The sequence below is a fragment of the Gigantopelta aegis genome, chromosome 4, assembly GCF_016097555.1.
Source record: "Gigantopelta aegis isolate Gae_Host chromosome 4, Gae_host_genome, whole genome shotgun sequence".
Classification (NCBI taxonomy): domain Eukaryota; kingdom Metazoa; phylum Mollusca; class Gastropoda; order Neomphalida; family Peltospiridae; genus Gigantopelta; species Gigantopelta aegis.
Genome location: NC_054702.1, coordinates 26,037,888 through 26,109,976, shown reverse-complemented (window position 1 = coordinate 26,109,976; position 72,089 = coordinate 26,037,888). Strand labels below are relative to the sequence as shown.

At 37.6% G+C, this 72,089-nt stretch overlaps 1 protein-coding gene across 2 annotated transcripts; it reads left to right on the top strand.

The window, feature by feature from the left end:
• The first annotated feature begins 46,003 nt into the window (after positions 1-46,003).
• Positions 46,004-66,357, top strand: LOC121370279. Of its 2 annotated transcripts, XM_041495414.1 has the most exons (4): positions 46,004-46,474; positions 62,131-62,288; positions 62,627-62,708; positions 63,871-66,357. In XM_041495414.1, the coding sequence occupies exons 2-4, from the start codon at positions 62,132-62,134 to the stop codon at positions 64,880-64,882; spliced, it is 1,251 nt and encodes a 416-aa protein (XP_041351348.1). In that variant the 5' UTR covers positions 46,004-46,474; position 62,131; the 3' UTR covers positions 64,883-66,357. The 2 variants fall into 2 exon arrangements, with proteins under 2 accessions (XP_041351348.1, XP_041351347.1); XM_041495413.1 differs by lacking the exon at positions 46,004-46,474 and having other exon boundaries at positions 61,760-62,288.
• The last annotated feature ends 5,732 nt before the right edge of the window (positions 66,358-72,089 follow it).

Here is a 72,089-nt window from a genome sequence, read left to right as displayed (position 1 = left end):
AACATAACATACAAATGTACCAGACCCATCATCTGCCCGACCCATATCATCAGCATATGACCCAGCAGTCGTCCAACAACATAGAAATGCTATAAGATTAATAAAAATGTAACTGAATGTTTTTATTGTTGGTGTTGTCGTATGTTTGCTAATACCTTAAACATATGGCCAATCTTTCTCTTATAGCGTTGACACGCCAAATACGGTTCTCCCCAATGCGTATCAATCCGGATCAATGCGTGTTGATCTGCATTGCGTTTCGCCGTTGACACACCGCCGACCAATGCGGATCAACCCGGTTTGGACCGAGACACACCAAAAAATACACTTCCTAGAGTTAGAAATGTGTGGAATTCCAACAAATGACGTCATACATTCTACAGGATTGTGGGATATTGGGAAGTTCCTTCTCGCGTCAAATACAAAATGGAGGAAATTTGCCGACCATGGTCTTCCGCAGAAATATCTGTATTGTTTGACACGCTGCACATGACGTTTCCTTGCAGAAGAATGAGGCAAAGAAACACATTAATTTTCATTGAACAAATTTAAGCCTACGGTGTTGAACGCCGCCATTTTCCAAACGGAATATCACATGACTTGCACCATGTGATCTAAACCGACCCGTACTGTTACGTATTCGCCAATGTACCGTTGACACACCAGAATCCAATACCGAACTGACCCGTAAGCGTGTTGCTCAATCCACATACGTACGTGAATTGAGACCAAAACGGATTGATCCGGTTTGGCACCCGTATTTGGTATGTCACGACCCGTATCCGACCCGTATCCTATCCGGATCAATCTGGGTTGATACGGTTTAAAGTTTGGTGTGTCAACGATATTACTCCTAATGGCGATCGAAATGATGTTGTCTGCACAGTGATTTCCCCACGTATCATCTCCAGCAGTTGATCAAATGTTTCACGGCTCATCCTGAAATAGTCATGGAACCGCTTCTCGTCTAGTTCGAGCTCATGTACAATATGGTGGAACTCCCCTAACTCATTCCTCTTATCAATAATGGGGTGTACCCACCACCGACGACCACTATTTTCTTCCATTATCAACGCAAGTCACAACATTTCTTCCTCATCGTCTGTATCATCAGAACGTTTGAAGCGTTTGATAGGTGGAAAGGTGGCCATAACTATGCACGGATACCACTACGTTTTTCCGCTTCTCTTACGCTATAACCGGGATATAGTCTGTCACCAACCAGCTTAAATTGCAGCCAAGCTACTCTGAAGTTACGTGCCGATAACATGGTAGTCTATCACTGGCAACGCCTCATAGTCTGACATGTATGTAGGTCAGGGAAATCCCTTTGCACGGACGTGTGATTCACGTTTTTTTACTGGTAGAAGACAACCCACACATAAGATGATACATTTGTTCCCTCATCAAATTTCATGTGGTAAATGTACATGTAATTAAAAGGGAAGCAATAAACACTGAGTTAATGCGTTAAAGAATATTATGAAACCAAAACATAACTTCGTTCTTTATAGATTTCTATGAAATCATTAATTCAAAGCAGGCATGTGTTTAGCCATTGTGAACAGAATGGCCGATTCCGTATGCAACATATATTATAATATAATATATCTGTTACCAAGTTGTGTGTTTTTTGCTCTGAAACACTCTACTCGGGGGGGGGGGGGGGGGGAGCAGTGCCTCCATGCCCACCCTCCACGCTTCCAACGCCTGTGATTACCGATTCTGGATGCAACACGTATTGTAATATATATGTTACCGAGTTGTGTGTTTTTTGCTCTGAAACACTCTACTGAGTCCTTTGCACTCGTGTGTTGGCGGTCTGCTCAGTTTGGTGCAGACGTTTACATAGCCTTTGTCTCTCTTGTCATCATCTGTGTCCTTCTGTTTGGACGTACTTGGTTTCGGCAGCGTCTTTGGAGGGATAGCCTCGTTAGCATAATGTCCTTCAAATCTGGTTGCCGTGGAGCCTGATTGAATTGGAGAGAGTTTGTTAGAACCAAAAATATTTGTTTTGCTAGAACTTGCACCGCCGTCTTTCAATCGTTTGGCTTTCTCGGTCTTTCCTTTTGTACCCGCCGTCTTTTGTTTGGGCACTGGGGAGGATTTTGGCGTGAAACGTTCAGTATCATCTGGTTCAACCATTGCTATATTTGAATATTTTGGCAAAGTGGTCGTTTTTACCAAAAGTTTTCTATCCTCTTGTAAATTCGCGTAGCTTGACCATTGATTGTTGCCCTGTTCACAGTTTGCATATTTGGGTGTATTTTCGTCGTCATTAGGGGATAACGGAGTGTCATTTGAACCGCCACTTGGCACATTAACATAGCCGTGTTTTTTATTTGGTCCATCGCACGGCTTTGGTGAATCTGATGCAGCTTTCTCAGCGAGAATATCAGTTTCAGAGTACACCAACTCGTGGTGAGGAAGAGTGTTTTTGTTAACACGCGCGGAAATCACTGGCTGTCCAGACTCCATGTAGATATAGAAGTCCTCATCTGTTGACTGTTGCTGCTCCTTCTCCTCGGAGTTTTGTTTCCTGACCCAGTGTTGTGGTTCGAGGTAACTGGAACTGGTTGAGATTACACTGGTACTACGCTGGTAATCGAGATCATCATGGTTTAACTCTTCGGGATCTAAACTGTCCGAGTTTACTAATTCTATCATTGACTCGTGTCGCTGGTCCTTTCCGTGAGTACTAATATCGTTCATAGTTGGTGGATAAGGAGGCAGCAAGGTTGGTGGCTCTTTCTTAAGTCTCTTCAGTCGGCGTCTGAAAGGCATGCATATACATCTGAGGTCAGAATATTTAAAGTGACAGACCCTAGTTTTTAAACTCTACGACGTATTTTTCACTATTAAAGTCGTTTTTGATCATTTAAATTAGAAGTACTTACATTTTATTATTTAGAATATTCATTTTCGTACACCTGAAGTGGTTCTGGTCTTCCAGGGTTTTGTAATATATATTTTTCACAATTCTAAAAACGCACGTTCGTCTGAGAAATACTTTTTATCGAGATAAATTCTAGTCCATTGTTTGACGGTATTTCCTCGGTTAAACAGCAACGATTTTGCTTCGTTCCGTTATAACCGTATTCAAATGTTTTGCAGGCTTTTAGATTAGCGAAACTTAGTGTCCATTTTTAAAGTTTTCCCTACACGGTGATTTCTGGCTGAGACAGCTACCATAACCATCCAAATGTCAGTCTAGCTCTCGAACTGCAGAGTAGGCCTACTCGGGCTATATACACACTTGTTATACAGTTATCTCTGGCTGAGAGAGCTATCATAGCCTCCCTTTTCAACTTATTTTCGTGCTTATATCCAATTGAGGTTCAAGCACGTTGTCCTGCACACACACCACCTCAGAGGGTGTAGTGGTCTAACACCTAACCATTGAGTGGTTAAAACTCGCTCTGGGTGGGAGCCGGTACCGGGCTGCGAGCCCAGTACCTACAAGCCATGTGTTCGATGGCTTAACCACGACACCACCGAGGCCGGTTATAGCTACCCAATGTCCGTCTGGTTCTCGAACGGCAGAGTACTCGGGATATATACATACACACACAACTGTGTACTAACCTGCGTGCTAGCACGACTGCCACTATGACCACGACGAGAAACAACACACCTGCAGCAGCACAAACGCCAATAGCAATATCTGTAAATAGAAGAAAGGAAGAAAATGGTTTATTTAACGACGTACTCAACAAATTTTATTTACGGTTATATGGCGTCGGACATATGGTTAAGGACCAAACAGATATTGAGCGAGAAAACCTGCTGTCGCCACTTCATGGGCTACTCTTTTCGATTAGCAGCAAGGGATCTTTTATTTGCACCATCCTATAGGATAGCACATACCACGGCCTTTGATTCATCAGTCGTGGAACACTAGCTTTAGCGAGAAATAGCCCAGTGGGCCCACCGACGGGAATTGATCACAGACAGACCGCGCAACAATCGAGTGCTTTACCACTGGGCCACGTCCCGCCCCAGCCACTGTAAGATATTTGCGATTAAAAAAAAAATTGGTTCAGAATATCGGTGTCGGCAGTGTTTTTACGGTTGTTTGCTAATAATTAAAAAAAAAAAATTTGTGTGATATATATTTTTCCGTTGACATGTATTAAAATATTGGAAGATAAAATCTTGTTTGGGCTTCTACAAACATAAGGACGACAACAAATACCTTGTTTATACAGATAGTGATATGCTAAAGAGGAAAACATTAATTTCAGTCATCAAAAAGGATCCGGTAGTCAACAGGTTACAACAGATACTACTCAGGATAGGACCTTTAAGATATAACCATATATATATATATATATATATATATATATATATATATATATATATATATATATATATACCACTGTTTAATTTTTTTAATAAAAAAAAAAAAAAAAAAAAAAAAAAAATTGTGTTCTGGCACACGATTTTGCCTACGTTTATAACGAAGTCTGAGAGAGAGAGAGAGAGAGAGAGAGAGAGAGAGAGAGAGAGAGAGAGAGAGAGAGAGAGAGAGAGAGAGAGAGAAACAGAGACAGACAGAGAGAGCATTTTAAACCACATAATATAGTTTTTCTCACAAGTATAAAACGTCTCGCTTGGACCTCCTGTTGATGGCGTGTCTGGTGTCATTACTGATGCCGTAGAGGTGACCGTCCGTGTTGGTGGTGTTGGTGATGGTGAAGATGTACTGGTGATATTAGTGGTTATGCTGCCAAAATTCACAGTAGAATGGCTCATTCTGTAAAAATAATAATAATAAAACTTGGTCTTTCTTGTAAAACATAATAATAAAACTTGGGTCTTTTTTAAAATCTTTTTTTCTTTTTTAAAAGTCATCCGTTATGAGACATAATTAATGTCAAAAGGATTTAAATTGTTACTTATGACCATTTTCCATGTGTACGCTTTTCTATTTGACGCAAGGGCAGGACGTAGCCCAGTGGTAAAGCGTTCGCCTGATGTACGGTCGATCTAGGATCGATCCCCATCGATGGGCTATTTCTCGTTCCAGCCAGTGGTATATCAAAGACCGTGGTATTATCCTCTTTGTGGGATGGTGCATATAACAGATCCTTCGCTACTTATGGAAAGTAGAGCGTTTCCTCTGTCACAATTACTAAATGTTAGACATCCAATAGCTGCTGATGATCAATAAATCAATGTTATCTAGTGGTGTCGTTTACCTTGGTTGGGTGCGGTGAACCAGGAAAACGTACTCATAAAAAAATTATGTGATTATCAATAGCAACATTTCCGTGAAAAACCGTACACATGAAAAACGGCCCTTGGTCATTTTGAGGCAGACAAACTGGGATGGGTGGCGGAGAACAGGTGGATTGTTTGTCCCGGACCCGTGGCTCACTTGTCATTTATTGTATATGAGTAGCGGTAGATTTTGTTCTGTTCTATTGTGCCTCTGTAGTTTAGTCTGAAGTAATTAAAGGAACAGACCCTAGTTTTTAAACACTAAGCCATATTTTTCACCTAGACCCTAGTTTAAACCGTCAAAATGGACACTAAGTTTTGTTAATTAACAAAACTGTAACAGAGTGAAACAAGTCTGTGACGTTGAAATACCCTTAAAAATAGACTAAAAATGCGACTCCATAACCATTACTTCTCAGACGCATTTTAAAATATGAAGACACCAAGATGATAAGAAACACTTCGGTTGTACGGAAATAGATAATCTAAACAATAAAATGTAAGTACTGTTTGATTTCAGTGATCATAAACGGCTCTTAGTAGTGAAAAACATGCCTTAGTGTTTAAAAAGTAGGGTCTGTTCCTTTAAGCTGAATCCTGAGCACACATTTAGTGATATAACTGACACTGAGAAGATTGACCGGCCTCGGTGGCGTCGTGGTAGGCCATCGGTCTACAGGCTGGTAGGTACTGGGTTCGGATCCCAGTCGAGGCATGGGTTTTTTAATCTAGATACCGACTCCAAACCCTGAGTGAGTGCTCCGCAAGGCTCAATGGGTAGGTGTAAACCACTTGCACCGACCAGTGATCCATAACTGGTTCAACAAAGGCCATGGTTTGTGCTATCCTGCCTGTGGGAAGCGCAAATAAAAGATCCCTTGCTGCTAATCGGAAGAGTAGCCCATATAGTGGCGACAGCGGGTTTCCTCTCAAAATCTGTGTGGTCCTTAACCATATGTCTGACGCCATATAACTGTAAATAAAATGTGTTGAGTGCGTCGTTAAATAAAACATTTCTTTCTTTCTTTCTGAGAAGATTGCGTACAATATTATTTAAGATCCAATCACATCGCCTTGCAACATCGGCCTCGGTGGTGTCGTGGTTAAGCCATCGGACATAAGGCTGTTAGGTATTGGGTTCGCAGCCCGGTACCGGCTCCCTCCCCCCCCCCCCCCCCTCCCAGCGAGTTTTAACGACTCAATGGATAGGTGTAAGACCACTACACCTTCTTATCCTCACTGAGCGAGAAATAGCCCAATGGGCCCAAACCGATCCCAAACCGACCACGTTTGGTTAATCCACTGCCTTTAACACACTTGAATAAAGTTACGATAGAGTTAAACAAGAGTCTGTGAGGTTAAAACGGGGAGATACCCTTAAATACATACAGACTAGAGTTCGTCTTCAGAACCGGTAAATCTCACACGCACGTGCGTTTCTAAAATTATAAAAAATGCATTTCGTGGTATTAAAAACACTAAGATGACCAGAAACACTTTTTATGTATGGAAATTGATAATCTTAAAAATAAAATCTGATATATATCTCTTTTCAATTATAAAACAAAACATGCTCCAATTGTGAAAAATACCTTGTAATGTCTAGGGTGTGTACTACCAAATCAAATCCCATAGACGACAATAGTAACATACGTGGCTAAAACTCTTACCTGCAGCGTATCAACCAACATAAATGTCACGGATATAAATACTACCACCCCTCACCCTTAAAGTGAATCAGAAAAAAATGGGGTTGAAGCTGCTCATTTCCGAGATAACAGGTAGCGTCTATGACTATCCTAGTTTCGCACAAAATTTGATTACTTTTTTTTTACAGGTACCCCATACATGTTCCAAGCACAAGGCTACTTGACACAGTGGTACTAGATGAAATAAAATTGCAATTTTTTTTAGCCCAGATGAAACTAATTTTTTTTGCAACCAACACACTCACATTTATAATCAATCACAGGACTTATGGTGTTAACTTCTCTATCAAAAGTTCGGTGCACTTCGAACTTTGACCCAGCCGGAAGTTATTTGGTTTAGTACTACCTCTAGGGTTTGTCACTTTGACGACTTTATGCGTTGCCCTGTAATCACTAGCCTCAGTGGTGTCGTGGTTACGCCAACGGAGATTATGCTGGTAGGTACAGGGTTCGCAGCCCGGTACCAGCTCCTACCCAAAGCGAGCTTTAATGACTCAATGGGTAGGTGTAAGACCACTACACCCATTTTCCTCTCACTAATCACTACCCACTAACCCATTGTCCTGGACAGACAGCCCAGATAGCTTGAGGTGTGTGCTCAGGACAGCGTGCTTGAACCTTACTTGGATATATAAGCACGAAAATAGACGAAAATGAAATGTAATCACTGTATGGTACTTCTAGTTGAAACACTTTCTTCATTAGAATATTTATTTAATCCAAAGTGGATCCAGGAGATATTTTTGGAAAAGGATCTACAGCAAAAGAGGGCGGGACGTAGCCCAGTGGTAAAGCGCTCAGGAAATGCGCAGTCGGTTTGGGATTGATTCCCGTCAGTGGGTCTATTGGACTACTTCTCGTACCAGCCAGTGCACCACGACTGGTATATCAGAGTTTATGATAAATAGTTTTGTTGAGAAACCGCCGTGCAGCCAGAGCAAATAAATGTTGTTGGCATATTCTGGTCGCATGTATGAGATACAACACATGACTGTGTGCTTATGTGTTATTTATTCTAAAATACATTGTAAACTACTGAACATTAATATTTATTTATTTTTATGATTGACATATGTTTATTTATACAAAGATGATCGTTTCATTTTCAGCTTAAATGTAGCATAAGATAGTATCATTATAATTGTGACGCAAACGATCTTTTATTTGTAACGACTAACCGGTATTTTTAATACATGTGCTCAATATCGGTTTCATGTAAAGCATATCATTTGTATAGATTACAGTGGTTAATTAAAGCCTATAATAAATGCTATCATGTCACCGTTTTATTTGGAACTTTAAGCATTTTAATGAGACCAACTCGAATTATAGGCATATAAGAACATAATGAACATAATGTCTAGCTTTAGAAGAAAATTACATATTAAATGAAGAATGCAGAGCAGACCCTGCGGAACTTAAACTGGTATACCAAAGGAAAATGATACACGTAAAGTACTGTACAGTAAAATCTTGTTTGATTAACGAAACGTCCGGGGCATGTTGATAATTAATTATCGGCTATTAGATGATCATTACAGTTTAATTTCCAGTTTTTACAATTTGACTGTGTTCAGTCTCGTCATAAACTATTTCAACGAGGGGGTGAGGGATAATTTTTATATTGAACTACAGGGGATAGGTCCTATTTAGGACACAAATTGAAAAATTGTTGGAGGGGAGGGGGGGGGGGCATGTCAAAACCCGCCAAGTGACCTGCATGCCAACACATATTACACACCTGAATTTACCGGTCTTGTCTTCGAGCTTTTCAGTTGCTAAAGAATCGCTGGCGCTGTCAGTGGCCGTTTTTGACACACTTCCGGAGACAGGAGCAAAGAATTTGCGTACATCCATGATAACTGCTTAACAAGTGTGGGACAATTAAAATTAAATAAATCTTCTGACATTTCTGCATGCATTCAGTCTGAGAATAGATTCGTAAACTGAATCCCATATCTCACATGTAAAGTGCGAGTTGTTTCTAATAATATAAACTCATACACAGAAAACATAAAACAGCTTGATAGACAGCATAGTCTATAGACCACGTTGTTGGTAACTTGGTACGAGTATAAACTACTACTATACAGCCTACACTCGTGGTTGTCTTATGAAAATATTATCAATGATATTAGCTTTTAACATAACGCAATGACGTTTTGACTCTAATAAAATAAGCCTGTTTTCGGGGATTGTTTTCCGTCGTAAAAAATAGGGGGATGGACGCGTTTGTACACTGGTCCCTCACACCAAAACGTGTGCATACACACACACACATACACACACACACACACACACTATATATATATATATATATATATATATATATATATATATATATATATGGCGACTAATCCTCGGTGATATTTTTAAAAGATGTAAGCAATTATTTGTTTTGAAAATATGGTAGTCACTCTCTTACTAAAGCAAGCTACATACTTGACACCATTGTAATGCAGGAAATGACTAATCTTGGACAATGAACGATTTATTTGAATTCTTTTCTGAGAATTGTGACCGATCATAAACACATTCTTTAACACGAGTGTTTACACTGCGGAACGAAATGATATGTTAGACGAACGAAGATGTCCATCATGCGTGTCCATGCACACAATCGTCTAAGAGTTAGTGAATTCCGGATGGATAAAGCTTTCTGGAAGCAGCCATTAAGGTATAGGGGAGGTTCACTCCCATTTGGTCGAAGTGTTAAATAAACAGTAGAAACGGATGGCACTTCGACCAAATGGCACTTCGACTAAATGTGACGACACCATATCAAATGGGGTTTTGGTCATCCTAGTGTGTTTGATAGGTCAAACTTGATATTAGCTACATAAGCTCTTGGACTAATATTTGTAACGCGTATAAAACGTAAATTGCGATGTAATATCCAGTTTTAGCTACTTTACAAATGTAGTAGTGTAGGTATAAAGTGCTCCTACTGGCAGTAGCTAGTGGGAATTTCCCTATTAGTTCAGTTGGTAGAGCGCTGGACTATCGTACTGACAGTCCGTTGTTCGAATCCCCTCAGTGGAGGTTGATTTTTCTGTTACATTTGGAGCCGACGTAGGGACAGGGTGTGTTCTTAATACAAGAATACAATTATAACCCAGTCAGGACCCATAACAGATCAACTGTCCGTGGCCCACAGCTCCGGGACGTAGCTTCACTTGAGGGGGGAGTATGTAGTAGTGTAGGTATAACGTGCTCCTACTGGCAGTAGCTAGTGGGAATTTCCCTATTAGCTCAGTTGGTAGAGCGCTGGACTATCGTACTGACAGTCCGTTGTTCGAATCCCCTCAGTGGAGGTTGATTTTTCTGTTACATTTGGAGCCGACGTAGGGACTGGGTGTGTTCTTAATACAAGAATACAACTATAACCCGGTCAGGACCCATAACAGATCAACTGTCCGTGGCCCACAGCTCCGGGACGTAGCTTCACTTGAGGGGGGAGTATGTAGTAGTGTAGGTATAAAGTGCTCCAACTGGCAGTAGCTAGTGGCAATTTCCCTATTAGCTCAGTTGGTAGAACGCTGGACTATCGTACAGACAGTCCGTTGTTCAAATCCCCTCAGTGGAGGTTGATTTTTCTGTTACACAAATTAGGAAGATCTGAACCATATTAGATATACAGACACTGTTATTATAAAGAAACAAAAATATAGTTAATAACTTAAAATATGGAATTTTAATTGTTAAGAGGACTAAATTATTCAGCCAAAAAGAAGGTGTGTGTGTGTGTGTGTGTGTGTGTGTGTGTGTGTGTGTGTTATAATTAAAATGAAACAATGTTAACAGTATAAGAATGTCATGAAAGAAGATAATAATATTTTAATAATTAAAAACGAAACCATATAATACAGAATTTACATAAAATAATAGATAATAAACGAAGAATGGCTAACCGACTGAATAAATAAATAAATAAATAAATAAATAAATGGATGGATGGATGAATCAATGAATGAATGAATAAAACAAAAAAGAAAGAAATGAATGAATTAAATCAATGTCATTGTTTATGACTAATAATATTCTAAGAACATCTGTCAAATCTGTTTGATAAACTGTTTTGACGTGAAAAATATTTTTCTTTTTTCTTCGGAATTTGTTTTATTTATTCGTTCATGAATTATATTATATAAACTTTTAATACTCTAAATGACATTAATAATAATATAATAACAATAATAATAATAATAATAATAATAATACTTACACACAGCAGATGATTCGCAGATTGTTGAAGTAATACCTACATGCGTGTTTAAACTACCTTTAACTCGCGAGTGTTTTTATATATACCTGTTGAGTTCGCTGCGGTTTCACGCTAGTAAACACCACGAAGGTTAAATGGGTAGACAATATAGGTATAATAGGAGTCGACCTAGTTGCTTCGGAAAACACACGCTTATCGTGGCATTGGCCATGGCCTTAGATTTTGACCTATTTACCTAATAATATGATCACCATATAAGGATGCAATACCGCCTACTTAAATATTTGAATACTTCTATCATAGGTTATGAATAACTTACTTTAAACGAGCGTACAAATCGTTGGCCTAAATATGTCCGGATGTATGCAAATATGGAAAACAAACCACTCATAATTTATACAAAAGTATGCAAACTTTTAGTTTGAACAATATTTATTCCATTTCCTGGTGGGATTGGTCGATAGGCTACACGCCTATATTAGGACCTTTTCCTACATTTATTTTTATAAACAAGCTAGTACAAGATGACACACTAAGTAAATATAATAACTAACTAATAAAATATAATAGTAGCTAATTAACATAAAAGTGAGCTACAGAAAGGAAAGGTACATACATAGAAATAGTACAGGTAGAGAAATGTAACAGTGCTATTAAGTTTCAAAACGTTTAGTGTTTACAATAAAGTTATGAACGGATTTTAAAATGTCTATATTTTCCTGATTAGTTGAGTGTAGATCGCCAAATAATAAAATGTTATAACAGTGTTCGAGATTAACGGTATCCCGATATCCCGGGGATACCAGAATTTATTTTTGGATACCAGATTTCAATAACCCAGTATTCCACCGGGATACCATATAATAATGTTGTTGTTTTTGGGTGTTTTTTTTTTAATCCAGCGTTTTTATTTTTTGCTGAAATAATGAAAGTCATCATTTACTAGTGAAATTAAGTAACAGTGTCGTCCAAGTTTGTTACGATGTTATTTATGAATTTCATTTAAGTGGGATACTAAATTCTCAGGTGGGATACCAGATTTTGAAATGTTAGTATCCAACCGGGATACTGCCCAAATTTTTTAATCTCAAACACTGTATAATTAACATGTATACTTTTAAAAAACAGTAGGGGAACTCTCATAAGAATTTACAATTGCCAAAATTGTAAGGTATATTAGCTGTGGGGAATGGTTATATAATAATAGTGAATTAATTGGGCAAACATTACAACCGGTAGTTCAGTATTACAGTAGGTTTTATGACCACCAAAGATCTTGAAGGACGACTGGGGTCAGATGTGAAATTTGAAAGTTGACGTTTTTGTATCAGTAAATCGCAAACGATAAAAATGACTAAAAACAAAACAACAATAACAGCTGTATGATCAACAGAATGAAAACGATTGACAGAAATAACGTTTCACAGTGACTAATGGACCTTCCTGAAAATGGTCAAAATCGAGAATGACACCCCACGCACGTGTACGGGGCAACTGCGTGATGCATGTGCAAACTATGGAATGTGTTTCAGTGTGTTGATACACAGACCTGAACGTTCTTTACTAGTATGTCTGTGGTCAAAACGTATAACATTAATATTTCAGGTTCCTCTACCTTTTTTGAAAAGTATAGATATTTCTGTAAATGTGTATTTCGATGCACCCTGAGCAGAGGGCAGTGACACAAGAAATGTTCAACATCTTCCACATGATGTCCACAAGCATATTTTGGATTATCTAAGAGATGACGCTTAAATTTATGACCATTTAGGTTACTGTTACCCATTCTAAGTCGACAGTGAAGTATCTGCTGACGCCTTTCACCATAATAAAAGTATAATGGGATAGGTTCAGTTGCATTAGTTGCATGTTGAACCTAGTTAATGTTTTACAGTTTTTGATGTTAGAAGACGTATTATTCCATAATGTATCTGACGAAAGAAAGAACGAATTTGCAAAGAGCGTTGTACGACAAAAGTATTCAAGTGATCTGCATTACGTAAAGAGTATGGATTTGTTTCACCGATAGGTCGTGGTAAATGAAGAGCTAAATAAGTAGGTAACAAGTTATTTGACAGTTTAAACATCATGCATAATTTGTGTTGTTCACGCCTTTTTGAGAGTGGTGCGAAACCGGTTTCTTTATAAATAAGATCGTGTGAAGTTCCCCTAACAGCACCACACATTGTTCTAAGAGCATCTAACTGAATATTTTCAAGGTTTTGTGCTAACTGAAAGGAACATTTATCCCTAATAATATCAGCATAATCAAATACTGGAAGAATAAATGACACATGTTATTTTTAACGACTTTCTAGAAAGACGATATTTAAAAGAACTGAGGTAGTTTATAATTTTATTTGTTTTATCAATAAGACTGTTTATGTGATGTATGTGTATGCATACTTTTCACTTATGTATGTGGGCAGAGAGGGTGGAGAGGGTGGTGTGGGTGGAATGGGTATTAGACTACCTAGCAATTAAACGTAGACCGTATTATTAAAGAAAACGCTTTGATGCACATATCAGTCTAGTAAATTAGATTAGGTAAAAAGTGTTCAAAATGTGTAATTGTGTATACTGGTACATTTTGTAATACTCTTTCATATAAAAGCAGGACACACGCGGCTGCCATCTTGGTTTTCAAAATGGCCGCCATAAATTTGTTTTTGCCAATATCTTGGCTCACAGGACACATAAATACTTGATTTAAGTTGCTAAGCGTTTTCACACTCAAGGAATTCCACAGAACTGAATACAATACCATAACTTCACGTTTTGTATATCAACATGTTTTCACACACAAGGAATTCCACAGAACTGAATACAATACCCTAACTTCACGTTTTGTATGTCAACATCTTTTCACACCCAAGGAATTCCACAGAACTGAATACAATACCCTAACTTCACGTTTTGTATGTCAACATGTTTTCACACCCAAGGAATTCCACAGAACTGAATACAATACCCTAACTTCACGTGTTGTATGTCAAAATTAAACATGGCTTTTATCAGAAAAGAAAATATATGGAAAATCACATATTAGCTTCTTGGCCATTCAAAAGATCTGGCCTAGGAATGATAACCATATCTTTTTTCAATGCTAATTTGTCCTGGAAGCAAAACCCACCCACCTGAGTGAGTTGTTGAAGTATTCTTTATGATAATTCCTCTGTCCAGTCATCTGTCTGTATGACAGTCTTCAAGACTTCGTAGTAAACATGTAAGCAGAATCTTGTGCCAGAACACAAACATTTAAAAAATATTTTTTATCAATTAAACAAATTAAACAGTGTTAAAATGATTAAACCATAAACACTTTTACTGATCACTAGACGGTTTATTTTTAAAAAAGTAAACCATTTTATAAAACATCTGGTTCAGAGTTTATAAACCTTAAAGTCTAGACTTTAATAAAGTCCAGACTTTAACGTCATGACAACGCCATTAAAATAGCATTACGTTAAAGTCTGGACTTTATTGAAGTCTAGACTTTAAGTTTTATAAACTCTGAACCAGAGAGAGAGAGAGAAAGAGAGAGAGAGAGAGAGAGAGAGAGAGAGAGAGAGAGAGAGAGAGAGAGAGAAGAGAGAGAGAGAGAGAGGGAGGGAGAGGGAAGGAGAGAGAGAGAGAGAGAGAGAGAGAGAGAGAGGGAAGGGAGAGAGAGAGAGAGAGAGAGAGAGAGAGAGAGAGAGAGAGAGAGAGAGCGTCCTTCTAACTTGATTGGAAATCTGTTACTAAGGACTTTTAATTACTCATTGACAATATAATATGATGCTTTATAACACCTACGTGTCGGAACCTTTTTTTTTTATACAGGCACGTTAATAAAGTTATCTATAACACCTACTTTATTTTCAATTGATTGTAGTGCAACAAGGCTACGTTTTATGAGTAATGAATGTCTTTATTTGCAGGAGTTTTTAAAAACAGGGACTATTGTATTAGGTGTTCTAATTTATGAATTCAATTCACCTGATAGATGTTCAAAACATTTACCTTTTGCCATGCAATTTGTGCATTCTATCCATGAAGCTTTCTGTTCATAGCCTTTGACAGATAGTGTCGTAGATGATTTCAATAGGTCATACAAACTATGCATATTAACCACGTTCCAATAGTTCATGACGAATTTGAAAAGAGTCAATTTGTTATACTGTAAACAAACACACCCCAAAACATGGCCATGGACCAAGTAAGCAAGTGAACGAATGCATCCAAGGGTTTGCGATGATTGGAATTACAGAAACACATTCCACTTACATCTGGTGTAATAGCCGCTCAGATTATTAACTAGTCTGAAACCATACTTTGACACCCCCCCCACCACCACCACCACCACCCACCACCCCCTCCCTCTAATAAACATCTACACATCATAACCAGGTAAGCTTGGTTCAACTCGGCTATACAAGTGAGTCCAGTATCAGACTTCATCTAAAAGAACAATACACTTTCATAAGACATCACATTTAAAGCAAAGAGTTCACATCAGTTTAAAACCTAATTATTCGGCAGAATGTACATTTGTTTTCAATCCAGAAATAATGACATGAAACACATTTTCAGACATATAAACCAGGGATCACCTCTTGCACTTTTAGACATTGGAGAACTAAGGCAATCAAAAAGTCGGATTTCATTGGCTGCTTTGATACGTTGGCTACAGCTTCTGATTATGACATGCTGTAATTAAATTCAAAAATATAGGATGGTTCCGTCATAGTCAATATAGCAACAGCCTAAAGAGTTCACTAAAGTAGACACGAAATCAGGGAACTTCATGATTACTTCTATTATAAAAATGCCAAGAGGATGAATATAAGATTGAGCTGTATCAATACTAGTCACAATACAGTTCAATGCTTTCCACCGAAGGGAAGAGGTACAGCACACTAGATTCCAGTGTTGTGTTCACATGAGTGTACCATGTGACTGACCTGGCACTATGTGATCAGGAAGAAGCAGACAAGACTACTAGTACGGGAGCCAGGTCGATTTATCTATATCGGAGAGTCAGGAAGGTTTGAACATTGATTTGTTATGTAAAAATATGTGTAGATTTCAGATCTGCAACTCTTACTTGCCTAAACCTGTACGTTAATTGGGAATTTGCATACTTTTAATGATACGTCAAGGTCAATTTGTGCTCGATCTGCCGCTACCCAAAAGCAACAGTCCACGGGACAGACTCCAAATTTCAGTTATAGGGGAGATAAAACTCTTTAAAAATGTTTTTTGTGTCGCTAAATATCCAAACTTTCCATTTTGATTTGCTGGATTTTCATAATTGGTAAATTTGACCTACATTTTCAAGGTCAAATGAAGGTCATTGTTTCTTTATAATATATAATATGCTGTAAATGACACAAATGATTGGTTTCTTTTAATTCTTTCTAATAATATTGATCAATAATGTTCATATTATGACTTTGCTTTATAGATATATCCATTACACATCTAGTAGGGGTGCTTCCTGATTGAAATTTCAGGGGCAGATCCAAAATGTAACGAAAGGGGGAGATGTTTAGGAAAATATTACATCCACATTTTCGGGCATGGTTTGTTAAAAATGGATACTAATGCTTACTGAGATCTGTACAGGGTATGGTTTATGGCGAGGTTTCCACACAAAGGTGACCTTTAAAGGTCATTTTGAGGGTTACTTAAGGTCATTTTGGGTAAAATTAGTGGAAGTTAATTTTTAATTATTTTTTTTATCTTTATGGGTAAGCCTATTTACAAATATGCTACCTAAAGTTCGCTTTTCATAAATATGATTATAATGGATCATTATATATTACAATTTACATGCAAACTATAGGGAAACTTAATATAAAAAATTAACTGATCTCGAAATTATGTCTTTCTGGGGCAGATCCAGAATTTAATCAAAGGGGATACTTTCTGAATGGGTTATGTCCACATTTTGGGCAAGGTTTGTTAGCAATTGGTACCCATGCTTACTGAGGTCTTTACATGGTGAGTGTAGGTACAGTTTATGGCGAGGGGAGGTACCCATGCGACATTGACCCTTAAGGATCATTTTGGGATCATTTAAGGTCATTTATGGTCATATTACGAAAAATTACGTTTTATTACATATATCTTATCTTTATGGGTAGGGCTTTTTACAAATATGCTACTTAAAGATCGCTTTTCATAAATATGATTATAATGGATCATTATATATTACAATTTACATGCAACCTACATGTATAGGGAAACATGATCTAAAAATCAACTGATCTTGAAATTGTCTTTCTGGGGCAAATCCAGAATTTAATCAAAGGGAATAATTTCTGAATGGGTTATATCCACATTTTGGGCATGGTTTGTTAGCAAAGGGTACCCATGCTTAGTGGGGTCTTTACATGGTGAGTGTAGGTACAGTTTATGGCGAGGGGAGGTACCCATGCAAAATTGACCCTTAAGTATTATTTTGGGGTCATTTAAGGTCATTTAGGGTCATATTGGGAAACATTAAATTTATTACATTTTCCTTATCTTTCCGGGTAGGGCTTTTTACAAATATGCTACTTAAAGTTCGCTTTTCATAAATATGGATCATTATATATTACAATTTACACGCAAACTATAGGGAAACATGATATGAAAATCAACTGATCTCAAAATTATGTGTTTACTAATGTCTAAAACATATGTTTAGAAATAATTAATGGTAGCTTTGTTAGAAATGGGTACCCATGCTTATTGATATTTCTACAGAGTAGGTTTATGGTGACATTTAAAGGTCATTTTAGGGGTGATTCAGTGCAAGTCAAAATCAATATTTTGGTTACATTGTTTTAATATCTATGAGAGCAAGTCTTTTCTAAAAACTGTTGTTTAAGGTTTACTCTTGATTATGACTAATTGATCAGTATATATTGCAATATTCATATAAACTAAGGTGAAGCTGGAATGAAACGTGTTTATTTGACAATATGCTTTTCGTGTGACACATCCTTCCCCCAAAATCTTAATGCAGGTTTTAGACCACTATCAATTTGTAGAATCTTTACACGTACCAATATGTATGGTTGGATATAGGTCTTCCCACATATAACTCAGTGGCATTCTTGCTAGATGGAAGTATTTCAGAACTTCTGGATTGGGTTTTTTAATATCTTTAACCTGAGTATCAATCTCAACATCTGATAAAGTAGTTCCATACACGCAACATACATATACCTCTGTTCAGGAGGTCCACACCAGTTCCACTCTTTAAGAATGGCAAGAACACTGTTGGTTTCATTAATAATTAATGAAACATTGGTACTACCCTTGTGTCCAATGAATGCCACTTCTATAATTTTGCAAAATTTACCTTTCTCTTTCCTACTCCTTAGATTTTTGTTGGTAGCTTTATGTATTGTTTCTCAATATGAGTGTCAAAGATAATGTCATCTTTTCTGGTGGAACCATCAGTCTTTTCCCAAAACTATGTTAACAAATGTGTTTGTAATTGGTTTGTTTAATGCATAGATCAGAGCGTAGCCATCAAACGTGTAAGGTAAGAAAACTGTCAGTCTACAAATTATCACTCTATGTAGCATTCCCTTTTGATCATGCAGGATCAGAGTAACAATGTTTTTGCTTTGTTTGTTTTTGTTGTTGTTGGTTTGGGGTTTTTTTTTTTTTTTTTTTTTTTTTTTGGGGGGGGGGGTCTATTCAGTATTCTTTGGAACATGGGGTTACATTAGTTTGTAAGTATGGGCTCATCATTGGAGATGGTTGAGGATCCAAAAATGGCACATTCAACTAGATAGGAAATTATGACGCAGCTATATATGTAATAATATTGACTTGTGGATATTTGTATATAATTAATGCATTGGTTTTATTTGTTCTCATGTAATTAATTAGTTTATTTCCATAAACAGGTAATGAATTGCAACAGATTGTGTACCTTTAATTATTTTATTCTTAATGACAAGTTGATTACTATTTTCAGGTATCTTGGCTTGTTACAAATTGCACAAGCATGTATGACACCTTGCACAACTTAGTAACAATAGCACTATCACCCATGCGCCGCGCCTGTCCTATTGTTTCCAGCTTGGGTACAGTACAAGCTGATGTGGTTTTAGTGTTCTTATCTGAAATGATAGCTTATTACAGTTCACTGTTTCCTTAAATACTGGTGTACGTCTGGTATTGTGGTGTGTGTGCAACATACCGTCTGGACAACCGCTACAGCCAGGCTCTACTGTTCGCAGAAATGGACAACATTTCGATCCATCGACTGATGAAGAAGGTGTTCAGCGAGCAGTATCCTCTTATCACCAGGCTGCTAGCGAAGCCAGACATCCACCAGCTGATCCCCAACTTGGATACGAGGGTGTGGCTCTCCTCCCCCTAGTCAACCTTATCTAGGACAGGTAACCTCCTTTTTTGGGCTTAGTTGGACTTTAAAAATTTGCGATCGTGGTTCTAAATTCTTATGTTTATTTTTTTTATAAGTAGTCCAACGCACTTTACTTTGGCGCCCGTTCAATTGCTCAAATCACCTTAAAAACTTCCAGGCCGAGCAGTCAAAACTACTTTTGGGTGTAATTTTCAAGTCCGGACATGGCTGGATTAGGTATTCTCTTTTTTTACTTAGGCAGAAAACAGGTCTCACCAAGGAATCGAAATTCAGCCAATCACAGCACGGCCTCACTTGGTGTCTGCTATTTGGTCCGCGCTCTCGCTGGACGCTACTAACTGGCTATTTTCCAAATTCCGCACATTCAAACTCAATCCCCCCCCCCCCCCCCCCCCCCCCCCCCCCCCAATAGTTAGTCACTGGCGATGTCAGAGATTAAATCCGAGGTGGGCGTGCCTGAACCTCTGTGGATATAGGCACGTTAATACTAGTGTCACGGTCACGGTATTGTGGTCCACATTATAGTTTGCTCTTCTGGAGTTAATACTTCATGTTTGCTCAATTTATTAGAAGATATTTCTAGAGAAGATTTAAGGTTAGTTATAGTTAGGTTATTTATTGTTTGGGTACACTATAATAACATATACTTTAATGTAAATGTAATTGACTAAATCATGATTTATAACAAGTAATTACTGTATATTTCTGTATAACTTTATAAACTGTATAGTGTAATATTAATTCTTATTAATTCAGTAATTTGATTAATCTAAATCTAAATATGTGATAAACATAATTTAATATGAATGCAATGTGTGCTAGTATATGTTTGTGGTGATGAACACTTTAGAGGTTGTTGTATTTTATTATGAAACATAACGTGTCTGCGTGGTTATTTATTATTGTAATTCTTTTATGCAGATACGTCAATCCTTTTAAGTGTGACCAGTTCCATTTGCCCTGGTGTCACATACTTGGTATGTAATATATTTGTACATATATTTTTATAATATAATTCTTATTTCAGGACATGTATGTATTTCACATGATTGATAATATCTTGTGTATTTGTGATAATGGAGACATGTTAAATCATTATTTGGACATGTGAGTGATAATGTATATTATGTATGTATGTATTATAACTATGTCTGTTGTAATCATAAGACATATTTTGTATTATGCATTAATTACTTTTATATGTCATGGCACGTTAAATACTATAATTTAATATTATATATTGTGTATCCTGAGATTTATATATGTATAATGAATGTATTGTTATATTGTATTTTAATTATATTGTTACAGGGATATAAAAATGGAAACTTGTCAGCCATTAAAGAGCCTTTAACCCAAAACAATGCAGTTGTCATTTGTTCCAAAACGATGATGCTACTACATATATACACTATTTTATTTTATTTTATCCAAGCATGATTCATGAAGCATATTCTCGAGTTGTGGTTGAATGCAGACAGACACACATCATTATTATTGGTTTGCTATCTTGGTCACCTTAAAGACGAGACCGGCCTCGGTGGCGTCGTGGTTAGGCCATCGGTCTACAGGCTGGTAGGTACTGTGTTCGGATCCCAGTCGAGGCATGGGATTTTTAATCCAGATACCGACTCCAAACCCTGAGTGAGTGCTCCGCAAGGCTCAATGGGTAGGTGTAAACACTTGCACCGACCAGTGATCCATAACTGGTTCAACAAAGGCCATGGTTTGTGCTATCCTGCCTGTGGGAAGTGCAGATAAAAGATCCCTTGCTGCCTGTCGTGAAAGAGTAGCCTATTTGGCGACAGCGGGTTTCCTCTAAAAAACAGCGTCAGAATGACCATATGTTTGACGTCCAATAGCCGATGATAAGATAAAAAATCAATGTGCTCTAGTGGCGTCGGTAAATAAGATAAACTACTTAAAGACGAAGCTTTGATACCATTTGGGTAGTCATCAAATACTGGGTGTATGGCGATACGGAGTCATTGATAAAGCCAGGAAGGAGAGAAGGCTCTGGGGGTGTTTCAATCATCAAGAATACCCGAGTTACATTTGAAAAGAGCTAAGTTCTAAACATACTTTTAAAGCATTCCATAATTTTACAGTAGTCTGTCTACCTCCTGCTTAAGGAGACTGGAAAAATAATTCAAATGTAGAAAAACAAGGCAGATATGTATTCCAGAATACACATGTACTGCAATCCAGTGCTGCTATTTGTCAATCATTATATGAAACCGGTTAGTTATATGGCAGTTGTTCATGTTGAATGATAAGTTTAATCACTGAAACCAATTAAGATCTACCATTATAATTGTTGCTAGAATAAACAGTGATATTGTCTTTAATTAGATAATAACATATCTTAAATATTGATGACATTCAACCCCCCCCCCAAACCCCCCCCCCCCCCACCCCCCCCCCCCCCCCCCAAACCCCCACAAACAAACCCCAAACCAAACAAACAACAATAATAATAATTATGTTAATAATAATTTTCCTTAATTTGTGCCAAATGACTTTAAATGATTTTAACATGACGGGGTACCTACCCTCTTTGTAAACCTTACACTATATAACCTTAAGCATGTGTCCCCATTTCTAACAAAACATGTCTGAAATTGTATTTGCGTAGTCGTTTGGAAAGACAGATGGGATCTGTTTAAATCCCCAATAATATTATATGAAGCATATTTCGTTTCATTCTACACCAAAACCAAATATTAAACAAAACATATATAAATTTATATTACATATTTTTATTCATAAACATCTTTCGAACAATTATTTAACTTAAAAATAGCATTTTACTTTATTCAGGTTGAGAAACAGTTAATTTAGTGTACTTCTTTGTCTTTGGGTAGTGGCTGATAGAGGAAACAATTTCGACATATCATTAAAAACATGCACATTCCAAGGTAACGCACAGGTTTATCAAATTATAATAGCCTATCAGTTTGTATGCATTGTAGAGCCAGTTATCTACATACAGTATCTAGAAGAATTTATCGCAAAATGTAAAATAAATGCATTTTGTATTCCAGATTCCCCAATTAACAAGCAGATTATACTGACCAGTTAGATACAATAATCAAAAGTAAACCTGTATAGCACTTTCTGGAAAGAACCTAGACTTACAGATAACTTTTTTTTAAACATTTCGATTTTGACCCCAACTAGCTTCTAAAATAATACCCTAAATTTCAAAATGGCACGAGTACCTTACCATAAACCATACTATACATAGATCTCAATAAAGGTCAATTTATCGTGGGTACCTACCCTCACCATAAATCTTACCCTGCACAGACCTAAATAAGCATAGGTACCATTAATGTTTTAAAAGACATGTTTTAGACATGTTGGATGGTGCATGTAAAAGATCCCTGGCTACTAATGGAGAACGTAGCGGATTGCCTATCAAATGTAATCATATATATGAAGAATGAACCGTATGAAGCATATTTGTAAAAAACCTTACCCTCAAAGTTGTGAAAAATGTAAAAATTACTTTTGCATGGGTACCTACCCTCACCATAAACCGCACCCATCCTCACTATAAACCATACTCTTTACAGACCTCAGAAAGCATTGGTACCCATTTCTAACAAAAAATGCCCCAAAATGTGGATATAAACTTTTCCTAAACATCTCCCCCTTTCGTTAAATTATGGATCTGCCCCTGGAATTTCAATCAGGAAGCACCCCTACTAGATGTATAATGGATATATATATAAACCAGTCATAATATGAACATTATTGATCAATATTATTAGAAAGAATTAAAAGAAACCAATCATTTGTGTCATTTACAGCATATTATATATTCAGAAACAATGACCTTCATTTGACCTTGAAAATGTAGGTCAAATTGACCAATTATGAAAGTCCAGCAAATCAAAATGGAAAGTTTGGATATTAAGCATCACAAAACACATTTTTAAAGAGTTTAATCTCCCCTATAACTGAAATTTGGTGTCTGTCACGTGGACTGTTGTTTTTGGGTAGCAGCAGATCGAACACAAATTGACCTTGACGTACCATTAAAAGTATGCAAATTCCCAATTAACGTACAGGTTCAGACAAGTAAGAGTTGCAGATTTTTACATAAGAATCAATGTTCAAAACTTCCTGACTCTCCGACATAGATAAATCGACCTGGCTCCTGGACTATACTTGTTGTAGCGTTCCTGGTTTTCTGGCGATCTATTCTTTCATATTTCCTTGGTTATTATTTTTATTTAGTTCTTCTTCTGATTATTCTTCTTACTAATTATATTAATCACTAATACTAACCTTACTTATATTGGAATGTCAGGAACGTTACGTGACTGTAATAAATGGATTAAAGTGTGGTATGAGACCGTATTTATTTTTATATGTCTATGTAAAGTTACTCGTGTCTTTCCGGGACTTTACGGGTTTTGTCGGAATGATCCTGTTGTCTAACCAATCTATTTTATAGGACTATGATTAGCTGACCAATGGGAAAAGGGCTCAGATCAGCCCATGGAAAATACAATAATTTTCCCCTCAAGCAAACACCTGTAAGGTTCGGCTCCTATTGTCAGGTTGGTTATAGTTTTATGTCTGTATATCTTGTTACCTGTGGTTGTTTCCAAATGGTTAGAATTCATCAAGTGTTAATATAAGGGTGAGGGTTAAACCTAGGTAGTTGACTTTTTATGTTCGGTTAATTGTTGACAGAGTTGCGGGGAGGTTCGCTCACCAAGCCGTGTTGCCTGGTTATTTCAGATGGGTTGGGGGTGTCTGCTTGGGTTATAGTGATATTGGACCGACTTGTCGAATTAGCGAACCGAAACTACTGAAAAGGGTGCCGTTAGTCTGTAATAGGAAGTAAGGGTCATGGGTTTGTCACAAATAGTGTGAGGGGGGCACTTGCCGAATTAGCAAATCGGAGCTAATGAAAAGGATGCCGCTGGTCTATAATAGGGAGTGTTCGGCCTCTGGTTAGAAGTGGGAAGCTAGCAGATACGCCTATTCCAGCCTTGTTAGGGGGGGGGGGGGGGGGGGGGGGTACGTGTTTTGGTGTAGGAACGCTTCAATAGAAAGGGGCGAGGAATTTATTTAGACACAGCTAAATGTTGGGATTTGATCATTGAAGAATTCATAATTATTTTATATGTTGAATGTCCTATGCTACCCACTAGAAATAAATATATAACCTGCCATGTTATTTAATCTGTTTACATTTAGTATATGGTCGAGGTATACCAAGGACACCTATTTCCGCTAGGCGGAATTTTCAGTTCGCAAGTCTACAACCGAAAGGGGTAGCTGGACCCGGGTACACTTCGGAAATCCCTCCCGTTAAAGGGGTGGGATCAGTCATATTCGGATGAAATCCGTTACACTGTTACATGCTCTCCATCGTGCACAGCATAGTACTGATGATCAGATCGGCCGACACTCATGTTGTGGTCCCCACAATTGCTAATTTCCATACTTTAACTCTTGATGAACCACGGATTGTCCCAATCTGATTAAAATTAGCTCTACTGGTCTACCAGTAGATCTAACAGCATTGCATGGACTCCCATGTCCAGATGACATTTCATCTATAAATAACAATTTAAATATCGACCAATTACACTTCGCCTTTTATAGCGTTATTCGGGAGCATACAAATTTTAAAAATATTGGGCGAGACTATTTATGCAATAGGCGAATTTGCTGATCTATTTCAACATAAAAAACAGGGGGAAAAGTGCAGTAATAAACTCTGGATTGCATACTAGTTTAAACGGGGTTTTTTCCGTCTTGAAACGAATTTTAATTCACCCGAATCATTTCGTATACCCTCGGCATAATCCCGAATGTTTTCAAATTCTTTTCAAATCACTGGCATGTAAGGTTTTGATTGGTCGAATGAAAGGTCAGCTGGACATGAGCTCCAACGGGGTGATGTTAGATCCACAGGTAATAGTAATTAACCAGTGGAGCTAATTTTAATTAGATTGAGATTGTTCATGACATGAGAAACTATAGCATGATATCACTGCAGCCAGTCTAGGAGACAACACGGCAAATGAACTTCAATTTTTCCATTCAAATGTGTCTGTGGGTGTGACACATCATTGCCGTTCACTAAAGTAGTGTCGGAAATAGAATAAAAATGTTTTTCGTCGATCATTTCTTTCATTTTAAACTGACGATTAAATATTTTTAAATATCTATTTAATGATACTCTACCTAATTTAGCATTTATTTGTTTGAGCTCTCATTGATGTACACGGTGTTTACTCTTGAAATTAAAAGAAAGATGCCAGTAAACGGGTGATTTGTGCACTTTATTGGAACAGACTATAACAATTTTGTTTTATCGACGTGTCAATTTCATTGCTGTTGCAGTATGTGAGGGACCGTCTCTGATGAATGTTTACCCTATCCCTCTCCAAAACAAAATAGTTGTAGACTTTAGAGCAAAACTGCCAGTAACCATTCTGAGTGTGTGATCTATTATACCGGTATTAAAGGTGCTATCTCAATGTTGCATAATGACAGCTATTGCAATCATTTTCTTAAATTAATTTTTGCTTTAAAATTTAAAGACTACACCTTCAACTATATGCCTACATTTTTATTCGAGAATCGTTATCCCAAACAGATGCTCACATATAACTATGATATAGCACCTTTAAATGGTTGCAAGATTGTGTAAATTTCTAATGTACTTATATTGAATTTATATTCACTAAATATGTTGGTCATAATTAATAATTTATGCTGTAATTCAAAATACTCAGTTAACTTGCAGTTTTAAATTAAAAGTTTGTTTAAGGATAAATGAAACTGACACGTTGATCAAAATGTGTTAGTGTGTTCCAATAAAGTTCGCAAATCACTTGTTTACTTACATCTTTCTTTGAATTTCAAGAGTAAACATCACCTTGTACATCAATGAGAGCCCAAACAAGTAAATGCTAAATTAGGTAGAGTATCATTAAATAGATATTTACAAAATATTTACTTGTTAGTATAATATGAAAGAAATAATCGACGAAAATCATTTTTATTCTATTTCCAAAACTACTTTAGTCAGCTTTTCCTGAAATGTGTCTCTGTCCCAAATGTCTGCCTTGCATCACATTGTGAGAGCATGCATCAGCTTCAAAGATGCAACATAAATCTTTTTGACAGGACAAATGAAAACACCAAAATGGACTAGGTAAAGAAGGTACTCTTTGCCAATGTGAGGCAGCTAGATAGTTTAGCTTGCACAAAAGGTGCCCTTACCAAATATATTAAGAGGGCTGCATACCAAGCCAGACATAGTTGGAACCAATCACTGGCAGCTACACAACAGCTACCAAACTCATGTGATTGTGAGTAGACCAAGGACTCTAAATATCAATTGATTCCTTTCTAGACAGCATTTTCAGAGGCAGTCATTTCATGTATAGATCTGATTAGATGTGTCTGCAAGAAGGCATGCAGACCTTTCAAATGTTTTACAACATTGCTTCCATGCACTGGACTATGTACTTGTGCAGGAATGTGTTACCATACAGACTATAAATGGGATGTGCAACGAATTTGGGTTTAAACGATGTTTTCTGTCTAATGGTTCCAATATTTGATTTTAAAATGAAAACAATAAATATACCTTATTTTTATCATGTGTACTGAATTCCTTGGATGTGCAAACATGGGGTTGGCCACTTAAACCAAGCATTCATGTGTTCTGGGAGCCAAAATATTGGCAATTTGTTGTTTTCAATTGCGGCCATTTCGCGAAACAAGATGGCGGCCACAAATGTGATAAGATCACGAGTGTCCTGCTTTTAAATGAAAGAAAAAACAACTAACAATATGCAAATGTTCATGCTTTTTCACATTTTGAACAATTCAAGTGTATTTTGACATAAGCTACTAGACTGTTTAGCAGCTCCTAAAATTAGTGATGCATGGAGAATAGTATTCTTGCAAAACTATTACATCGACCCATATGTGTTTCCGTCCCAAACAGTGCCCCATAACGGGTGCATAAAATTGTACTGTCTATGGAAAGGGTAGCAGTAGGAACTCTCTCCCGATCTCTCTCTCCTTGTCTTCCTATCCCAGTCTCTCCCTATCCCCTCTCTCGCTATGTTCACCACACACACACCCCCCCCCCCCCTCCCTCTCGCTCTCTCGCTCTCTCTCTCTCTCTCTCACACACGTACACGTACACGTATCGAAAGAAACAATTATATTGAACACCAAATAGCTATAGGTTAAAATGTTTTAAACGGACATTCCTGAGTTTGCTGCAATTTTTTAGATGTTATCGACTAACAAAGACTTTTTAACGATTGTAATTACATATATTTTTCTGCATAAAATATTAGTGTCTATATATTAAACGTGTTTCTGGTCGTTATAATATTTGTACTAGGTTAAATTTCATTTTATTTCCTAAAATGTGGGGTTTTTTGTACGTACGAAATTATTGGAAGACAAAATCCAGTTTGGACTTGTTACAAATATTAAGACGACCAGAGACACATTGAATATACACACACTGATATTCAAAACAAGAACATACATTTAATATGTAAGTTTAATCGTAGAAATATTTTATTAGTCGGAAACATCTTACAATGCAGCAAACTCAGGAATGTCCCTTTAAGGCGTTGTTATATAAATATTTCCGTTTCTCTTTTAACTTCCGGGTAGAACGTTTTCTAACGGTAATTAATATCAGAACTAATACTAGATTTCTTGCTTTTACTATTCCTGCCCTATGAACATCCCATAGCCGATCTCTAGGTGTTTTGTATGGGGCGTCGTAAAACAATCATCCATTCATTCATTTAGTACACCTGCCATTTAGTACACCTGCCATTTATTAAATGTACATTTATCTTTTTATTGCTTTTAACTTTTTATTGTGAAAATCGTTCTGACTATCATTTTGCTGAACTCACTAGGCTATGTCTCGCATTTAGGTCCGGATCAAAGAAATTTGGAAAAGAAGATTGTCATTGGTGTTAATTTTGAAGGAGACACTGCTTCCATAAAAATATATTTTGTAGCTGCTCGGACGACTTCTAGTATACATATAATGTTTTATTGTTTAAATAGTGACTAAATCACAAACATATACTAGAAGTTTGAGAATATATTGAAATATCAATTTTGTTAATACCATTGAACATGATCAAATGAAAACAACAACTCCAAAAGTCTGTTAGTAAAACAAAATATATACTGAACAAAAAAAGAAACTTCCGATTTGTACATATAGTATGTTGTTGTGTTAAAGAATTCATTGTGTAATGAAATTATATAGGTAGTATTAGCCTTGAGCTGTAATATCAGGATTCATGAATTTTATCGATTATTTTTGCACTGTTAATCGTCGACAACGTGAAATTCAATTTGCACGTGCATGCATGGTTCGACATGTCCCGTGTAGTATTTGGTCAATTTGTTTTACTTGTCTTACTGACATTGTTGTCAAGTGAACGAAAACGCTTCAAAATTTGTAAAAATAATTAACGTTTTTTTACATTGTAGCATTTTTAGTATGCCAAGAATACCCAATAGTTTACGCGAACGGGCGATTGCCATTGCCATGCTTGATGCTGGCATGTCGACAGAAGACGTTGCAAGGCATGTTGGGAGTTCTAGTCGAGCGATACGAAATCTTCGCGTAAGATTTCGAACGACAGGAAGCACCAACGACTTGCCACGTCGTGGACGTCCGCGTGTTACAACGCGTGGTCAAGACCGCTATATCATGAACACGCATTTGCGCAATCGATTCCAAACTGCCACTGCTACTGCTGCTAACACACCTGGGCTTCATAATAACCGAATCAGTGGGAAAACTGTTCGTAATCGTCTGCGGGAGAACGGTTTACATGCACGACGTCCTTACGTCAGATGCGTTTTAACGCAACGTCATCGTCTAAATCGTCTTAATTGGGCACGTGTACACACTCGTTGGATACGGCGTCGCTGGAATACCGTTCTTTTTTCGGATGAATCCAGATTTTCTTTACAACGTGGTGATGGCAGGGTGCGCGTCTACCGTAGGAGAAATGAACGCTATGCTGACTGTTGTGTTCTTGAACGAGATGGTGGGGGTTGTGTCATGGTCTGGGCAGCCATTGCCCATGGTTATCGTTCACCACTAGTCGTCATTGATGGCAATTTAAATGCTCAACGTTACCGCGATGACATTCTCGCTCATCACGTCATTCCTCTGTTCCATAACAACACCAACATCTTGATTTTTCAGCATGATAATGCCACCTCTAATACAGCTAGAGACACTGTAAATTTTCTTAGGACAAATAACATTGATTTCATTGATGACTGGCCCACTAAAAGTCCTGATCTCAACCCCATCGAGCATGTCTGGGATAGTCTGGACAGACGATTGAGGCGTCGTCCCAACCCACCCGCTAACGTCAACGAACTTCAAGCGCTCATTCAGGAATGGAACAATATTCCACAGGCAGAAATGAACACTTTAGTCAATTCTATGCTCCTGCGATGCACTGCAGTGGTCAATTCAAGAGGTGGTCATACCCGTTATTAAGTGGGTGGTTTTTTTTTAAACCCCTACCACACTTGGTCAAAATTTCTCCCAGTTTCTGTTAACCTATGGCCATGATTTTTGCACCAAACGATGCACCATGGAACACTCTTTAAACGCATATATAACAATTATTCCCCCGGTTTGTTTTCATCAAGTTATGTTCAAGCAAAGTTAGCGGAAGTTTCTTATTTTGTTCAGTATATTTTTAGAGATAATATTAACAAGATATTTTTGAAACGTATATATTTTTGAACAGCATTGAAAACGCACCACCAAGAAATGATTGGATTTCGAAAAGAATACCTGAGCAGTAAATGTTTTTGTTGTGAACAGCAATAGATGGATGACTGATAATGGCAACAATCAAAAAAGGATGCACAATCATTGATTAGTTTTAATTCATCTACGTATGAAAGACACGTGGGGTCACAATGAAAAATCAATAGCGCGTATGACCATCATCTGCAGCAACACAAGCCATGCGACGTCTTCTCATCGAGAGGCGGGACGTAGCCCAGTGGTAAAGCGCTCGCTCGATGCGCGGTCGGTCTGGGATCGATCCCCGTCGGTGGGCCCATTGGGCTATTTCTCGTTCCAGCCAGTGCACCACGACTGGTATATCAAAGGCCGTGGTATGTCTACCCTGTCTATGGGATGGTGCATATAAAAGATCCCTTGTTGCTAATCGAAAAGAGTAGCCCATGAAGTGGCGACAGCGGGTTTCCTCCCTCAATATCTCTGTATTAGAAAGCCAGCTTTCTTGGATACAGACTGTCAATAGTGACCTTAGAATTTATAATATAATTTTTAAGTTCGTCCCTCTGGGTAGTCGACGGTTCCGGCGGTGCTGGTTCCATCAACTCAGGATGGGCTGGGGTCGTCACAGAAGGGACCGCCGCTGGCGGTTGAGCCGCCAGTTTTAATCCACCTAAACCCCCACCTAAACCCCCACCCACCCCCACCCCGTGCCGTCCATGGCGCGCTTTTTCTATTCCTCCACCTCTTCTGTACAACCGCGTCGTCGTACAACAAAGTCACGGTGTAAGCGACGCGGTATTCAATCAGCTTCCTGCAACTAGCTAAAAGCCCGCCCCCCCCCCCCCCCCCCCCCCCCTCTACAAGATCGGAAATGGAAGCACTTCATCCCGGCCTATGCCGGTATACCACTCAGCGGCTCGCCGTAGGCGCCAAACTTACCTAGGACAGGTGACGTCCTTTTTGGGGCTTAGTCGGACTTTATATTGTTTGGTCATGGTTCAAAATTTTATGGGTTTTTTTTTTAAACCTGTCTAAATTGCTCAAATTACCTTAAAACATTTTTGGCTGAGCACTCTAATTTTATTTTTTTACTTTAAATGTTTTTCCAAATATGAGTAGGATGGATCAGATCATTTTGGCCTACTAAATTCGTATTCCAAATTCCGACGACCTTAAACTTACCCTCTTCCCCCCCCCCCCCCCCCCCCCCCACCCCACCCCACCCCTTTCCTGGCCAGGACGTAGTCACTGGCAATGTCAGAGGTTAAGCCCGTGACAGGCGTGTGCGAAACCTTAGTGGTATATGCGCGGAACGGAGCGGATATGTTTTAACATGCTCATATACTACTACGGTTTCGAGCTTCCGCCCCTGGATAGCCAGGAACCCGATCCGGGACAAAATAAGTTAAGGGGCAATTTAAAATATTAAAACAAAATAAAAAAGGGGGAGTTTATTTAATTTATATGCTCGTGCAAAAGATGAATATATATATATATATATATATATATATATATATATGATAGGAAGGATCAGCTAATTTTGGCCTGCGTTTAAACAATGGGTACGTAACGAACCATTGAGGAGTCGTTTTAACTGCTAAATTTTTATTCCAAATTCCGCCCCCCCCCCCCCCAAAAACTACTTCAAACCCCCCCCCCCCCCCCCCTCGCCCCTCTTTCCTGGCCCGGACTTAGTTACTGGCGATGTCAGAGGTTAAGCCCGTAACAGGCGTGTGCAAAACCTTCGTGGTATATGCGTACGTTAAAACAGTTAAGTTTCTATAATGCTTTCCGGATTTTTTTCGGGGGGTGGGGGGCAAAACAAGTGCTACACGTTTTAAAGAATTTATTTATCTAAGACTTACAGATCAATTCCTACAAACATGGTACAGTCATATCGATAATTCTGGAAAAGTTTCAAATTACAAACTGTTAAAAGATTGTGCTACATTTGAGATGTATTTAATATCCGTTGAGAAAAAACATTGGTGTCCATTATTACGTTTTAGACTCTCAAACCATAATCTCCCCATTGAAACAGGTAGATGGACACGAATACCACTACATGATAGAATATGTCTCCTCTGCAGCAGTAACGACATCGGAAATGCCTATTTAAAAAAAAAAAAAAAGATCCAGAACTATTTATCTACCACAATACTGTCAATCGAAACCTAATACATATAAATTTTATAATATTTTCAATAGCAAGAAAACCGGTGTCCTTCGTAAATTGTTAATTTTCTGTAAATGTATTATGAATACTTTTAAGTCCCCTCTGAATATGTATTTTATGTATAGGTTTCGATTGACAGTATTGTGGTAGATTAATAGTTCTGGATTTGTTTTTAAAAATGGGCATTTCTGATGTCGTTACTGTTGCAGAGGGGATATATTCTAAAGAAAAGATTAGTAACTTTAAGATTTTTTTTCAGTCATTTATTTATAATAACACTAATTTAAACCTTTTCTAATAAATCCACAAAATCATAGATGAAATGTGCCACTAATACATATCAGTGTGGTTTTCAATATAACTCGATACAGAGAGAACTGGCAAAGTTGTGCGTTTAAAGGGATACGCCCTAGTTGTTAACCATTACGCCGTTGTTTTTCGCTATTAAACCCATTTTTTTCACAAATAAAATTGCACTTTACTTACCGTTTATTATTTAGAATATACATTTCCATTCACCTGAAGTGTTTTTTGGTAATCCTGGTAATCCTGGTGTTTGTAATACCACAAAATGCATTTTTCGTATTTCATAAAATGCCACGGGCCTCTAAAAAACCGTTGAGCAGACAAGGTCTAATCTATTTTTAGAGGGGATATTCCCATTTCAATGTCACAGACGTTGGTATACCACGTGACCGTTATCATTTTGGTTCGGTTTGTTTTCTCGTGCATGGTTCGCGCAATCAACATCCGATTTGTTGTCGTTTGCTTGTTGTTCATTTGTGAGATTTTTCTTCACAGTTCGTGAACATTTTCAGTAACAATAAAATTCAGACAAGTAAGTATCTCAATACAAAACGTTACAAACCCTTAAAACCAATAATTTTGCTAAGTCTTACGATATCTGGAGAGGGGATACAACCAGGACAGAACAGTTGGAACATGTCCGGGAGAGGTGAAAGGAACGCACCCCAAGTCTGTGCGCACTCTGTGAAATTTGTCGTGACGTAGGCATTGTTGTGCTTCGAGCGACATCTACCGGTGACATCAGAATACTAACTTTCAAAATTATTTCAAGCAATTGGGACATGGGGATTCCCATGGTATTTATCGATATAAAACCTGCTTTTTCACTCCATTTGATAAAAACGTGATCTAAGTGTGTTACAGGTTTGTAGATTAACCAAATTATAATTTATTTTCGCTGGATGGAACTAGGGCGTGCGGCTTTAAACAATGGGTACGTAACGAACCATTGAGGAGTTTTAAATACCCTAAAACGTATTAACATTGTCGTTTATGATATTTTACAGTGTGTTTTTAGCATTGTTATAGCTGTGTGTACACATTTAAGTTTCCCAAAATTATTTGAAATATAAATTGATTTTGATATATTATGAAAGATCCGTTACATTTAACAGGTGGTGGATCTTTGACATTTAAGTAAATTGAAATTTGTTTAATACATCACCTTTACAATTGCAGATCATTTTGTGTTTTACAAATTAAAACAGTATGGAAAATAACAAATTTTACGGTCTTGTACGTTCATCTTCACTACCGCATCAGACGCAAATTTATTCTATGCATTACCAAGCATATTCACTTCGTAACAGGTTTTACAACAAATGTACTTACATTTTGCCACATCTGTTTAGTGCACTAAAAAACTAGAAAGGGTAGTCATTTTCAAAAACGTCTCTAGTGAAAAGCACTTTGATGATGTTAAAGGGACATTCCTGTCTTTTCTGCATTGTAAGATGTTTCCGACTAATAAAATATTTCTACGATTAAACTTACATATTAAATATATTTTCTTGTTTAGAATATCAGTGGCTGTTGTGTTTCTGATCGTCTTAATATTTGTAAGTAGCCCAAACTGGTGTGCCTTCAAATAATTTCGTGAAATGTTTAATGAGTGAATGAATAAATGTGTTTAACGACACCCCAGCACGAAATAATACATCGGCTATTGGGTGTCAATTATAGTAAATGCCCATTAAATAATGAAATTTAACGTAGTACAAAATATTAGAACGATCAGAAATACAATATACAACCACTTTATTTTATGCAGAAAATATATCTGATATGTAATACATAAAAAGTCTTAATAACGTCTTAAAAATTGCAGCAAACTCAGGAATATAGATGTGTATGCTAAAACTTTATCACAATAATTATTTTCTGATTTAGAAGACCTTTATTTTACTAAAAAAAAAGTTTGGTTTATATGCTATAGCCGCGAGATGTGTGTCAACATAATTACTCACATAATTCAGTAGTGGACCTGGGGAAGATAAAAAAAATGTACAACAGGGACAGTTGAATAGCGGGCACACTTTCGAGTATTATAACCAATTATTCATTAAATATTTATATTTTTAATGAGAAAAAAAAATCCTTTCTGCCTTCACCTTCGTAACACTGTCTGGAAAAGGACACCAGGCTACTGTCGTAGGGCGGAGGGTGGGGGGGGTAGGTGCGGGAGCGATGGTATATATTTTGCATATTTATATAACACGTACCACGTGTGTGTGTGTGGGTGTGTGTGTGTGTGTGTGTGTGTGTGTGTGTGTGTGTGTACCTTCCTACGCCCATGCTTACAATTAACTCTTTAGCTATTTGTTTGCTAAAAAGTCTTAAATAAAAATCTATAATTGCTTATCTAATCTCTTATAGCTTTAGTTTATATATGCATGTTAAATAAATAATTCTACACGAGTGGCCATTTATCTTGCTTTCACTTGTTTGATACGGTTTTAAACAACGAATTGTAACATAAATGGTATATAGCTTACAGACAACGAATGTTGTATTCTATTTCTTACATATCTTTAAAAACCAGGTTTTAAATTTAAACGTGGGGTTTTTTTTTCATTTAAAAGGTATTTTCGGCCCTGGTGTAACTTATGTATTACAAATAAATCAATTTAAGGTTAACTTATACGTCACAGAGTAATTGATTTTGATTGTGCTTAAATTATTTCCCCTAGGAGTAGCCTGTTGTATGTCTCTAAATTACTAAATTATTAAATCACGTACATGTGTTAACAGTATGTGTTATCAAAAATAACGAATGATGCTCTCACCAACGACTGTGTAACAAAAACACAAAAAAACACCAAAACAACCCAACAACAACCTTAATTGAAAGTTCAGTCGTGGTACCAAGATATACATAGCAAGATTTGTCGACAGCTACAGTAGCAGTATTCTGTATCGGTCCCAGCCAGTGGATTAGTGTGCTGGTTTTGTCCCTATCAATCTGTGACGGCTCTATCAGGCTGTCAACAGTCAGCTTCCCACATTTTGTGGATTTCCGACTGCATGATTTGATAAGACAGGAACTTTGTACTGTACACGCATCCGGCGTACCAGTACAGTTGAATTTCGACATTCCCGAGTTATTTATGTAAAGACTACGTGTGCGATAGACTGAATTGTGATTATTTATAAGCAATAAATGTTTAAATCGTGTACGTGATGACACCAAGTGAACGTGATCAAGTTTGCATAATGGGGAAATCCCCAAATAGGCTAGTCAGAATCGAACGAGGGCAATACCCATTCAGAATGTAGCCGAGTGTTCCGCTTAAACGTATAGTGCTAGGGTTGAAGAGCTAGGGTTGTGGTAAAACTTTAATAGGCCTACATGTATTGATAACATAATTCCATTAAGTTAAAACAGTTTTTGTTTGACGACACCACTAGAGCACATTGATTAATTAATCATCGGCTATTGGATGTCAAACAGTTGGTAATTCTGATACGTAATCGTCAGAAAAAACCCTGGTTGTAAGGAGAAAAACCCCAATCAGTTGAATGGATCCATCGAGGTGGTTCGATCCTGCGACGCAAGCACCTCAAGCGAGCACTCAACCAACTTAGCTAAATCCCGCCCCTAATTCCATTAAGATTATCGTAGGCTTATGGGACAGGGGATCTGGGAAAACTGACTGAGAAAATGGGAGCGTTTTTTGCAGTAAAAAGACTAAATATATTTTGGATCGATCCGTTGTATTCTTTTCTTCTTTCTTTTTCGTTTTAAAAAAAACCAATTTGGGGGGTGGGTTTTTTTAATAGTTGTCCGTCTAATAAGTTTAATGAAACGTTAACACTCTACTTAGTGTGGGAGCCAAGTGAGATTTAATTGCTGCGAGAGTTCCAAAAGGTTTGAGGTGGTTGAGGTGTAGAGGGACCACAACTGATCACAGAAACCCAATTCTTAAGTAAATCTAGTGCGGGAGTAAATAGGGGGCGCTACTGAAATTACCCCCAAAATGGACATCTCACTGAGCCCAAATCCACTACTTAAGAAAAAATATTTAGCGGGAAAGGCTACTTAAGAAAGACTCTACTATTAGTGCTAATTAGGGATTTAATTGTTGTGAAAGTTCCATCCTTGGAACCAAATGTAACATGTAGAGTATGCTCACCCGATTCAGAATTACCAATTTAAGAAAACAATATTACGGGAAACTGCACATAAGAAGAGGTCAAATGCTAATTAGGGATTTAATTGTTGTGAAAGCTCCATCCAAAATTCCTTTGCTATTCATACCAATATGAAACACAACTGTATTTACTTAAAAATACTCAGTTTAAATGTCTGTGGCCTAAGAAACAAATTGGTTATACCTAACTTTCAAAATTTTGTCTCACAATATGATATTCTATGCTTTACTGAAAGTAAAACAGATGAAAGTGATTGCTTATCACAGTTAATCTCAGGTTACACTCTACATTTCAATAACAGAAAAGGTAAAATATCATCTGGTGGTATTCTTATTGGTGTAAGAAATGAACTGACCAACCTAGTTAAAATAAATGTAAAAAAATTACTCACAGTATATTTCATTGTTTAGTATTTTAGACAAAGAGTGTATAGGTAATAGCGTAACTGCTGGTGCTGTGTATATTCCCCCAATTGGCTCACCATACTTAAAAGTTGATACTTTTGATATTGTTGAAAATGAAATTTCCCAAATGACGGAACCAGGAAAACCTCTGCTCCTAATAAGTGATTTCAATGCAAGAACTAGATGTTTGCCCGATTACACTACACTTGATGATCATAATACTATATATATTGATAATGTTGACATGGAAACCTTTTTAAATGATATAGCAAAGCTTGATACTTTAAATGTACCCAGGGACAGAGCAAGCCAGGATACGGCTAAGGTTAACAGCCATGGTCTCAAACTTCTTGATTTGTGCAAACATAATAATATATATATCCTGAATGGTAGATGCGGAAAAGATAAAAAATATAGGCGCAGTCACCAGTAAAGATTGTAGTTTGATTGATTATGTTATTGGTACTCACCACATGTTTAAATCTGTCATTGACTTTGAAGTGTGTAATTTTGACCCACTCTTTTCAGATATCCACTGTGCAGTTGTACTTACCTGTAAGATCCAGACATACAAACTAAACATAACCAATGTGTAAATGACGAGTTGGAGTCAATTAATATCCGTAAATGGAACGCCAATAAAAGTGAAGAATGTATTAGCAATATCAATACAAATTTACTTCAATCACTATCGGTAATTCTCGATGATGAATCTATCCGTATCCCAACACGTGTAAACCAAACAATCGACACGCTGAACAAGCTATTTTTAGACTCGGCCAACTTAACATTCGGCCACGTGCCGTCATGTAAACATAGATCTGGCACTTCGCCAGATAATAAGTGACCCTGGTTCAATAAACGGTGCAAATTGTTTTTCTCGAAACCTAAAACTATAGCAAATAAAATGAACTTAACAAACGCAAGTAAATGCTATAAGAAATATATATTTAAATCTTATTCTCATTACAAATTTAAAACAGAGCAGAACATGAGGCTATTAAAAACAAATGACCCCAAAGAATTCTATAAAATATTTAAAGAGACAAAAAGCAGGACAGAAAGTGTACCACCGGTTGAAGACTTTTTCAGTGAATTAAATAAGGACCTATCGGCTGATACAGTGCCCGACATAAATATTGATGATCTCGTAGACCAAGTAAGCAACGATGATATCATAAATGGAAGATTCAGCGAGGACGAAATACTAAAATCAATAAAACAACTAAAAAACAATAAAGCAGCAGGTGTAGATAAAATAATTAACGAATATATTAAATCGACAGCTCATTTATTGTTCCCATTCTATGTTAAACTCTTTAATATACTTTTAGACCATAGTGTGTATCCAGAAGAATGGCTGACTGGAATAATTATACCAATCTTTAAAAATAAAGGTAGTAGTTCATCCCCTGAAAACTATCGACCAATTACATTACTATGTTGCTGTTCAAAGTTATTTACAACAGTATTAAATAACCGGTTAACTACTCTTATTGAAGAAAACGATGTTATGAGCGAAGCCCAGGCTGCTTTCCGCAGAGGTTATTCGACTATAGATCACTTATTTACACTTCATTCACTAATTGATATCCTGAAAAAAGGAAAACGAAACTATATTGCGCATTTGTGGATTTTGAAAAAGCTTTCGATATGATCCCAAGAGCATATCTATGGCACAAGTTACTAGAAAATAACATAAATGGTAAATTCTTTAGAATCCTATATCAAATGTATCAAGGTATAAAGTCATTAATATTTGTAAATAACAAGAAATCACCATTATTCGCATGCCATAATGGTGTACGTCAAGGTGAACATTTATTCCCGATTTTATTTTCCCTGTATCTAAATGATCTAGAAAACTATTTACTTAACCACGGTTGTGAAGGTGTTTCTTCCATCGCAAATAATAAAATAACACCCTAGACATTGGAATACATCTTATTTGCTTATTGTACGCTGACGATACTGCTTTACTAGTAACAAGTGTGGTCAATTTACAACACATGTTAAATATATTCGATCAATATTGTAATATTTGGAAACTTAAAATAAATACTACAAAAACAAGTCTTAATTTTTAATGGAAATTCTAAAGATTATAAATATACTTTTAAGATAGGAAAAACTACTCTCGAAAATGTCAAAGAATACAAATATTTAGGTGCCATTTTTACTATACTAAATAAATTCAAAAATACTAAGATTAGACTTAAACAAAAGGCGACAAAGGCTATGTATTTCGTTCTGGCAAAAGCAAAAGATCGTCATCTATCAATAGAATGTAAACTCAAAATGTTTGACTCGATGGTTCTGCCAATATTATTATATGGATGTGAAATAATATATTATGAGGATTCGAAGACAACGACATCTATAACTCTGTTCAAATCAATTTTATTAGACATATTCTCCCTGTGAAAAAAAGCTACCCCAATTTGCATGTTATATGGTGAACTTGGTAGAATGCCAGTCGAGTTGACTATCCACAAAAGATTAATTTGTTATTGGGCACGAGTTATCTCAGGGAAACAATCTAAACTATCTCTATTATTATACAAATCAATGATGAGAGACCACATTAGCAATAGAACTAATTATAACTGGATTACTGCTGTTAAAAATATTTTAGATCATCTAGGAATGAGTAATATATGGCTATCACAAACCTTTCTATCGGTAAAATGGCTATCACAACAAATTAGCATACGACAAAACGACCAGTATTTACAAACATGGAAAAATAATATTTCAGAATCATCGAGAGGTAAAACCTACGAATATTTCAAAGACCAATTAAATTTTGAAAATTATCTTAATATTATTCCTGAAAAATTATGGACTGTTATGATAAAATTTAGGACTTCTAACCATTCCTGTTGAGACTGGACGTTGGAATACAGTTCTATTAGAAGATAGACTTTGTACTATTTGTGATGAAGACGACATAGGAGACGAATTTCATTATTTATTTGTATGTAGTTTTTTTAATAATACCCGGAAAGAATGTTTACGTCCATATTATTATACACGACCAAGTATATATAAATTTAGAGAACTTATGAGCAGTAAAAGAATAAGCACACTAAAAACATTAGCCAAATAAAAATTTAATTATTATTATTATTATTATTTATTTATTTTATTTATATCTATATATTGTAATACCAATAAAGTACACAGTTGTAACTGAAATTTTCTGAATAATTATATTTTACAATATACCTCTACTCTGTTACATCGCAGAATGCATCTATATTGTTAATACACATATCTCTATAATGTAATATGTATTTATATTATTAATACACATATCTTTATAATGTAATGTCATGTATTTGTATTCATATATGTACCAAGCAATGTATTCCTATTATTTTTATCCTCCTGTTAACCATCTTGTCAAAATCAGAATATGTATGTTCCTCTTACGCCGTTGCATAACGGCCTGAGTGTAATAAAGTTCTGTTCTGTTCTGTTCTGTTCTGGTAGAGGACATCTCACTGAGCCCAAAGCCACTACTTAAGAAAACATATTGGACCTACATCCCCCACCACCCCGAGCGTTACGTAATATTTGAATGGCCCCTTGTTATGAATATTTGCACATATAGCAACAAGGTCACTGACAATCTGTGAATATTACCCCAGTTAGAAAATGTTAGATGGGTGTGGTTGTAGCCGATATCCGTCCAGGGCTTCTGCCAGAGGGTAAAATGGGTATGGTGCCATACCCAGATTTTTTTGCATGTTTTATTTTTTTTAACTTAACCTTTTGACAAAATTAATTACTCTTATCATTACTGTATGATTTCCTTAACCTTAACCCTAAACCTAACCCATTTTCTTTCTTGAGGAGGCCCTCCAAACCCTCTACACACATTCTATATATTCAATTTTATAGCGCCATACCTAAACCTTTCTTTCTGGCAGAAACACTGCCGTCATGTGGAAAAATGGTATGTCTCTGGTTTGCAGGAACTAAATTCAATATATTTTAACTGCTGGTGTAGGGGCATATGTAATTCCGTAGGACTTGAATGTTAATTTTTGGAACTATCCATGATTGTAATTGTAATAGTATGTAGATTAAACTAAAAAAAACTAAACAAATATGGTTCCATTTTTTCTAATGAAGGTCAAGGTCATTTTGACGTTGTTTAAGGTCAGTGCCCAAAATCGACATTCAAATATTACGTAACGCTCGGGGTGGTGGGGGATGTAGGTCCAATATATTTTCTTAAGTAGTGGCTTTGGGCTCCGTGAGATGTCGTCTCCAAGGATGGAACTTCCACAACAATTAAATCCCTAATTAGCACTAATTAGAGTCTTTCTTAAGTAGCCTTTCCCGCAAAATATTTTTTCTTAAGTAGTGGATTTGGGCTCAGTGAGATGTCCTCTGTCAAATAACAAAAGAATTTTGTATGGAACTTTCACAACAATTAAATCCCATTTTGGAGGTAATTTCGGTAGCGCCCCCTATTTACTCCCGCACTAGATTTACTTAAAGGACGGGACAATCAAGGTATTTGACCTGGTATGCATATTCAACGATATATAATACACATTATTGTTTAATATCAACAAGTATAATGGTATAGTTAATTAATAAAACGGATTAAATGTGACGGTTATTATATATAACGGGCGCAGCCATTTTGTATTATCCCAGTGAATACGCCCTCTGGCGAGCTGGTGATTACGTAATACCTTAACGTGTCACGTCAGGAATTAGTCTTCGAAGTGAAGAAACAAAACATACCTGATTTTTGCGGATGCATCGCAATATTCTGTAATAATAGTCATTCCTGTAAGCCAGCAACAATTATATATTTATGTTTAATACAAAATAAACCACCATTGTCAAAGTGTTGAAATAATTGTATTATCGTTTATAAATTAACTCACGTACAGAAATAATAATCGGAGTATTTTCTTAGCTAATTGGTCTTTCCTTTCCGTGGCCTGTACCTGTTGTTCCTGATTGGCAGGTGTATATTTAGACGGTCCCTAGAGACTGCGTCTAGACACACTAAAAAGACGTGCCTCTTTTATTAAGATCACAGGGTATTGTGTGTTAACCGTACGGACACCCCTCTAATCGTAATCGATCAGCCGTCTGCTTTATTACTGTAAGTAATTCTGTAAAACCCTTGATTAAGTAGACTTTTCCCATCTAAAATCACAAAACTGACCAATTACGTAGTCCCAAAGAAAAGAAAATTATCACTTCGGTATCGTGAGTGGTCGTTTTTGCTCGAACGTAGCATACCAATAGGCCTAATAATATACTTTTTTTTTCTTTGGATTTTTAAAAAAAAGAAAAATACTATAATTCCATTTCGTTCTATTGATGCAAATTGAAATATATTTAGTTAAATAGTTTATTATACTATCAAGTCATTTATGTTGTTTTACAAGTCAGGTTGATGAAAGCGAAATGCCTTGTCGTAAATTAAAGCGTTTGTTTACACTGTGCATAGAGCAGATGGACGGAGCTGACGTCACTTCGCCCCAAGCTATACCACCGGACGTCACAAAAACGAAACAAAATGGCTGCCCCCAGTTAGCAGGAATAATCATATTTTTTTAATTAACTCTAAAATTACGCGTTTTTCATTTGTTAAAGTGTCAGTATGTGTTGGTGGTCCGGGTATGCATCTTTCCAACACACAAATCTCTTGTTTGAGTTTACTCTACCTTTAAGAATTGGGTTTCTGTGATCAGTTGTGGTCCCTCTACACATCAACCACCTCAAACCTTTTAGAACTCTCGCAACAATTAAATCTCACTTGGCTCCCACACTTAACTATGGTAAAAAAAAAAACATGCTAAAGAGTTGCTGTACAGGGCCCCGTTCCACGAAGAATTGCTGTACAGGGCCCCGTTCCACGAAGAGTTGCTGTACAGGGCCCCGTTCCACGAAGCTATCTTAAGGCTCTTATAGACTGGGTGAAGGAAGGAAATATTTTATTTAACGACGGACTCAGCACATTTTATTTACGGTTATATGGCATCAGACATATGAGCTACTCTTTTCGATTAGCAGCAAGGGATCTTTTATATGCACAATCCAACAGACAGGGTAGTACATACCACGGCCGTTGATATACCAGTCGTGCTGCACTGGCTGGAACGAGAAATATCCCAATGGGCCCACCGACAGGGATCGATCTCGGGGAGAGAGTCTAAACTGGATGAGTGCAATACGAGTGTCGGAACACGCATGCGGTGAGCCACAATCGACAATGAATTATACTCAAAGGCAAAAGTTATTGTGACAGATTGATGCTTGATGCGCGGTCGGTCTAGGATCGATCCCCGTCAGTGGACCCATTGGTCTATTTCCCCACAACTGATGTAACAAAGGCCGTGGTATGTACTGCCCTGTCTGTGGCATGGTGCATATAAAAGATTCCTTGCTGCTAATCGAAAATAGTAGCCCATGAAGTGGCGACAGCGGGTTTCCTCTCTCAACATCTGTGTGGTCCTTAACCATGTCTGACGCCATATAACCGTAAATACAATGTATTGAGTGCGTCGTTAAATAAAACATTTCCTTCCTTCCTATATATCACCGGCCTCGGTGGCGTCGTAGTTAGGCCATCGGTCTACAGGCTGGTAGGTACTGGGTTCGGATCCCAGTCGAGGCATGGGATTTTTAATCTAGATACCGATTCCAAACCCTGAGTGAGTGTTCCGCAAGGCTCAGTGGGTAGGTGTAAACCACTTGCATCGACCAGTGATCCATAACTGGTTCAACAAAGGCCATGGTTTGTGCTATCCTGCCTGTGGGAAGCGCAAATAAAATATCCCTTGCTGCCTGTCGTAAAAGAGTAGCCTATGTGGCGACAGTGGGTTTCCTCTAAAAAACCCAGTGTCAGAATGACCATATGTTTGACGTCCAATGATAAGATAAAAAAAAATCAATGTGCTCAAGTGGCGTCGTTAAATAAAACAAACTTTACTTTACTTTTCCTTCCTATATCGACTTCGATATGATCTCCCAGGCTAAAAAGCATGTAAATTTTCGCCTGCTGCCATTTTTTGTCATCGCTAAGTTAAAGTCACCGCGTAAATAGACGAATGGTATGCATGGTTATCTGCACACTTTCTGTTTGTTTGTCAAATAAGATACAAGAAAACAATAACGTGTAAAAATCGCGATACATAAAACTGTACCGCGGTTCGTATCGAGCTGATGAAACATCGCGATATACCGATATACCGGTTTATCGTTGCAGCACTAGTTACAAGCTATATGTTGTTTTAAAGAAGCTTATTTATGTCCGGTATATTGCATTTTATGCCGCTATCTTGGATTTCAGTCATATTGAATTTCCAGTGTTGGTGCTCGGTGACCCTTAAGACCTTATAAATAGTACATGGCACATGCCAAGCAAAACATTCAGTATAAAGTATAACATTCACAGTCTTTGTATCCGGGAGACCTGTACAACTTCAGGGTATATGTATAGGGGGAATTGGCATATAAAATATGAAAAATGTGTAGGTGTTTCATAATTATGAAAGGTTTTAAAGTTACCATCTCAAAATATGGAGTTCTCCATATTTTGAGACGGTTCCACTGCATGTTGACTGCGCAGTATTTACCAAGTGCTCTCGTGGGAAATTCAATCTTCGCAAGCCAAGGTACTCATTCCGTTCAACAACAACAACGACAACAATAACAAAACTTTATTTGAACTCAGATTATATAAAATGACACATTATCATTGCTACTACTGCATTTACGAAATGAAATATCTGTGCAGAATGGGCACCTTGGCTTGCGAAGATGGAGGGGGGAGGGGGAGTAGAGAATGTTGCCACTCCAGAATTACTTCTGGTGGCTTAATTTTTGTGGTTTTATTTTACTAGTACATTAACTGTGAACAATATATGGGTGTTTTTTAATGGGATGGATTTTGTTGTTGTTGTTTTGGGGTGTTTTGGTGTTGTGGATTTTTTTATGTACATGTATTAATATTGTTTTTCTTTTGGAAGGTGCATATAAAATATCCCATGTTACAAATGGAAAAATGAAGAGGGATTCCTCTCTGAGACTATATGTCAAGATTACCAAATGTTTGACATCCAACAGCCGATGATTAATAAACCAGTATGCTCTAGTGGTGTTGTAAAACAAAACAAACTTTAAATGCTTTTTTTGTTTCTTTATTGTTGTTATTGTTGTTGTTGTTGTTGTTTGTTTTTTTTTTGTTTTTTTTAGGGGGGTGGAGTGGGTGTTTGTTTTGGGGGTTTTGGTGGGGTTTTGTTTTGGGGTTTTTTTTTGTGTTGTTGGTTTTTATTATAGGTGTTGTTGGTTGGGGTTTTTAAGTTGTTTTTTGGGACGTGGGGATAGATTGTTTTTTTTTGTGGAAGTTGTTTGTTTGGAAGTGTTTTTCCAAGTGGTGGTGGATATAGTAAGTATCCTTATTAAACACAGCACACGCGTTTGTCTTTTCATTTTCTTTTCACTGTTAATTCATTGTATAACGTAGACTACACATGTAGGCAAGCTATTACTAGTAGATATACACCTACCTATTTATAGAGAGATACAGGGAGTGTACAATTCCGGGTTATGCCGCCCGCGTACATACAATGGCCCGTGAACTGGCCTATCAGTAAAACGGGGACAGCGCCGTGGAGACCTAGCTATTGAGATACACACACTTGGATAAGACTACTGAAATCATTTACTTCCTCGTCGGTGAGGCGTCTCGAATAATGGACACAACATGACGGACACACGACAGGGTTGGTCTGAAGTTCACGGCTAACGGACGCTTTAACATAAATAGTAATATTTCAGAGACCTGCGTTTGACAGATTTTAGTTTGTGTATACTTTGCAACTAACTGAATGGTGGGCTGTATGTGTTGACTTTGTGACGCTAGTATGTGGTAGATTTGAAGATTCGTCGGCTACCCCGATCTGCTGTACTGGACATGAAGGGTAAAACATTTCCTCTATCCGAACGCACAGTGAATGGTACCACATGTATATGATATGAAGATCAAGACAGCACCGCCTTCAATTAGAATGGGATTTTCGGTGTCTGGATAACACCCCATCGCACACTGACAGGTACGTTTGTAACCCATTGTATGTAGTTGACACCGTGAGTCAGCGCTACTGGTTAGTAAAGCGCACATAAACAAAAATGAAAAAGAAGGGAAAACTGCTACTGGTTCATAAACACATGTAAATCAAGGTTTTTGTACATAATCCACGGTATCTACTGATAAATTATTCAGAGTATGTATAAGTCAGTCATCCGTGCAGTAGAGAGAAGTTTAAAGTTACAATTAAAATGTCCGCCGTGTTACTGGACTTTTGAAGAGCTTTACAGAGTTCGTGACAGGATAGAGAAATGGAGAGGGGAACATTAAAACGCTGTTTTAAGGTTAAAGTGTACCAAGTAAATAAATCGCTTGGATTTTTAGTAGCTGAAACTCAGTCAGTGATTTTTATTGTCATATGTTTTACGACGTGCGGATCAAACAACACACCCTGTGAATGCCCCACTTTGACCAACTAAAAATAGATCTAGTGTTGTCCATGCTTGATTTCGTTTGGTACATGCCAGTGGTTTTACGAATTTGTTACGTATGTAACATTGAACTGTTTATGGTTATATTTTAATAAAATAACAAAAAAGTATATATTTAAAAACAACAACAACAACACACACACACACACACACACACACACACACACACCCCTCCCGCCTCCCAGATAGGATATATACCCATCTAAATGTCCACCCGTTTATCGTGTTTATCCATCCTTCCATCCATTCATCCATCCATCCATCCACTAGTATCATGTCAGTATCTACGTACAAAGACAATACAGTCCAGTGATAAAGAGTTTGCCTAATGTGCGGTCCGCCTAGGATCGATCCACGTCTGTGGCCTATTTGGGAAGGAAGGAAGGACATTTTTTATTTAACGACGCACTCAACACATTTTATGTACGGTTATATGGCGTCAGACATGTGAATAAGGACCACATGTATAATGAGAGGAAATTCGCTGTCGCCACTTCATGGGCTTACTCTTTTTGATTAGCAGCAAGGGATCTTTTATATACACCATTCCACAGACAGGATAGTACATACCACGGCCTTTGTTACACAAGTTATGGAGCGCTGGCTGGAACAAGGCCTATTTGGGCTATATCTGGTAAATAAATAAAGACTGGTAAATTAAAGGTCGTGGTATGTGCTATCCTGTCTGTGGGAAGCTGCATATAAAAGATCCCGAGGTACTATTAGAAAAATGTAGCGGGTTTCCTCTCTAGAAGTATATTTCAGAATTAAATTACCAAAAGTGACATACGATGATAAATAAAGAGCAATGTGTTCTAGTGGTGTCGTTAAACAAAACAAACTTTAACTTTAAGACAATAGTATAAAGATATCCATACATCTATATACATAATTGATTATTTTTATGTAGTCCATTCTATGATTTTAAAATTGACCTGGATAAAGTGAATGTTTTTCTGGGACCTACTCAATCGGTAGATTACTTGCCTAATGAATATGTGCTATAGGGTGTATACTACCAAATCAAATCCCATAGACGACAATAGTAACATATGTGGCTAAAACTCCTACCTGCAACGTATCAACCGACATAAACGCCACGGATATAAATACTACCACCCCTTACACTTAAAGTGAATCAGAAAAAAATGGGGGTCAAGCTGCTCGTTTCTGAGATAACGGGTAGCATCTATGACTACCCTAGTTTCGCACAAAATTCGAGTACTTTTTTTTACAGGTACCCCATACATGTTTCAAGCACAAGGCTACTTGACACATTGGTACTAGATGAAATAAAATTGCATATTTTTTTTACCCAGATGAAACTATTATTTTTTACAACCAACACACTCACATTTATAACCAATCACAGGACTTGTGGTGTTCACTTCTCTATCAAAAGTTTGGTGCACCTCGAACTTTGACCCAGCCGGAAGTTATTTGGTTTAGTACTACCTATACTGATAACATACATTTTTCAAAAAGTGTCCAGCTATGTGTCTTTATGACAACCAGGATCTGGTGTATTCTGACATAAACTGACAACCTCACTGAAACTGTTGTTTCTACAGTGCAACCTAATATAATGTACACCTCAAAAAGCATATATATTGCATATAGTTTTGTACAAATGCAATATGTCATATTAAACAACAAAATGTTTTAAAATAAAACTCCTGAAGATATTTACTTTCAGTTGTGTGTGTGTACTCAGGTATATATGTAGAGACAACAAAGATAGTCAGAGTACCTCTACCCCTTTAAAGAATTCCATTAAAACACATGCACTTGATTGACCCCTAGATTATGAAGACCTTAACAGGCACATCAAAGAAATATCAGTATTAAAAAAATACACTGTCTGAGGAAGGAAACACAAACATGACTGTACCTGTATGAAGTAATGACTTAATGTCCTGAACATTAGTGTTGGGAGGAAATCATTTATGCTGGGTGTGGGTGTCTTCAAGTTACCAGGTGTGGGAATTTCAAATCCATCGGCCATGCTGATTTTCATAATGAACAATCAAAACTATTGGCAGCCACCAATATTCCTGACTATATTTTATTTACAGCCTACTGTAGTTGGAGGTTTTAATAGTTGTGATATCTGGAATAATCATGCAGCTTTAACACATTTATATTTGATTAATTACTGAAAAAAACTATTTTTAAATGACAAAATTACCCGAACATCTATTTTCTTGCATTATTTTCTAATCCGGATGAATACAATATGTACATTAGATGTATTCCTACAATCTGTAATCCAGCATTTTATTTAGCTAGTAACATTAGGTAATACAGCTTTAACAATAAAATAAATTATCAACTTAATCCAAGGCAGATAATCAAATCTGAAAAAATTGGTTCTGAATCTAGTATAAACTCAAAATGCTTTTCATGAGAGCTAACTAAGTGATTATTAAGAAAGAAAAAATTATCTGGAGATCTAAGTATATGTTTAACAACCTTATTGTTATGTACAAATAAGAACAGAAGGCACAATAGTGACAACAAATTTAATTATGTTTTTGGTAAAGTTTTTCTTCAAATTTACTTTAAATTTTGCATAAAACTACAAATTTGTCTAAAATATAACTTAGCACCCTATAAATATGTCAAAATGACAATAAAAATCAACTTCTTTACAAATTTGAGTTTTCAGAATTTCATACATAAGAAATTAACAATGTTAATGGAAACTAAAGACATTAACCCACTATTGGCACATGCTATTTTTAATATAAAAATAAACTGCTATTAAAATCTTAGTTCAGGTTGCCTATATATAATACCATATTTAAGAGCAGTTGTATATGGCAAGTCAAATACCATGTAAAAAGAAATTATTGAAATCTTTACAGTATGAATTATAGGCCAAAACCAACTTTTCTTCAGTGCTAACTTTGATTCAAACTCCATTCAGAGCCATGTACAGAGATTATTGTCAAGGTCAAGGTCATTGTGAACTTGCATGATCGAGTGATGGCTAATTAATCAACCAGTATAGTTTAATTAAATAAAATGACAAAATCATAATATTTTTTATTATGCACTGAATATGTGCTATAGGGTGTATACTACCAAATCAAATCTCATAGACGACAATAGTAACATATGTGGCTAAAATTCCTACCTGCAACGTATCAACCGACATAAACGCCACGGATATAAATACTACCACCCCTTACACTTAAAGTGAATCAGAAAAAAATAGGGGTCAAGCTGCTCGTTTCTGAGATAATGGGTAGCGTCTATGACTACCCTAGTTTCGCACAAAATTTGAGTACTTTTTTTTACAGGTACCCCATACATGTTTCAAGCACAAGGCTACTTGACACATTGGTACTAGATGAAATAAAATTGCACATTTCTTTTACCCAGATGAAACTATTATTTTTTACAACCAACACACTCACATTTATAACCAATCACAGGACTTGTGGTGTTCACTTCTCTATCAAAAGTTTGGTGCACCTCGAACTTTGACCCAGCCGGAAGTTATTTGGTTTAGTACTACCTACAACATACCATGATCATGACATAGCACACACAAGAGAACATGACGTGGCACACACAACAGACGCAGAAAATAATTTAGCACATACAACAGAAACCGATGAATTTATCACTTAACACAACAAAACACGGAGAGAACATTGCACACAACATAGTCTGTAGATATCACTGAACACACATCATACATAACCTGGAGAGATCTCTGAACACAGTAGAACCTGAAGAGATCACTGAACACACAACAGAACCTGGAAAGATAACTGAACTTACAACAGAACCTGGAGAGATCACTGAACACACATTAGAACCTGGAGAGATCACTGGACGCACAAAAGAACCTGGAGAGATCACTGAACACACAACAGAAGCCGGAGAGATCACCAAATACACAATAAAACCAAGAGTGTGCACTGAACACACAACAGAACTCGGAGAGTATACCCAACACACAACAGAACCTGGAGAGATCACCAAATACACAACAAACCCAGGAGTGTGCACTGAACAATAGAACCCGGAGAGTACAGCAGAAGCTGTATGGTTTACTGTTCACTCAATATAACCTGGAGAGAATCATACCCAAGAGGTGGACAAGGTATAGTGTTCACTACTTCTGGATTTGATATTCAGTACACACCCTCATTGGAAATGTAAACCATATATCCTTTGAATGAGCTTCACTTGAACCCGGTGTATCCCAAACCAATAAGCTGCTAAACATAGTTTCTTCATTAAAGGATACCAGTTTCAGTTTGCTTAACTATTCTGGTCTGTCTGTTGCACTAGCTGATAAACCAGGTATTCTTGAAACTAGTGAAGTACACCCTGAGGCAGCAGAACCAGGAACTATCTGCAAAAGGACTCCCATGGCGCAAAGAACACGGAAAGAACACTGCACACATGACATCAGCTTTTCTGATGACTCATCAGGAACGAATACTTGCCTAGAAAAAGAGGTTTTGTATGGACAAGTCGTCTGATTCTGTTGCACCATCATCCATGTATATCTGGGATAAAACCCTTTAAATGACTTTTAAATATTAACTGTTTAGTTATTAATATAATAGCATTAATAGGATCATTGTTACTCGTCTTAAACCCCAAAATTATATTTTCTTTTGTAACGTTCATTATTATACCTGTTTTTTGTTGCATCCAAAGCTTTAACTGTTCCCAAATGTGTCTGACGTTGTTACATTCCCAACATAGGTGTATTAGTGTTGATATTTTATGTTTACAGAAGGAGCAAAGAGGTGAATCAATATATCCTATGTTATGTAAAAACTTATTTGTAGGCAATATCCTATGAATAATCTTGTACTGAAACCATTTTAATTCTGTACTATCTGTGCAACGAAAAGGTATTGCATTTATCGTTTTCCAATCATCATCATATTTGAAATTTAATTCTTTTTCCCATATTAAATTAAACTCATATTTTAAAAATCTCGAATTCATTAAAATATTATAAAAATGTTTACTGCCTTTACAATGTATCTTTAGATTCGAATTATTATAGAGAAAATAGGATTTTGCAAATTTCTTTTATTTTTTTATATTTTAAATGTATTGCAATACTGCTTCACTGCACTTAAAAGACCATGATATTTTAAAAAGTTATAAATGTTTTTAAATTGTGGGTATGTAATAAATAAACCACTGTCATCTAATAAATCATTTATAAATCTAATTCGCATCTTGTACCAACTGTCATAAAACACTGATTTGTTATTTACTTTAATGTCATCATTAAACCATATATACAGAGACTGGACATAATTTTTACTAACAAATTTATTTTTACATCGTGTAAGATAAATGCACCAAGATAAAAGAGTATGTAATCAAAAAATATTTTTTATTGTTGGTAAAAGATTTTCTTCTATATATTTTGAATGAAATTCCATAATATTTTCTAACATATTAACTTCACCAAAAACAAGAGATCTCCACTTTGAATCTATACATGCAAGCCTTTTAATACAAGCAGTTTTTTTGTGCCATAATAAGTGTTTGAATATTTGGTACTTTAATTCCTCCATCTCTAATAATATAATTCATTTGCATACGTTTAATTCTGTCAGGTTTATCCTTCCAAATAATGGAGTTTTTTGGTGAATAAGTATCATGTTATCAATAGGACCTACGTTTCTCTCTTTGTCAGTATTGGAGAAGACATTTAAATGATTAATATATGACAAAATCTAGTCCTTGTTAATATTATTTCGTGACGCGTATGACAATGATTGACAATACATACATGCTATTGTTTTTTTTAACTGATTCATTAGAGTTATGATAACACCACATACGAATTAAGTCCACACAAGACAATATAATTATGTAGGTGGCAAATGCGCAATATAACCTGATTTAACTCTGGTATACCCGATTTGTTTGTACAACTAGATATCGGTGAAACAGAAACGTAATATCACGGATTGGATGTTGATATACAATCTCGAAGATCTTCTTTCATTCTTTCTTTCATTCTTTCTTCTTTCTTTCATTCTTTCTTCTTTCTTTCTTTTTTTCTTTTTTTTGACAACTGTTCTACTATTTCCATTTGGAAAAGTGGATTTCTAATGAAACGAAGATTCCCCTTCATTCAGTACTAGCAGTCCCGGAGAGGTCATGTTTTAAATGTAAATAATTTAAATGACCCATATATCATATATATCATAGCGAATATTCTCATTTCTGGTGATAAGTATCATGTTATCAGTATGTATACATGTGGGTCTGGGGGCAATTTCACAACACATCGTAAGTTTACGTCTGCGACTAGCAGCTATACCGAACATACATTTTACAAGTGTTTTGCATTTATTTCATGAAACAAATTACATTATTAAGGAAAATGGAGCATTTTAAGGACAACAGACAATGAAATATGTGTATTTCTAACTATATTTGTTGTACTATAATAGTAATAAGAATTGTGGGTAGCAAAACTGAACAATTAAAGCACATATCACTTAAAATATATCATTTTATATGGTTTGTGTGAATTCCCATATTAGTATTTGATTTTAATATGCTAAATTGTTTAGACACAAATATGGAACATCCACAGACTACAAATTCACGGGAAACTGCAGTTAAATACATATACGAATATGGACTTTTGTTTACATTTTCCCTTCACACCTATATGAATAGCCTAATAGTACACTAAAAATTGTTTTAGCCTCAACGAGGAGGTTAGGTCGAACCCTCAGCCAACCCCAGCCAACGCCCCCGCCTACGCCCCCTCTCTTAGCCCTTTCCTTTTATTCTATGTGGGACAATAATAATATTATAGTGCATGTGTTTTTCCCGAATTAAAATAAGTTGTTGGGTTTTTTTTAACGACATCACTAGAGGACATTCAATTATTAATCATTGGCTACTGAATGTCTAACATTTGGTAATTCGGACATATAGTCTAAGAGAAAAAACCCGTTACATTTTACCATTAGTTATTATGCTTGTTTTACAAAATAGCAGTAAAAAGAATCGGGCAGTAATACTGGATTTTCTCCAGCAAAAGAAAAGTTTTCAAAACGAAATATTGAAATTGAATTCTTAAAGGCTAACAACATTTATGCCATACCCAAATACATGTACAAAGATACTATTCTGAGTTTGCTACCATTGTAAAATACATCTGAGTAACAGATCTTTTTAACGACTAAAATTGTCTGTTAACCGCAGTTTCTTGTTTAGAATATCAGCGTCTGTACATCCAATATGCTACTGGTCGACTCCGTTACTCTTATGTAGTAGCTCCAGTTTAATTTTACTTCCTTGTCGTACAGACGAAATTACTTAGGTCTTAGTCGCTATTGTAGGGATACCCACTTAAATGTATTAGTTTTTTCAGGCAGGGTTAAAAGTATGATACTGTAATGCGGAACATGCAGCTAATGTGTTTGTCTGATTTTATTTAAGTGAAATGGGGATGTCTGAAGTATACATGTGTGTGTGTCTGTGTGTGTGTGTGTGTGTGTGTGTGTGTGTATATATATATATCTGGCTTAGTTGAAAATCTGAAAATGTTTGCTACTGTACGTATCTGTTATACAATAGAGAATACTGACCAGTGACGACTCCAGAAAATCGATTTAGGGGGGCCCCAATGACATGAGGCGGAATGCCAAGGGGAGGTTTGGAGAGGAATAGTAAAAATAATTAAAATTAATATATAATAACATTATAACTCGCCCTCCCCCCGATCTGCCTCTGCTGACCAATTATGGTGGCGGTCTCGTTTGTTTAGTCTGTTCGATGTTTCCCGTTTTAACAATATTACAATACATTCACAAACTATTGATTTCTATTTGAAATAAGTCAAAATCGTTTAATATTACTATATGTAATAAATAATATGAAATAATACGACGATCTTTCAATTTGTAAATTACACTGTTTCTTTTTTCTCCGTAAGAAAACTTTTGAATCAGGTATATAAAAAATAAATATTTTAAATATCCCCTTATTTCAGTGGAATTTACATGAGCTGGTCCCATGGAACTGTGAGTTCGAATCTTCGCTTGGTGTATTAAAAATGAGTTCGAACCAACTCATTCCATGGCAAAATCTAAGATGTGTGTGTAAAACTCCAATAATTGAATCATAGATACAATAATAAACGCAGAGAATAATAAAACAACATGACACATTGTCGATTGAATCTAAGTAGTATGATCTAATTATTATCACGAACATCATTGTTATAGGAAAGTGCATGGCTTTGGTCGTGTCTGATCTATGTTGTTGGAGCAATGACCATCGTAGTGGTGACTCATAGCTGACTGATGATGTGTGCTGTCATCTCTGATAAGGGAATATCAAGGTTGTACCCAGCCGAAAATAACGGCGGGGGGGGGGGGGGGGGGGGGAGAATAAAATATATACAGGGGATTCTACAACTATTTAAAGGCAGTTATGAAATAAAGTGCATTTCAAGGGTATGCTAGGATTTATTTTGTGTGCGGGGAGGGGGGGGGGGCGCAGACGAATTCTTAGAATGAAATAGCATACCTAAAACTTTTCAACTTGCCCCTTGCCACCTGCCTCCTGCTAGCTACGGCCCTGCATTTGTTCCTTTTTTCTGGGGTACAGGGTAAATAATGTGTGAGTACTATTCCACTATTGTTAATTATATAATTATTTTTAAAATCTACACCTTTATTCTGTTGGTAATAGATAGTAGTAAAATTAACAGTAATATTATTAGTAGTAGCAGTAGCAAAAATAGCTGAACGTTCGGTCAAGTTGGGTTTTCTTTATAATGCTTCTGAACCTCCGACTTGGATCACACGATATATTTAAAGAGAGTATACTACCAAATCAAATCCCAGTGACGATAATAGTAACATATGTGGCTAAAACGCCTACATGCAGCGTATCAATGACATATACACCATGGATATAAATATTACTTCCCCTCACCCTAAAAGTAAATCAGAAAAAAATGAGGGTTAAGCTGCTCATTTCAGACACAACGGGTAATGTCTATGACTACCCTAGTTTCCAACTTGTCATGCTATCTTTAGTAGAACATCGTACATGATTCTTGATACGTTCGCACTAGTTTAGGGCTTTAGAAGAGCTACTCGGCCATTACTCTAGATTTATTGACTGTTTCCTGAAGCTTTATCCATCCGGAATTCACTAAGTCTTACATGATTGTGTGGATGGATACGCACGATGGACATGTTCGTTCGTCTAACATATCATTTCCTTCCGCCGTGTAAACACTCGCGACAAAGAACGTGTTTGTGATCGGTCACAATTCAGTCAGAATTCAAATAATTCTTTAATTGTCCAAAATTAGTAATTTCCTGCATTACAGTCGCGAAATGTAGCTTGCTTTAGTAAGGGCGTAACTTTTTAAAATAACACCGAGGATTAGTCGCCATATATATATATATATATATATATATATATATATATATATATATATATATATATATATATATACTCTATTAAATCGTTAGGGCGGGACCAAAGAATTAGGTCGAGAGATTGAGGTTGTCGAGTTTTCGAAGTTCGGGACCGTCGCTTCAAATCGAGAGATCGAAGTTTTCGCGAGATCGAAGGTGGAATGATCGAAATTTGACTGTATTATTATTATTATTATTATTATTATATATTATATATATATATAAAATTATTATTATTATTAACATCAAAATAATATGTTTTGTGTAGCATTTGCTTACTATCAACAGAGACCTGTTTAAAACCTGCGGAAAAATCTCAGACCCTAGTTTCAGTCCGTGAAAATGGTTAATGGACAAACATTTAGTACATTTGAATAAAGTTACAATAGAGTGAAAGACTTGACTCTGTGATGTTCAAACAGAGAAATACAGTTATAAAAATATACTAGAGCTCGTCTCCATAACCGTTACTTCTCAGAAGTACGTGCGTTTTAAAACAGAAATGTATTTCGTGGTATTAGAAACACCAGGATAACCAGAAACACTTCGGATGTAAGGAAATGGATAATCTAACCAATAAAATATGTTTTAAATGCTTGATTTCAAATATCAGAAACGACTCTAATACGCCGTAGCACTGGGGTTTATCATATGAATACAAATATATTTGCAGTATAATATATAGAGAATAATACATGAGTGACCGTTAGATACCATTTATTTCACAACGAGTTTGTTTTAAAATGTATCTAACGTGCGAGTTTGATTTGTGAGATAAATTGTATCTAACGGACACGACTGTATTATTCTATTTCTTTCTCCTCAAAAACCAGGTTTTAAGCAAATTGTAACATCTTTATGGACTAAAATATATTTACAACCCTTTTCACTTGTAGCCGACTTACGCGTCACAAACACATGATTGCCAAAATAAACTATACGTCACAGTGTAATCGACTTCCACCGTGCTGGTTTTTGAATTGGACGTATGACATTGGTGACCTGTCATCTAGGAACAGCCAGTCGTATGCCTTGAAATTGTTAACACGCGTACGTGTGTAAACAACTATGTGTTATCAAGAATAATGTATGGTGTTCTGTCCAACGGTTGTGTAAGAAAAACACACACACACACACACACACACACACACACACACACACACACAGTAAAAATATGCCTTGCTGTTTAAAAACTAAGTTATGTCCCTTTAATCAAACAAACTTCACTGTAGGCCTACTTTATGTGTATCATTTTCCTTTCGTATACCAGTTTAAGTTTCGCAGGGTCTGCTCTGCATTCTTCATTTAACACGTTATTTTCTTCTAAAGCTAGATATTATGTTCATTATGTTCTTATATGCTTACAGCACGAGTTGGTCTAATTAAAATGCTTAATGTTCCAAATAAAACGGTGGCATGATAGCAGTTATTATAATTATGTTGTTTATGTATATGGCTTTCTTCAACCGTAGGCTTTTAACCACTGTAATCTGTACAAATGATATGCTTTACAAGAAAACCGATATCGAGAACATGTATTAAAAATACTGGTTAGTCGTTTACAAATGAAAGGTCGTTTGCGTCACAATTATAATAATATCTAATGCTACATTTAAGCTGAAAATAAAACGATCATCTATGTATACCTAAACATATACCAATCATAAAAATAGTTAAATGTTAATGTTCAGTAGTTTACAATGTATTTTAGTATAAATAATACATTATCACACAGTCATATGTTGTATCTCATACATGCGACCAGAATGCACCAAAAACATGTTTGTACTGGCTGAACGGCGGTTGCTCAATAAAAATATTTGTCATAAACGCCCCCACTCCCCCCAAACACACATACACATACCTTTCTTCAGTAAATGACGTCCATGCTACGTTTACTGATACTCTGTATATTTAAATTATTAGGATAGCCACTTAAATACCAGATAAACAAAACCAAGGGCGGATCCAAAGGGCTGGAACAAGGGAGCCTGTCCGGTGTCCCCATTTTAAAACATTTACAATTTGTTTACAATTTCCATTTCATTAGTAGCAAGGGATCTTTGATATCTACCATCCAACAGACAGGATAGCACATACCACAGCATCTGATATACCAGTCGTGGCGCACTGACTGGAACGTGAAGTAGTCCAATAAACCCCACTGATGGGATCGATCCCAGACCGACCGCGCATCAATCGAGCGCTTTGTCAATTAAGGTTCAAGTACGGTGTCCTGGGCACACACCTCAGCTATCTGGGCTGCCTGTCCAGTATAGTGGGTTAGTTGTTAGTGTTTAGTGAGAAGAAGGTGTAGTGGTCTTACACTTACCCACTGAGTCATTAAAACTCGTTCTAGGTCTTCAACAAATACAAGCTCAGTCGATTGAGTGCTCGCTTGAGGTGTTTGCATTGCAGGATCGAACCACCTCGGTGGATCCATTCAACTGATTGGATTTTTTTTCTCGTTCCAACCAGTGCACCACAACTGGCCAAAGGCAGTGGTATGTGCTTTCCTGTATATGGGAAAGTACGTATAAAAGATCTCTTCCTGCATTAAGAAAATGTAGCCGGTTTCCTCTGATGAATATGTGTCAGAATTAACAAATGTTTGACATCCAACAGCCGATTTTTAATTAATCAATGTGCTCTAGTGGTGTCGTTAAACAAAACAAACTTTAACTTGAACTTTGAACAAATACACGGACGAACAGAAACTCGTAAGATTTGCTCAAAGTGATAATTTAACAACATTGCAAGTAAAGTGTGAGTGTGTAAGTCGCCGTGTGAATGTGAAAGCAGTTATTTATAACTATGGTCAGTGGCCATAACTTTATGATACTAACATAAATTAAATGGTGACCTTTGTATCGGGTATTAACTTACAAACTGTCTGATAAGGAGTCATTCAAAAGTTGCGTAACGCTGGCCGTGGTGAGGTTTATAACTCATTTCTAGATAACAAGAGGGACAGAGCCATTAAACTTTTGTTACACAACCGAAAAATGTATACTCATCAACAAAAATAAAAGGAAACAAAAACAAAAAACCACACCACGAAATAGAGCATGGTTGACACGTCAAATAGCAAAATGGTAATGCTAGGTTTACACTACCAACTGTCACAGCGAAGTTGGCCAAATCGCCGATTTCACTTCTACGACTGTCCAGTTGCTAGTGACCAAGTCTGAGCGCTCTTACAAATCGATTCTCGTAGTATACAACACATACAACCGATTAGATGTTAATCTGAGCGCACCCGTCATAAGTTGGGAGTGCAGAACGTTACAACGCAACCGTCGAGTTGGCCAACTTCGTCGTGCAGTTGATAGTCTGAGATTAGCATTGCATTATGCTTATGAAAGGAAAACAATTTAATCATGTAGCATCGTAAAAAATGGCATTCTAGCGTCAAATGTCTCGTTCCAGCCAGTGCACCACGACTGGTATATCAAAGACATTGGTATGTGCTATCCTGTCTATGGGATCGTGCATATAAAAGATTCCTTGCTACTAACGGAAAAATGTAGCTGGTTTCTTACTAAGACTATGTCAATATTACCAAATGTTTAACATCCAATAGCCGATGATTAATATATAAATGTGCACTAGTGGTGTCGTTAAACAAAACAATTTTTTTTTCTAACATCAAGCGTGTCCTTTGCAGATGTCTGGGTTGTCTGTCCAGGACAGTGGGTTAGTTGGTTAGTGGTTAGTGAGAGAGAAGAGGGTGTAGTTGTCTTACACCTACCCACTGGGTCGTTAAAACTCGCTCTGGGTGGGAGCCGGTACCAGGCTGCGAACCCAGTATCTACCAGCCTTATGTCCGATGGCTTAACCACGACACCACCGAGGCCGGTGTTGCAAGGCGATGTGATTGGATCTTAAATACTATTGTACACAATCTTCTCAATGTCAGTTATATGATTAAGCTTACTTACTTAAGACTAGGGGCGGGACGTAGCCCAGTGGTAACGTGCTCGCTTATGCGCGGTCGGTGTGGGATCGATCCCTGTCGGTGGGCCCATTGGGCTATTTCTCGTTCCAGCCCATTCTACTTCAGGCAGCCGAACTATGAAGTTGTGTTCGCAGCTCGTGGAGATTTCTCCCCCACACCACCCCACACCCCCACACCCTAGGGGGCCGTGTTAAGCGAGCTTGGAGCTGTTAGGTCTACTGACAGTGGCGGTCCCTTCTGTTCCAGCACCCACGGAGATGGAGACCGGCCATATGATCATTATTGATCCACTAGCCAGTCCACCAGCGCCTCCAGTTGTTGCTGTTGCCACGGCAGATGTCCAACGTGAACACAGGAGGAGGAAAGTGTCTACGGCCACCGATCACTCCCCTTGGACGATCGTGTGTGACAAGCTGCCGGCGAAATACCGTGGAGCTATCCAGGGCGACTTTACCGAGAAACACAGATCAACGGGCCGTGGAGCGATTCATCGTGGCGCCAACTTCCGTTTCGCCAAGGGAAGTGCCAAATCCAAGGAGACAAGCACTCGGCCAAGTTGTATGTGACGGCGGAGCGGGACGGGCTGTTCCGACAGGGACTTCTTAATCCGATCATGGACAACACATCACTACACCGCGTTCTCAAGATGGTCTTACAAGGAGATTACCAGGAAGTTATGAAGTCCTGCTACTGGAATCTACAAAAAGACCTCCCGAACGTCAACTTCGAACAGCCCATCAACTCGCCATGAGTCCCGCTGCGCAATCGTAATCTAGGACAGCAACCTCCTTTTTTGGGCTTAGTTGGACTTAAAACCTTTTGGCCGCAGTTCAAAATGTTTATGTTTATTTTTTTGTAAACAGTACAACGCAGTTTATTTTAGCAGCCCGTCTAAATTGCTCAAATCACCTTAAAACCTTTTCGGTCGAGCACTCTAATTTTATTGTTTGGACTTAAATGTTTGTTGCTCATTTTGGTTTTCGGTTTTTGACCTAACTACTAAATTCGTATTCCAAATTCCACCCACCTCAAACTTACCCTCCCCACTGGCCCGGACCATATAGATCGGACTTTAAACGTTTAGACCTCCGTTCAAAATTTTATATCGAAATTACTTCTTTTTTTTAAATACTATTAAATAGTCCGATCCTCTCTTCTTTCTCTTATTTATTTTTGGACTGTCCAAATTATATAAATATTCGGTCGAGCAGTCAATTCATTTTATTTGTGGCTTGTAACTTCTTTTTTTAATCCTACTAATTTCTTTTACTAATTGCTAATTTCAATGAAATGTTGTTATTGATAATCACATAATTTTTTATGAGTACGTTTTCCTGGTTCCGCGCACCCACAGCGCACGCATTGCACCCAACCATGTTAAATGACACCATCAGATAACATTGATTTTTTTTTTTATTATCGGCTGTTGGATGTCAAACTTTTGGTAATTCTGACAGTTAGAAAGGAAACACTCAACTTTGTTTTTTCCATTAGTAGCGAAGGATCTGTTATATGCACCATCCCACAAACAGAATAGCACATACCACGTCCTTTGATATACCACTGTCTGGAACCTGAAATAGCCCATTAACGGGGATTAATCCTAGACCGACCGCGCATCAGGCGAGCGCTTTACCACTGGCCCTCGCGTCAAATAGAACGCACACATGGAAAATGGCCATAAGTAATAATTTAAATAATTTTACATTAATTAAGTCTCATAACGGATGACTTTAAAAAAAAAGACCCAATTTTTTTTTTTTTTTTTTTTTTTTTACAGAATGAACAGTTCTACCGTGAATCCTGGCAACATAACCATTAATATCGCCAGTACAACAACACCAACATCACCAATAACAACACGGACGCCCACCTCTACGGCATCAGGGTTGACACCAACCACGAATTCTACAGGTCCAGGCGAGAAGTTTGATACTAGTGAGAAAAACTATATTCTGTGGTTTAAAATGTGTGTATATGTAGTAGGTGTAGTAGGTATGTCTTCGCTCTCTCTCTCTCTCTCTCTCTCTCTCTCTCTCTCTCTCTCTCTCTCTCTCTCTTCTCTGTATGTGTGTCTCTGTCTCGCTCTCACCCTTTCTCCCTCTCTGTCACTCTCACTCTGTCTCTCTCTCTCTCTCTCTCTCTCTCTCTCTCTCTCTCTCTCTCTCTCTCTCTCTCTCTCTCTCTCTCTCTCTCTCTCTCTCTCTCTCTCTCTCTCAGGATCCAGTCACACTGACCATGATGTCCAGATACTTATAGGTGAGGTTTATTTACAGATATTGCTATTGGCATCGGTGTTGCTGCAGGTGTGTTGATTCTCGTCGTGGTCATCATAGTGGCAGTCGTGCTGACACGCAGGTTAGTACACAGTTGTGTGTGTGTGTGTGTGTGTGTGTATATATATAACCCGAGTACTCTGCCGTTCGAGAGGTAAAGAAAGAAAGAAATGTTTTATTTAACGACGCACTCAACACATTTTATTTACGGTTATATGGCGTCAGACAGATTTTGAGAGGAAACCCGCTGTCGCCACTACATGGGCTACTCTTTCCGATTAGCAGCAAGGGATCTTTTATTTGTGCTTCCCACAGGCAGGATAGCACAAACTATGGCCTTTGTTGAACCAGTTATGGATCACTGGTCGGTGCAAGTGGTTTACACCTACCCATTGAGCTTTGCGGAGCACTCACTCAGGGTTTGGAGTCGGTATCTGGATTAAAAAATCCCATGCCTCGACTGGGATCCGAACCCAGTACCTACCAGCCTGTAGACCGATGGCCTACCACGACGCCACCGAGGCCGGTCGTTCGAGAGGTAGACGGACATTGGGTGGCTATGACCGGCCTCGGTGGTGTCGTGGATAAGCCATCGAACACAAGGCTGGTAGGTCCTGGGCTCGCAGCCCGGTACCGGCTCCCACCCAGAGCTAGTTCTAGCGACTCAGTGGGTAGGTGTAAGACCACTACATCCTCTTCTCTCTCACTAACAACAAACAACTAACCCACTGTCCTGGACAGAAAGCCCAGATAGCTGAGGTGTGTGTCCAGGACAGCGTGCTTGAACCTTAATTGGATATAAGCACGAAAATAAGTTGAAATGAAAAGGGAGGCTATGATGGCTCTCTCAGCCAGAGATAACTGTGTAGGGAAAACTTTTAAAATGAAAACTAAGTTTAGATAATCTAAAAACCTGCAAAACTTTTGGATAAGGTTATAACGGAACGAAGATGTTTAAACGGGGAAATAACGTCAAAAAATTGACGAATTTATCTCGATAAAAAGTACTTCTCAGACGAACGTGCGTTTTTAGAATTATGAAAAATGTATATTACAAAACCCTAGATGACCAGAATCACTTTAGGTGTACGAAAAATGAATATTCTAAATAATAAAATGTAAGTAATTCTAATTTAAATGATCGAAAACGACTTTAATAGTGAAAAATACGTCGTAGTGTTTAAAAACTAGGGTCTGTCACTTTATAAATATACTGACCTTAGATGTATATGCATGTTTTTCAGACGCCGACTGAAGAGACCTAAGAAAGTGCCACCAACCTTGCCGCCTCCTTATCCACCAACTGTGAACGATATCAGTACTCACGGAAGCGACCAGCGGCACGAGTCAATGATAGGATTAGCAAACTCCGACAGTTTAGATCCCGAACAGTTAAACCATGGTGGACACGCTTACCAGCGTAGTACCAGTGTAAACTCAACCAGTTCCAGCTACATAGAACCACAAACCTGGGTCGGGAATCAGGACTCCGAGGATAAGGACGAGAAGAAGGAGCAGCAACAGCCCACAGATGATGACTTCTATATCTGCATGGAGCCTGGACAGCCAGTGATTTCTGCATGTGTTAAGAAAAACATTCTTCCTCACCACGAGTTGGTGTACTCTGAAACTGATATTGCCGGTGAGAAAGCTGCATCAGATTCACCAAAGCCGTGCGATGGAACAAATAGAAAACATGGCTATGTTAATGTGCCAAGTGGTGGTTCAAATGACACTCCGTTATCCCCTAATGACGACGAAACTTCACCCAAATATGCAAACTGTGAACAGGGCAACAATCAAGGGTCAAGCTACGCGAATTTACAAGAGGATGGAAAACCTTTCGCAAGAACGACTACTTTGCCAAAATATTCAAATATAGCAATGGTTAAACCAGATGATATTGAACGTTTCACGCCAAAATCCTCTCCAGCGTCCAAACAAAGGACGGCGGGTACAAAAGGAAAGACCGAGAAAGCCAAACGATTGAAAGACGGCGGTGCAGGTTCTAGCAAAACAAATATTCTTGGTCCTAACAAATTCTCTTCAACCAGATCTGAAGGACATTATGCTAACGAGGCTATCCCTCCAAAGACGTTGCCGAAACCAAGCACGTCCAAACAGAAGGACACAGATGATGACGAGAGAGACAAAGACTATGTAAACGTCTCCACCAAACTGAGCAGGCCGCCAACACACGGCTGCAAAGAAGAATTCAGTAGAGTGTTTCAGAGTAAAAAACACACGACTCGGTAACATATATATTACAATACGTGTTGCATACGGAATCGGTAATTCTGTCCAGGAGAGGCAGTCTAGGCTGCTGGACTGTGACCCCAGGACTGTGAGCTTGAACTTTACTTGGATATAGGTACGTGAATACTTATAAGTGAGTATATCTGTAACCACGGGCGTTGGAAACGTGAAGGGTAGGCATTGGAGGTACTGCTCTTCCCTCAACTCGGACAATGATGTACTGGTCCCTCCGTTTGAAAGGCGAAGTAATAAATAAATAAATATATAATAGAGCAGTACCGCCAATGCCTACCCTTCACGTTCATATATATAAAATGATATATATATATATATATATATATATATATATATATATATATATATATATATATATATAATGTTCATGGTAACATAAACCCTTCTGTGCCAAGACTGGGCTAGGGTATGACGTGCCTGAACCTGTAATAGAATATGGCCACGTACATGGAGTACAAGGACAAGGTGGCAAATTGTACAATCAGATTCACAGACTTGCTATTAATTTTGTATGCATATGTCGTTCAACGGACAAAACTGTTTTAATTCAGATATCACAAGCCTCTCCCATTTGTTTCTCGTTTCCGTGGATCTAACCAAACTCAGTGCTCAACGGACACAATTGTTTTAACAAGATCCTACTAGCCTTTCTCACTCTAATCAAATCCAGTATTTATTGGACATTAACTAGTATTTTAAATCAGATCTGATGAGCCACGGTCAGCCGTGTCTTCTTTTTGTGGATCTAACCAATCCTAGTGTTCAACGGATGAGAAGTCTTTTTGTTTTTAACCCAGGTTTGTGTTCAGCGAGAATAGAGAGTACACGAAACGTCCGTGAAGCGTGTGAGAGTCGCGTCTCGTGTTGCGTACACGTAGTTAACAAAAAACAGTTTAAGATTGTTTTTTTTTTTTTTTTTAAATGCACGTTGACGTGTGATATTACAAATACACACAAAACATTTGTAAGTACTGTATTCTTAAATATATGTTGTTGGGTTTTTTGTTAGTGTTAACAGGAAAACATTGGACTATTTGATTCAAGAAAAATTGTATATGTATTGTATGAAACTTAGGTAGATTTATGACTTCACAATGGCTAAACACATGCCTGCTTTGAATTAATGTTTTCATAGAAATCTATGAAGAACAAAATTATGTTTTGGTTTCATAATGTTCTTTAACGCATGAACTTAGTGTTTATTGCTTCGCTTTTAATTATACATATACATTTACCACATGAAATTTGATGAGGGAACGAATGTATCATCTTATGTGTGGGTTGTCTTCTACGCGTCAAAACGCGAATCACACGCACGTCTAAAGGGATTTCCTTGACTTACATACATGTTAGACGTATTAGGCGCGTTACACGGGAATTCACGTGGAGAAAATTTAAACTCTTTTATATGCAATGCTAACGTTTGTGAAACATTCGATTGAACATGAAGCTTACGGTGTTTTTTTTTGTGTTGTTGTAATTTTCCTGCTCGGTCTATCTGAACTCAATACAATATTTTACTGGCAACTTTTACTTTGGATCTGCGTTAGTATAATATATTTAACCAAAGTCAAGTGTCCAGATGACCTTTCGTTTGACCAGTCAAAACATCGCTTTCACATACCTAATCATAGCATCATATAGCTAAACAAAGGGAATGAAAGATCACCTGGACACGAGACATGCATTCATTTCTTCTTTTAAACATAACTACTGTTTATTAAACTTGTGTGTTTTGGCTATGGCACGGACATACACGATTGTTATCATTTTAATACATGATATCCAGGTTTGTAGCTATGATTTAAAAAGAAAAAAAACTTCTTTTTTTGGGGGGGGGACTGAGTAATTAATAGTCTAAACGTTATCGCGATACATCTGCCCCAAATAGATGTAGAGTATCGTAGACCTCGTATCACGATCACGATATTGTCATATCGTTACAGCTCTAGTGATGCTGGAATAGTGTCATTTGTTTTTAAGTCCTTAAATGATAAATAATAAAACATTTACATGACTTAGATTAGTGACTGCATTTAAATATGCTGGGAATACAGTCATAGATGGTCTGGGTCGGACCGGTAACGAATCAGGGAAGTGGAAACGTGTTCAACTCTGCAGACGGTTGCACACCACCATTAATTACTCCATTAAATGCAATACAACTTCTATCTTCGAATATAGTCTGATAAAAATACAACAATATCGAGAGGGCTGCCAGGTTTAGGTACTCTTCCATGACAACTATCTTGCAAATGTTTTTAATAGGTTTACCACAAATAGGTTTAGCCATCCTTAAGCCAGAGCACCTCCTCATTTTTGCTGTTATACAACCGGTAGTACACGACTGGCACAATTGTTATCAGTTAGTACTAAAATAACAAGTAACTTCAAACTAATGGCGCAACTTTTTGTTTAGCATGTAATCGTCAAAGAAAGATCTCAAAAGGTATTTCAGTCTGCGCCTCGTACCCATTTTATGATAACCAGGCTTGATGTGGCAAATACATGTTGCCCATACTGTAGACAAGTTACTATCAACAGATTTAGGCTTCATCCGTTTCAAAAACAAAAACAAATTCGCTGAATTATGCTATGCCTAGAACACTCGTGTTACTAATAAAATAAAAATACTAATGTTTTTTTCGATACATAATACTAACCTGGTTAAACACAAATATTTTATTCGGTTGACTATAATATAGTAGTATGTTTTCAGTGTGTGCATTGCAGGCTCGTGGGCACAATACTTCAAGTAGGGCTACAACCTATTATTCATGGGGTATAGTCTATCATTATTAAACATTTTTTTAAATATAATTATTCTTTGCATATCCGCAAACTCGACCTCGAGTCATCTAGACAAAAATATTTTGACGATTATTTTTAGCTCGGTTTTATAACATTCATTCATTCATTCATTCGGGATAGATAATACATAATTCCTCATAGCTGGTTACACTCACTATATATATATATATATATATATATATATATATATATATATATATATATATATCAGAAGTATTTCTACGGGCCTGTCTTGTTTTCGTTTGTATTGAATGGTTTTGTATATATATAAAGACCGGCCTCGGTGGCGTCGTGGTTAGGCCATCGGTCTACAGGCTGGTAGGTACTGGGTTCGGATCCCAGTCGAGGCATTGGATTTTTAATCCAGATACCGACTCCAAACCCCTTGCACTGACCAGTGATGCATAACTGGTTCAACAAAGGCCATGGTTTGTGCTATTCTGCCTGTGGGAAGCGCAAATAAAAGATCCCTTGCGGCCTGTCGTAAAAGAGTAGCCTATGTGGCGACAGCGGGTTTCCTCTAAAAACAGTGTCAAAATGACCATGTGTTTAACGTACAATAGCCGATGATAAGATAAAAAATCAATGTGATCTAGTGGCGTCGTTAAATAAAACAAACTTTACTTTTTGTATATAAAGATAAAGCAATGATGTAAGACAATTAAATATTTTGTACCTCAACCTTGTTTGTTTTCTTTTGATGGGAAGGGGATAATACCTTTTGACACTGGTAACAAATTAGTATTATTATGTTTTTATTGTTATTGTTTTAATAAACAGTTTATTACTCTGAGAATTCTGTGACCGTCAAGGTTACTACTCCAGATCACAAGGTACGTACCGTTTTGGTTTCGCAGAAAATGCGGTTGATCGCTATCTTGAGATGCTTGGGTCGCAGGATTGAACCGCCTCGGTGGCCCTATTCTCGTATTGTCTTTTCCCGTTCGGGCAATGTTTTTAACTGCTCAAAATAATAATGTTGTATTGTACCTAGATATTTACTTGTCCACTAGATAACCAACAGATTTTTATTTGACAATTCAGACAGAAAAAAGAAAGAAGAAGTTTTATTTAGCGACGTTGAACACATTTTAACCACGGTTATATGGCATCGAACATATTATTAAGGACCACAAAGATAATTGAAGAAAATACCCGCTGCGTCATACGGGTCTTTTATAGGCATCATCACACAGACAGGGTAATACATACCACGGTGCGTTGGCTGGATCGAGGAATAGTCCAATGGATCCACCGATGGGGGTCGACCCTAGACCGACCACTTTACCACTTGGCTACGTTCCGCCTAATCTAGCTCAGTCGATAGAGCGCTTGCCTGAGGTGCTTGAGCTGAAGAATTGAACTCCCTCGGACGACCCATTCTCCGACTGTTTTCCCCCCGTTCCAACCAGTGCGCTATGACTGGTATATATTAAAGGCCGTTGCATGTACTGTTCTGTCAGTGGAAAGTGCATATAAAATGTCTGTATAGTAAAACGAATTGTGGGACATTTGTTCAATGCAAATAATAAAACATTATATTATTCTGTGGTAAAGGATATTGTTGGCCTTCTTGTTCCTCCAGGTGGTCGGAAATGTCTAAAATCATTCAACATTAACAGATCTAATATTCGTGTTCATAATTATAGTGAGGGAGAGATGATTTTAAAAAGTTCAACTAAAAAGCATGTTATACGACATTGAATAGAATGCGGAAAATATGTGCATGCTGAAGGATGATTTTGCGTTGTAGGGTTTTGGGGTTTTTTTTTTTTTTTTTGGGGGGGGGGGTTTCAAACATATTTTTTAGTAACAGTAATATTTAGTTAACATGTGTGACGATTTGATAGGTAGGTAAAGTTTTTCACGTGCGTATATACCACTAGAGTTTCACGCACGCCTGTCACGGGCTTAGTCTCTGACTTTCGCCAGTGACTAAGTCCGGGCCAGGAAGGGGGGGGGGGGGTAAGTTTGAGGTGGGCAGAATTTGGAATGAACAATTTAGTGGTCGGTCAAAGACCTAAATCCTAAATAGAATAACTAGCTGCATTCTACACGTCTGGACTGAGAAATTAAATCCAAAATAAATTTTTGAGTGCTCCGCCTAAAAGGTTTTAAGGTGATTTGAGCAATTGAACGAGTGCCAAAGTAAAGTGCGTTGGACTAGTTACAAAAAAATAAACATAAACATTTTGAGCTGCGGCCGAAAAATTTAAAGTCCAACTAAGCCCAAAAAAGGAGGTTACCTGTCCTAGGTAAGGTTGCGTCGCGGGACTCATGGCGAGCTGATGGGCTGTTCAGGTCTGAAGTTGGGGAGTCCTTCAGTCAGGTCAACACGGCACTTGTCTATGACTCTAAGGTAGCCACCTTGTAACACCAGCTTTAGAATACGGTGGATGGTCGTATTGTCCATGGATGGCATCAAGAGTCCCTGCCTGTACAGCCCGTCCCGCTGTGCTGTCACGTAAAGTTTGTCCGAGTGATAGGCTCCTTGTATCTGGAACCTCCCTTGTCTGGATGGAAGATGGCGCCAGTGTTGTTCACTCCATGGACTTTTCATTTGCGAGCTGTTAGTGAAGTCCCCCTGGAGCGATCCTCGGTACTTCGCTGGCAGCTTGTCACAGACGAGATTCCAGTCGGGTAGGTCGGACGTCTTCGGTATGGTGGCCGTTGACACCTTCCTCCTCTTGGGGTCCCGCTGGACCGCCGCTGGAGCTGCAACAACCTTCGGAGGTGCTGGTGGACTCGCTGGCGAATTAGTGATGACTACATGCCCGGTGTCCATCCGTGTCGGAACTTGAGCAGAAGGGGTCGCCACTGTCAGTGGAGCTGACAGCTTTGTCTCCCTCCCCTCCCCCCCCCCCCCGGGCCGCTCCTGGCGAATGGATGGGGGAGGCGACGCAGGAAGAACCGCCCCCGGTGGTTAAGCCACCGGCTTTGGATCTCCCTGAACCGCCTTTGTCGGTCTCGTCCTCCTCTTCGAAGCAGGTGGGGCCGCCCCTGGCGCTTGAGCCGCCAGGTTAGCCCCCCCCCCCCCCCCCCCGTGAAGCCATGGGTCGCCTCCTCCTTCTTCTACTTGTTGACCGGCACTGCTTGTCAACGCCGTAAAACAGCGTGACGATCGCCGAGACTCCATTGTGCTCTACGCGGTACTTAGACAAAGGCCCAAGTTTCCGCAGCACAGCCCCTAGGGTAGGGTGGCGGGGGGGGGGGGGGGGGGGGGAGAGAAATCTCCACGTTCGCACAACACAACTTCATCGTACGAGAGTTGCTAGTAGAATCCTGACGATTTGAGAGTTTTTTTAATGAACACAACAAAGGACGACAAGTCTGGCATCTCTATGTATCCTCTGGTTGTCTCCCATGGTAACATTTTAAAATGGCATAAATATTATGTAGATTAGCAGTAAGAGAGAGAGAGAGAGAGAGAGAGAGAGAGAGAGAGAGAGAGAGAGAGAGAGGGGGGGGGGGGGGGGGAGAGCGGAGAGAGAGAGAGAGAGAGAGTGTTTAGTGTTTTTATTAGGAGATCGAGTGAGTCCATTCATATAATAGAAAAGAACAAATTTTGTTGCCTCTCCAATTCTCAGGGCACCATGATATTTCTTGGTTCTCTGTAAAAACTCTGTCATCTTAGCTGGAAAATCAATTTAAATGGCATTTCTTGTAACTGTGGCAGTATATAAATGTCTATGTCAATTTGATGGTCTTTTATAAGCATACAGAGAATCGGTCATATTTTATTCCAATTCCATCCAGTGCCTCACAATTGGTTCATCAAGCGTTGTGGTATGTGCTATCTTGAATATAGGAAAATACATATAAAAGATCCATTGTTGTTATTCTGTAGTGGTCTGTGTAGAAACAACATGTTTGTTGTATCTGCTAGGCTTCGACTACCAACTGCCAGCAAAAAGTTGGCCAACTATCTATTGTCACTTCTGTGACAGTACAGTTGCTAGTCTGAGTGCTCTTACAACTTGATTCTCTTTGTATAACCCATTAATTGCGATTGTGCATGTAGAAAAAAACATTGTACTAATGGAAAACTATATATGTCAAAATTAGCCAATGTTTGACATCCAGTAGCTCATGATTAATAAATCATTGTGCTCTAGTGGTATTGTTAACAAAACAAACAAACTTCCGACAGATAGGATGTGAGTTTAACTCAGACAGTATAGCGCTCGCCCGAGGTATTTGGGTCACAGGATCGAATCAACTCGGTTGACCCATTCTGTGATTGAGGTTTTACCCATCCCAACCAGTGACCCACAAGTTTATACCAAAGGCTGTGGTATGTGCTGTCTTATCTGCGGCAAAGTACATAAGATCCATTGTTGCTCATGGAAAACTGTACTGGTTTTCTCTTAAGAAGATATGC

Excerpts from the sequence above, each read along its gene's own strand:
- LOC121370279 (XM_041495413.1), top strand. The coding sequence starts at position 62,078 with ATGACTTTAAAAAAAAAGACCCAATTTTTTTTTTTTTTTTTTTTTTTT. Across the intron at positions 62,289-62,626 it reads AGGCGAGAAGTTTGATACTA|ATATTGCTATTGGCATCGGT; the intron begins GTGAGAAAAACT and ends GTTTATTTACAG. Across the intron at positions 62,709-63,870 it reads GCAGTCGTGCTGACACGCAG|ACGCCGACTGAAGAGACCTA; the intron begins GTTAGTACACAG and ends CATGTTTTTCAG.